The 71,267-nt window shown below is 35.5% G+C and overlaps 2 protein-coding genes across 2 annotated transcripts; one reads left to right on the top strand and one right to left on the bottom strand.

The window, feature by feature from the left end:
• The first annotated feature begins 970 nt into the window (after positions 1–970).
• On the top strand, positions 971–6,336 carry LOC122710528 (kinectin-like). Its single transcript, XM_043928435.1, has 10 exons — positions 971–1,076; positions 1,573–1,721; positions 1,970–2,131; positions 2,641–3,010; positions 3,652–4,211; positions 4,395–4,499; positions 4,611–4,876; positions 4,967–5,215; positions 5,691–5,907; positions 5,972–6,336. The coding sequence occupies exons 3-10, from the start codon at positions 1,970–1,972 to the stop codon at positions 6,188–6,190; spliced, it is 2,148 nt and encodes a 715-aa protein (XP_043784370.1). The 5' UTR covers positions 971–1,076; positions 1,573–1,721; the 3' UTR covers positions 6,191–6,336.
• Positions 6,337–10,668: 4,332 nt separating this feature from the next.
• LOC122710532 (putative uncharacterized protein DDB_G0282129) lies at positions 10,669–67,871 on the bottom strand. The gene is made up of 8 exons (XM_043928440.1): positions 67,779–67,871; positions 58,520–58,639; positions 50,061–50,196; positions 30,289–31,262; positions 27,958–29,545; positions 11,657–11,846; positions 11,208–11,327; positions 10,669–10,924 (listed from the first exon to the last, which is right to left on the bottom strand). The coding sequence occupies exons 1-8, from the start codon at positions 67,824–67,826 to the stop codon at positions 10,735–10,737; spliced, it is 3,366 nt and encodes a 1,121-aa protein (XP_043784375.1). The 5' UTR covers positions 67,827–67,871; the 3' UTR covers positions 10,669–10,734.
• Positions 67,872–71,267: the final 3,396 nt, after the last annotated feature.

Below are 71,267 nucleotides of genomic sequence, written 5' to 3'. Positions count from 1 at the left end.
AGGAGTTGGTAAGACTTAGAAATCATTATTAATTACTATTTTATGTTAATTCATTCATTCATTCAGTGATTAATTTTTAGACTTTTATATTTGGTGCATTTATAGAATTAAAAAAGAAAATTAAAGTATATATGTTGTACGTCTATGCTAATATAATTGCAGGAGTGTTTCGATTTTTCGCCGTAAGATGGCAATAAAGATCGGTCCCGTCATGTGGCGCCATCTCTGGATTCAATTCTTTCCGCTGTCTGTCCTTCTTTTGCTAATTTCCTTCTTTTTATACTTCTAGGTTAGTTTCTACGGTATTCTGGAGATGGCGCAGGATGTACGATTTTTATGCTATTTTGGTTCTTTTTTCATTATTTATTCTTCTTATCTATTTCTATGCGATTATACATAGGATATTTACAAGAAAATAAATGAAAATCGTCAATATCACAATGATATGTTTATGTGACATTAAAAAGATAGAATTAGAAGAAGGGTTACCGTAAAATTAAAAACACATCTTTATTATGTTTCTGTTTTATGAATATTTTGAAAAATTATTAGGGTGAAGAAAAATGACGGCGAATGATGTGGCCAGTCTACAAGTTTCTTTACCTCAAATGTTAGATTTAGCATTGGGGACTCCAGAAGTAAATAAAATTAATTTTTTTTCCTTTGTATACGTAAAATAATTATTCACGAAATGAGAGATAAGAAATACTTTAATGACAGGTACATCGTTTTACGTTCGCGTTTAGGTTGGAGCAGTAAATTTAAATATTCTTCATAACTTCCTTCATATTCTATTACATCACATAAATTTAAAATCGACTAAAGTCGAGTATCGTGGTGACGATGCTAAACGAATCAAGGTAAAATAATGCTCTTATTGATTCTATATTTAATTAAAAATTTATTTAAATGAGAATAAATATATTAAGAAATTTTGATTAATTCATAGACATTGGTAACTTCTCTAAAAGAGGGTCCTTCGCTTTATCTTCAAGAATATAGTATTATCGATGATAAAGATGTAGAGCAAAAACGAGTTCATCCTGATGTAGGTGTAAGAGTAGATGTGATTGAAGGTAAGAAAATATTTTGATAATCTTATCACATTAAAAGAAAAAAGAAAACAAAAGTATAATCAACACTTTATGATAATCATTTTAATTTTTGAAAAATCAAATAACAATCATATACATTTTGATGCTAAATTCTAAAATTTAGAATTTTTAGAAATTGAAAATAATTGATTTGTCTTTTGTTTGTTTAAAAATCATTATTCTTAAATATAATTAGAAAATTTCACAATTTAATACTATATTTTTAATAAAGATGTTAAATAATCAATTGCGTGAAATTTCTACCTAAAAAAAGATATTATTTTAAAAATAACATACAAAAAACCATAAATATATCATACTAATGAAATTTTAAAAAAATATATAATATAAAATTAGCAAATAAGAATTATTAAGTCATAAAATTCAATTTTGAAAGTTATTCAATTCTTAAAAATTATTTAAGATTAAAATTAAACAAATTTTTTTTTAATAAACTTTGTATATTCTAAATCTGAAGAGAAGGATGAAGATTTAAAGAAGACAGAGGGTATAAGACAAAAAATTGGTCCTGGAAAAGATGAAGAAGTGGAAACAATCATCTACATCGAACCGATCGTTGATGGTGCAATCCCTAGTGCTTTAGCTTTTAAACAGCTCGAACAAAATGTAAAAAATTTGATCTTTATATAAATTCAAATAATCCTTTCTTCATCATCTATCTTTTATTATATTATTCTTTCCTTTTCTTTTCTTTTCGAAATTCGAAAGTGCTAAATTGATAAAACGTATTGTCATTCCCCATTTCTTTCTTCATTGAAATAAATAGTAACGAAATAAATAGTAACACGCGAAAAAAATATTGGGCACAAAATTGTACGATTATTCGTTATTTCATTCAAAATATTTATATATAGATGAGCGATCTGCAACAACAGTTCCAAGCACTGGAAGAATTAGCGAAGACACCAGAACTTATCGAGCGTTTAAAAGGCAAAATCACGGATCCCTTGACCGATGTTTGGCAAATTATTAACATCACCAAAAGATTAGACGCTAGTGAACAAGGTATTGATAAGGTATAACTTGATTGCTTCAATCATTATTTAATAATTGTGAATAATTTATTCGATGCGTCTATTATTTTATTGCATATTTAAAAATTTTAGATTTGAATTAATCTTAAATAATTATTAGAAAATTTATATAATTCTCCATTATTTCATTACGTTTCAAATTCTAGAAAAAATTGAATTTCATTCATCAATTGAAATAAATAAAATAAATAAAATAATCTAGACTCTTCAAACTCTACATTAAAAAATTAAAATTAATTTCTGGAATTTAATTAAGTCAATATAATAATAATAATAATAATAATAATAATAATAATAATAATAGCATCATACAAATCGCAGAGAAGATAGAAACTATTTAATCTTACTGACATGCATAAACTAGATAAAATTTTATAAATCAAAATAAAATTTTCTATCCTTCTCAATTTTAAAATCGTTCTTTGAAATTTCTTCATTTTTCACAAAACTCAAAGAGAATGGAATTACACGTATATATATTCAATTTTTAGTTAACGAAAATGGTACAAGACGTAATGAAAGGTGACATAAGCCTAGCGACAACCGAGATATCGAAGTTGGAAGAAAAGATAACGCATTTGGAAAGCTCTTTAAACAATTTAGAAAATGTCGTTAAGAATTTGCAAGTGCTCGCAAGCGAATATGCTGCAGAGATGGAACAAGAAATCGAAAAAGAGATAATAGAAGGTGTACCCGAGGAGCCTCATCCACCGGCAGCTCAACGAATTTCGTTAAGCGAGCTCCTGGGTGGAATAGATATAAAAGAAATGCACAAAGACGTGGCTACGTTGCAGGAGGAAGTTAATCAAATAAAGAATGATTTGAAGAATTTAGAGAACGAGTTCGGCCAGACAAAAGATGGTAATGAATCATAGTTAAATAATATAGTGATACAAATGAATAATAATATAAATAAACATAGGTTTAATAAATATTTAACAGTTGACAGTTTTGGACAATTGATATATTTTAATTTTTAATTTTTATTGCATCAAGATTTGTAAACTATTAGATAGATTTGTGAATTTAAAGAAATATTAATCAAGGTATAGAACAAAATTTTTCAAGAATAAATTTTTATCTTATTTCTACTTATCTAAATTTTCATAATATTGAAATATTTATTTTGATTATTTTATTTTAATATTTTCGGCAAATAATTAATTTTAATTTTTAATCGTTGTAAATACATTTTTGATAATTTTAAAATTATTTTCCTTGACAGTTTTATGACTCTTTTCTTTTTTTTAACATATCAAAAATAATATCAAAAATATTAAAAAGTAATATCAAAAATATTTCAATCTTGCCCAATCTTATGAATCATCGAATTACAATTTTATTCAAAATATTTCTTGGCAACTAAATGAAGAAACATTTTTCTAAATAAAATTTAATAAATAACAAGGATAATCGATGACTATGAAATCGCTGTGATTATTTATATACATTCATGTTTACGATATTTCATAATTAATTTCCAAAAAAAAATATTTTTACAGAATTCGTCACTAAACTAGATAAAAAACAAAAAACTATACAAACACTGAAGGAGCAGCTCGAAGAAGTAGCGCAAGAAGCTAAGAAGAAAATAGAGATTGCAACTGAAATAAAAGCAATGGAAAAAGAGTCTAAAGGAGAAGAGTTTAAGGAAACAGTTAAGGAAACGCCTAAGGAAACACCTAAGGAAATACCTAAGGAAACACCTAAGGAAACACCTAAGGAAACACCTAAGGAAACACCTAAGGAAACGGCTAGGGAAACACCTAAGGAAACGCCTAGGGAAACACCTAAGGGAACCCCTACAAATTCCCCAAAACCAGTGAAAGAGGAAAAAGGGGTAAATTCGGAGGAACTGGAGGCTGTGAAAGTACGAATCTCAAAATTAGAAAAGGATGTCATGAATTTGCACGAGAAAGTAGAGAGTACACAAATAATCGAGGCTAGCAATCTGGAGAATTTGGCATCCAAGGTTCAGGAAATGCAAGCTGATGTGGAGAAATTGACCCAGACTACAGATAATCTGATGGATGAACGCGAAACTCGCGAGATGAATTTCAACGTTAGTATCTTTGATCATCTATTAATCATTTTAAAAAACTTTTTTTCTTTTATTTGTTGCGTTATTAATTTTCTATTGACGTTACGTATATTTGTAATATTTAAAGCATATTTAATGTGTGTATATATATATATTTTTAATTTTGATTCCACGATTTTTAAATAAATTTTGTGATATTACCAGGCGTTACTAGAGCAAGTAGAACTTTTGAAAACGATTAAAGCTGATAGAGAAGATCTGGAGGAGGCTCTTGCTGAGAAAGCTGATGCCCAGGCGATACACAGAAAGGTTTTTCTAAATTTTTATAATTAAAAATAATTGAACGAATTTAAAAGTATTCGAGCAAGCCAATAAGAAAAAATGATTCTTTTTTTTTTTTATTAAATTTATTCGTTATAGGTGTCTTACGACCAATTCGATGCGGCTTGCGATGATCTCGCTCACGGTCTCGAGGATGCGATCAATAAATTAGGGCAACAGGAAATGATATTGCAACAAGCTCTAGACGAAGTGCAAAAGGAGATCGAGGGTAAAGTAGACAAGATCGAGATATCTCCGTTGAAGGAGTTCGTGAACCAGCGACTAAAGGTGCTTCAAGATAAGCTGAAGAAGGTAGCGGAAGCGAGAGAGGAAATCGAAGCTGCTGGAACGAAAAAGTTGCTTAGGTAAGAAGAAAATTTCTAAATTGAAAAGTTTATTCATGTTTCCACTCATGATGACATATATTTCCAATTATTTTTTCCATCCGTTGCTAGGGATGTCCAATGCATATCCTGTGACAAGGATGTGGTCATGAGAATGGATGGCGTTCCCAGATTTAAAGTAGAAACATTACCATGCACCACAAGCATGAAGCCATATCTGACCTACGAGTTGGATCAAGTTAGAAAGCAGCACAGAAAATTGCCCCATAGCAGAAATATGATTCAATTCGAGGCAGCTATTCAAGAAGAGGCAAAGAAACAGAGGAGTGCAAGAGCAGAGGCTCTTGTAAAGACTCCTAGGTATGTATATATGATTTGGCTTGTTATAATCTCGAATATCTAATGTTTAAGATTCAATTTTCTTTTTTAAATTAATCTGTGTTAATCTCTATTGTTGATAGAAAAATGAATTCCTTTTGGATAAGGAAATTTTTGAATAATGGAACACAGACTTTTAAATCAATTATTCTATATTTTAAACAAATTTATTTAAAACAATATTCTCCCAATTTCTAGTTCCTTAAATATTTTCTTTTTCGTTTGTATCAATGTAAAGTCCAATTTCAAATTAAATTTCATTTCCACCATTGTACCACGAAAAGACATATTTTTACATACGTTTATATCGTTGTGAAAAATATATATAATGTACAGTTTTAATAACGATTCAGTTATTGGAGCATTGGAATTACAGAGATTCTACACTAAAAGAAAAATGAATTAAAAAAATAAGTGAAACTGAATTAATTTCATTGAAAACATTCTTAACTGTCAGAGATCATCTGTGCAATCGATACTGCGGCGGTAGTCACACGATTACGACTCCACAGCAGAGAGTAATGCGAGTGGGCCATTTCCTCACTCAGTGGGGACCGGAAATAATTCAGCTGACTGAAGGGATGATAAAGGGAACGGATGGTAGAATGTACAAAAGTCGGCGTATGCCAGAAAAAATCGACGTTTGTGGGCCTACATACTGCGACTTGCCATCGGTAATAGTTCATTGTCTATGCACTTTCCAGCTTCGAAAAATAATGGAAGATAATTGGATTTCAGGACAGACAGTCGGCAATTTCCGTGAACTCCTCTATACCACCGCATAAACTGCCTCCTGAGAAAATGATGTCTCCTACTACAAGTAGAACGAATAGACATTTTTATTTTGTTTTCTTTCAAAACAATTTTCTTATTACATCTATTATATGTGTCTATTATATTAAATCCACATGTGTCTATTATATTAAATACACATCCGTGTATTTAAATATAAAATAATTGGTTGCTTTATTTTTTTATTTTCTTATGTATATTTTAACAATGGAAAGGAGTAAAGAGGTTCATTCTAAATAAAGATGAAAACATTTTCGCGCGAAAAAAAATTCATCTTTTGAACAAATTATAATAACACTGATATAATTTCGAAAGGGGGAAAACGAAACGTGCCTATGAAGAGGAGACCTCGGGAAATGGCCAAAGAAGTGATAGAAGAGGTAAATAAATTGGAAAGTTTAAAAAAAAAATAGATTTTACAATAGAAACAAAGAAAAATAAGATAAATAGAATACTTTACATCATACGCTACATATTATTCTATGTCTTCTATTATGTAGTCTTGAACTTTTGACTATGAGAATATTTAGCATATTAATCCAATACAAAAAAGATATCTCGTTCACGGAATCAATACTTCAACGATTGTTGACAAAATATTTCGACGATTGTTTTTTTCATTTGTAGACATTATTTAAAAGAAACATTGATCCATCCATCCATTTCACTTTTTAATAAATGAAAATAATATTTAAATTGTTTCATTTATAGCTTGCAGAAACAACTGCAACGGAGGGAGACGATCAGGAGTCCATTGGTCCAATCGATGCATTGATGTCCGATCGTATTATTCGTTACACGGATGACGATGAGATTGGGGAGCAAGATCTTTAAATAGAAATCTGAGTAAACATCTAAATACATTTTCCATGAAATCATTGATTCAAAATTTTCTAATCATCTTATCCTAATCTGAAGCAAATTGATCATCTGAATAATATAAGGTATAGTATAATAAAAATGTAAAAAAATATAAAATATCGAAGAAACTACACACATATATCTAAATCTGTTTATTAATTTTTATAAGAAAAAAATTGAAAAAATTGAAAAAATTGAAATTATCGAAATCTAAGACATCTTCTCCTTTTCATTCACATATAATAAATTTATTAATAAATATCAACAAATAATCGATAGATTAGGAAAACAAAAAACTAGTGTTTTATTAAATGTTTTATTATTAAGAGGGAATTTCGGAGTACACAAGACTATCTAGTGAAGTCGATTTGGAACATCGGTGGTCTGCTAGAAATAAAAATACCACGCATCATAATGACCACACTAGATCGCTTTTCGTTTATTGCACATCACACACCGTTCGAAAACCGTTTACATAAAGGGTGTACACAGCGCTCGAATAGTCTCTTATAATAATATTGGACTCGTCTTCCATTTTCCATTCGATCATTTTCCATCTTGACGTTCGATCACACCTTCCTACAAACGACTATGCGCTAGTGTTTCTTGTAATAATAATACAATATTTATGTATACGTGTAATGATGTATACATTTGGGGCTAGATTCTACTTCATATAAATTTCAAGGTACAGGAAGTATCTACAAGTATCTACCACATAATTTACGACTGCCTTGTTCTTGTTTTTTTTTTCTTTTTTTTTTTTCTTTTTTTCCTCCCCTTTTATTCATTTTGGTGAACGGCGTTTTTTTTTTCTTTAATCTACGTCTGCTAAATATACCTAACAATAATAAGATTACCATAGATTACCTCACTATGATCTTAAAATCAACGGTATACACGGAATCATGACAGTAAGATCATTGGCTTATAACGACACAATGCAATAAATAGAATGCCAAATAAATATACGTACAGATAGATTATACTTATTTTTTTTTTCCCCCTCCTCGATAATAATCCATTAAAGGATTGGGAACAATATAATGTCTTAAATATTAACATGGATATGCATTATCGATTACAGTTAATAATACTGGCAGCTTAAAGTACAATGTGTATGTATTACACTCAACCTAATCGAAAAAAGGAATGGTAGAGAGTGCCAAATATACATACATTTGATAATTATTCGTTTGCAATTTTACTTAATGAAATAAATACACTGGTATCGCGTATTCCATCGAAATCAACAAATTGGAATGGAATATATCTAACGATAAGAAAATAATAATACCTAGGAGAAATCGTATCTAAGATTATTGCAGGCATCATGGCACTCGTCTACGTATGATGTGGTCTCTAGATTATGTCTAATCGATGACGAAGTACATAAAATATTTGGTTACGTGCCACCACAGACTCAATCGACCAACAAAAGAAGAAAACTCGTTCACAACCGTATGCGAATCGAATCCTAATTTCGAAATAATTATTGTAACACCACGGACGTCTCTCGTGTCGCGTTCGTTAGAAACACGTCGTTGCTGATTACCCAATTACAATATCGACTTAAAAATTATCGTTATCGTTAATTTTATTACGCTATCGTTATTATTAATTATTATTATTATTATTATTAAATTATTATTATTGTTATTATTAAATTATTATTATTGTTATTATTATTATTATTATTATTATTATTATTATTATTATTATTATTATCGTATTATCATAATCGTACGTACGAGAATATTGCACAGCGACCAACAGACAATGGATAAAGGGAACTAAGTAACAGATCACAGGTGAAACTAGGCTATCTCTGTAACAAATTCAATATCACATGAAAAAATATGTATCGGTTGCCACCTATCGCAAAAATCTCCCAAAAATAAGAGACTGTCGGACGGATGACTCGAGTGACGAGCCATCGATGGTTCGGATTGGCTGACCTCGATCATCTTTATTCACTTTTCTTCACCGGTCAGTCCGGACGAAAAAATATCATCATCATTATCATTATGCTCACGTCCATTCTTCCCTCGATTCTTCTCGATTAGAATATTACCAACGTAAAGCAATTGTCAGATCAATTTACCGGTCTGAGCCTAATCGCTTATCAATGGCGACGAATATAACTAAAAATCTCGATTAAATGATTAGACGATTAGCAGTAAACTTTGGCAAACTTTGAACCGCGGTTGTGGAACCACGTTACTTCGTCCATTCTTCCTTTTACTCCTTCCTCCCTGTCTTTCCTCGCACGAACGAAAACGCGACTTAACTCTTTTCTTTGGCTTCCAGCTCTTCGGCAGTGGCCACGTGGCACCGCCAATTACGTGTGTATCTAATTCTAAAGCACGTATTACCTTTTCCTAGATTATCGTAATACGACAACTCTGATCCCATTGATAAGTTTCTTACAAGAAACTCGTGGCTTCGCCACGAGCACAAGGAACAACCATTTTTTTTTTTTTTTTTTTGTAAAGCTCTTACGGTGCTTCCACGAACTCTTCTCTCTTTCCGTCGCATGATATATCATTCTATGTCATCGACACTCGTCTAACTCTCTTATATTTATACACATAAACGTTATATACCTTCTTTTAAAATCATTCTGGAAAAAACCAGACTTTCCTTTGTTACAATCTTCGTCTTTACGCGATCTTTAACTTCTATTAACTCCTATGCAAGCCATTTTAATCGAATGAAATTGTTGATCCATTTCGCGAAAATAAAGAGACATTTCTCTTTCACAGAGAAAGGTAGATTTGCGCGATGCTTTTTTTGGGGGGGAGGGGAAGACGATTCTGAATGAAACGATCATCGAATATCCGATCTTTGAACGCTCGTTTCGAATATAAAAATGTTCTCTTTCTTTTATAATAATCTTCGTTCGTTATGGAATAACGAAAGATCGAATATCGGAATAAAATATCGTCGAAGCGTCGCAATTTAATATTTCAGGACAACTAATCCATCTCGTGGCTAATAAAGCTATAGTGTGGAGTTATTTAAACGAAGACGATTAATTTCAAAGTCATCTGCTAAATCTACGAAAAATTTTTCGCTGATTACAAGTTTTGTACTGTGTTATTCCCGTGAATAGTTTCATCTTTCTCGATCGATTCGATCGTTGTCCTTTTCATTTTCCCTCTCGATCCATCTCGGAAGCTCGAAAAAATTAACAGCCTCGAATTGGAACGCGAGACTGGAATGGAAATTTTAATGGAAGTGCCAAATCGTCGTTCTAGTTTTTAATCGTTCTAATTCCGTTACTATATATGAAATGAAAATTAATCTTAATAAATCTACGAATAAGTAATCTGCATATAAATTATGAAATTATTAGAATTCTTCTTATACTATTGTAAAAAAAACAAAAACAATGATAATTTTAGAAAAAATATTTAAAAAATTTTTAAATTTCAGTATGTTTTTTTTTAATCCATTTCATTTTTTGAAAACACACACACGATTAATGAGATTATCAAAATAAATAGAATGAATATTTTATATATTTTAGATATTAAATTTTATATCGTTGATAAATCGGTATTACTTGTATCAATATGGACGTAAGGTTAATTGAATTCTCTTTTAAAAACAGAGCTAGAACACTATCAAAACCTAGAACGACAAAGTGTCTTATCTGTATTCTAGATTTCTTGTAGAATATCATTCTCCACGCGCAAGAAACATTTTCTTTTATATACCTACCATCTCTTTCCCTCTTATAAATAACTTTCGGAGTACTGTTCAGGTTTTTTTTTGAGTAATTTTCGTGGGTAAAAGGATATCAAAAAGTGGGAAGCGCCTTAAACAGCGCTACGATAGATGCGCTACAAAAGCTGAGCTATGACTGGATGTAGAAGACACATGTGTTCGGCGCCACGTATCGGAAGACGGTTCACGCTGAAGTGACGAACCATTTCCGGTATACTGTCGAACGGTTTGCTAAATTGACCCAGGATATACGCGTTTAACTCTTCATTTTTTTGGATACGCATGTGCATGAAACCGCGAGCACTCCTGAAAATGAAAACATTTGTTTAAATATTTATGCCAAATTTTTGTAATAATTTAAATTTTTCATCTATATTCAGTTTAGAGTTTGTCGGAGACTTTGTTAATAAAAAAAGAAAAGAATAGAATAGAACAATTTTTTCTTAATATAAATATGCAATTTGCATAATCTCGAATAATTTTTAAAATTCAAAGAATTTCTCAATTGTTTAATTTAATTTAGGTATCGCGTTAAAAAATAAATGAAATTACATAAAAAGAAAAATCATCAATTTAAATATTCACTTACTTTAACGATAAAGAATAATCTTGTTTGGTCGATTCGCTGTTCCTCACCAAATAACTTCCTTCTCTCAGAAGTCGTAGGACAGCTTCCGCCTCGATCCTTGTGATGGATCCGTGGTACCACCTGCGAGAAGAGACAGCAAACAAAAAAAAAAAAAAACATCCTTGATTATCCAATCAACCAACGATATTTCTCAAACGAAAAAAATCTCTTCATAAATTTTTCAACGCAAGATCCTGGATCCTCAAAAAAAGGCTTCACTAGAACTAACAATTACATCACTAAACGAGTAATAATTCTCCATACACAGAATTAAACGTATAATAAAAATTCTCAAAAAAGGAAAAAAAATCTCTTCCTAAAATTTTATTCGTGTTCAACAAAATCTTTCACCGGAAGGATTTGCGAAAAAAAGGCACAGTGCAAAAATTATACGGGAGACAAGGACGCACCCTTGTCTCTCCAGGGGAAGGCCCACGTCGACCAGATCAGCGGATCCGCGGGCGGTGTTAATCTCGAGTGGCAATCCAAGGCTGAGCCCCCCTGGTTTTTTAGGTGGAAGTTGACCGCTGTTTCCACAGTTCCCAGTCCCGTTCCCAGCGTCCAGATTCAGTGTCATCTTCGGACGCGCCAGTCCGCCGCCTGAAATGAGTCACGCGACAGTTAGACGCCGTGAAATTCCCCGGGGTAAACATCGATTATACGCGACGCGGTAGACGGAGGAAACCTCCCCTCCCCTCCTCTCACAGATTTTATGGCATCCCTCCGCGTAATTGGAACAAATCGAACCTCGGCTCTCGCGAAGATTCACGACGACAGGAAGTAAATTCCCCGGTCGATACGCTATAATGACTGCGCTTGTTGTTGTGTACAGTCGGTTGGAGTGTGGACTGATTATGAGAGAGTGAAATCGTTTCGAGGAAGATTTCGTGAAAGGTTTTTTTTTTTATTATTTGTGGCCATTGAGCGAGGAGATGGATAGCTTTATGATGATAGACGAGTGTATTCCGAGTTTTAGGATAGATAATTGATGGTGGAACTTTATTGTTTTATAAAATATAATTTACAAAATAAATAAAAAATTAATTCATTGAATATTAGGGAATATTAGAGAAATATAATATTTCCAAAATTATTTTTAAATTTGTGAAGAGATTATTTGTATGTATTATAATAATTTTATATTATTTTATAAAGTCCTACAATCTAATCGCAAAAATATAGTAAAAACACAAAATATAAGAATAATTTATCTATTCCTCTTTTAAAAGAAGAAATAAATTTAAAAAAAATGATCGAATTAATAATTTCCAAAAGGAACATTATTAATCAAGTTTTTATTTTTGAATGGACGCTGGAATAGATTCTATAGACAGGACGTAACCGTGTCATCAATAAACCGTGCCTCTCAAAGAGCGAAGACTCGATAATCCCCGGCAAGAAATACTTTCTTCGAAGTGGAACAATCGACCGTGACTTTGGATTCTGCATTGTCGAGGTATGATAATGGAACGTCTGTTCTACGGATAGATCGTGCGCTTTCACTTGGCGGAAACAATACAATCGAAATTCCTTTCTTGAATTTTTTTCCTCTTCCTCCTACGCCCATCTAAGCAAGATTTCCATCGATTGTCGGAAAGTTTTCACCCTGCCACCACTTAAGATTCACGCGCAAATTACGAGCATTGTCTCCTGGTAAACAATGTAGCTCGAGATACAAGAGACAAGATATCTCCACCTTCCTCCTCGTGAATGCCGGCTACTATTCGATTGAAGTCGTCAGGTATTACGCTTATTAAAGGTTCCACGAAATTAGACGAGGAGAAGAGAAATTGCGATTCCATTGAGGGGGAATGAGCGTGAGGATAAATAGACGTTTATGAAAATGAAATCAAGATATGATTCATTGTGTGTCAGCTTTGTCTTACTTTAATTATGTTACATTTAAATGAACGGGGAATGTATTAAGTACATTTAGAATATGGTCCTTTGATTAAATGTCATGTTGAAAATGTTTTAAAATTGTATCAACTGCGACAAATAAATTTTGATTAGTCTGTCTAAAATAATTATATTAGAAGATATATTAGGACAGAAATTATTTTTCAAGTTACATCCAACTCGTTGATAACAATTATTTGACCAAAGAAAATTCGTATTCTTACCAAAATGTAAAAGTAAAAAACTTCAAATTCGTCATTCTGTCAAAGAAATATAATAGCCATAATCACAAAAATATAATTACAATCTATAATTTTTTTCGTATTTTCTCCAAAAAGATTATCAAATCACTAACCACCCAATCAATCCAAATTCATCAGATATAAATTACATTTAATAGAAACATATCCTTCCCTTCCCCCAACGATATTGATCAACAACGACCAATCCTATCCTCCACAACGACGAAAAACATCCCTTCCCGCTTTATCAAGAATTTATAAATTTCGCTAAGTAAATTCTTCCGGGAGTTTCCCATCGGGGGTTAGCGTCAATGTTATTACAGTCTCTCTCGTGAAAGTTCGAGAGATGATAATCGAGAGAGGGTCCAAGGATCGTGGGCCAAGAAAGTGAGCGCGCTTGGTAATTTCATTTGTCGGGGTGGGCACAATCTCTTAGCGGTCAGACTTTTCCAAGGTTGGTTGCATGATCCAGGTACGATGGGATTGCTCTGACAGGTGTAACACCGTGTTAGCCACGATCGAAGCTAATGCATCACGACCGTTTCGAACGATCGCTCGGAAAGATATTCTCTATACATTATGGATGAGCTTGTACGGTCGGAGGTTTAGAACGTTAACAATATCGTTTGATGTTGCGCAATAAATCTTTCAAGTTGCTCGCATTTTCTTTTCCTCTTACGATTGATTTGTCGTGTGTTAATTAAGTAATTAAGTAATTGGTTTGTTGGTATAATGCTTATGTCCATTTTTTAAATTTTTAAATTTGGTGTGCAACAAATTCTTTAAGTACTTTTTTGCGAGGCATGAAAATTATATTTGTATCGTTATTTTTGTGAAATATGGTTTTGAAAGGATAAAATTATTCATTGAATTTATAAATTTATTTTTCTTAAAAATAATAGAAAGGATGTTGATGAAGATTGAAAAACAATTTTTAATAAGTATACTGTCAATAATTTTCTTCTTCTTTCTGTAAGAAATTATTTTCAAATTCTTACACGTGGGTTTGATTTTCTAATTCTAATTACGTGTTTAAAAATTTCTAAATATTAGAATTTACAAAGTTTCTTATATTTTATTTCACGAAATAATTGATTGAAGTAAAAAGTAAAAATTCTAGTTTTCAGAAGAGAATCTAAATATTAAATTGATTACCTGCAAATTTTAAAATTGATACGATTCATTATTCCAATAACGACTTGGATAATGGATAGACCTTTAAAGATAAAATTACAAAGAACATCTTACGAAAGAATGGGATGGAGGGAGAAAGAAGTATAATAGGATCATCATGACCTCATCTTATCGATTTAGAATCCATGACATAGAAATGTGTCTTAATTTTATCTAATCTCCAGAAATGTCAAAGAAGAAATTTATAAGTTGAATAACTGATTCATAAAATAAAAAAATTAAAAGATTAAATATTAATATTGATCCAATAATATTTCAACTCGAAGAACGAGATGTTCTTCTTCATGTTTTCATCGCCATTAGATTTCTCAGACAATTGGCAGATACAGAATTCGAGAGCAAGGGAGCTCGATTCGATTGAATTATTCACTCGACATAAATCGTTTTCGTACACGCAACAGCGAAAGAAACTTTCGAAAGGCCGCATCCACGCGGTCTTCCGGTTCATCTAACACGGCGTGCGTTTCAAGCATAGTTAAACATTAACGAAAAGAAGGCAGCTACCTACTACTCTCCGAGATTGGCCGTATCTCTATTATTAAATTTAATCCGGTTGTTCGGACAACTCGATTTATTTGTACGAATTTCTCTCTACCCTTTTCTGCTATCACATCGAATGGAATTTTGTGTTCCCCTGTATCCAACACTGTATCGTGAACTTTTATTTTCATATAAGTCCATCAGTTATCAATATAATAATTGTATTATATATATATATATTTATTAATACCTCATAATCCATATGGTTCATATTTATATTTTCAGAATTAAAATTGAGAATTAATAATATATTTCTGAACATCGATTGGAAAACTATAAAACGACGAAAGATTACTCTTTACAGTTAAAATAATGCAGACGAAGGAACTCTATAATTGCGGATGGCCCATTTCCAACAATCCAAGCGCAACCAAATTTATCCGCAGTTCGACTTCAACAATTCGGTCCAAACGACCGAGCACGACCAAAAGTCCATCTTAAACCACAAACACGCGTTCCCCAGAGATTAATCGTTATCCTTCTTACACCCACAATTTTTGCCCCTCCTCCTTCTTTTCAGGAAATTCTTCTCTTGACACCCGTACGCTTATTTTCTCGTTTCCTTCGCAGACTGTTTTAATATCCGTCTCAGACGGAGATACGTCTCAATCAATTTCTTCGCGGTGCTCCTCCATCCTCCAGGAGGCATTCCCTCGGGAAATGCGAGGAGAGCCGCGAGTGCGTGAGCTAAGAATACGCCCTCGGTATGCGAATAAGTGTCTTCGTTATTTGTACGCGGAGGACGTGTCGCGATATGGAACGAGAGACTTTTGGAAATTTGTTATATCAAGGCGAAAATTCTTGGATGAAACGAAGGAAATTGGAAAGTCTTTCCACGAACGTTTTGCTGGAATAATTTATCTAGATGTAGAGAAATATAAAGAAGTGATAGTATTTGACAATGGAGAATTGCTGAGAAGAATTGAATGAATAAGTGGAAAGGCGAGATGAATTTAATAAAAAGTTATAATTGAGTCATAATGATTCACGAAGATTAATTTTAAGAAAATTTTATGTGAGTATGTAGAGATTTTCATTCAAATCAGAATTTTCGGATTGGATAATTGTTATTACATTATTTCATTCGTGTAATATTTTTTTTTATCTTCTTATCTGCAGAAAAAAAATACAGAAATTTTTAATTACAATAATCTAGAGAAATATTCGTACATTAATAAAAAAAACCATATATAACTTTTATTCATAACATATAATTTTGCAATAAAATTTTATATCATTCTCTTCTAATGGGATAACAATATAAACACATTACAATACATTTACGAAATACAATACATTTTACGAAACATTCTCCGTTTTATGGAATAAAATAAAAGAATTTCTTTCTTCTAAAAGAAATTCAAAACAGAAAAAAAGAACTGTATACAAGTTCCTCGCTCAACCAATTCCACGAAACAAAACAAAATAACTCCAATCACGAAACCCTCGAAACTATGCTCATCAAATCTCGTTCCATGGAACGATCTATCCACAAAGTATCCACAATAAACAAACGAGAATATTCTCTCGCATCATTCTCACGAAACACGAGGAATATCATCTCGGGCGAGTGTGCGTTGAGAAAGGATGAGGCGATCCAATGGTTGAAAGTTAGGGAAAGCCAGTCGCTGAAGTCTCGAGGGAAATTCCTCGTCACAGAGAAGTCGCCGGAAATCTCTCCGTGTCCCCGGCCCGGTGTATATAGCCGGAGGCCGGAAACCGGGAGAAGTTTTAATTCCCCGTGAAAATCAGGATATACGCGTGGCGTGTCAGCTCGGAAAATCGAAACTTCTCGTGGACGAATCAAACATAGTCCACGATTTATTGCGGAAACGAGTGGTGCGGATTTACTGTGGCGAAGAATTTACTATGATGGAGAGGAGGAGGGAGGATGTGACGACGCGTGGAAGGATCGTCGACGATTGCATCGACTTTTTGTGCGCCATTTGTGTCTGAATGATTTGTAGATAAAATCGTGGCATGAAAAAAAGAAAAGAAGAAGAAGAGATGTTAATGGAAGAGAGAAATTGTTACAGTTTCATTAGCCATGATGAAAATAGTTTAAAGATGCTTTCTCTTTTGCATGTAAATGGGATTTTAGAATAGTTTGGAATTGATTGAAGAAGCTATTGGAAAATTCTTTGGTTCTCAGAATTATTTATATCATTTCTTTATTACGCATTAAAACGATCGTTAAATCGTTGGGACAAATTTAATTTTGGAATTTTCGAGAAATATTTCAGCGGATAATTTGATGACCAAAGATGAGCATGCTCGATTAAAGTGATATTTTTAACTTATATTTTAACTTGATATGGTATATATTTAAAAGAAAAACGTTCGTTTTTATCAAAAGAAAGTAAAGAGAGGAAAGTTTCGCGAAGTTGTGCTTCGTGAAAATATTTCATGAGTGAGTCGTGTAAAAGTCTCCCCCAATAGAAAAAAAATCGAAGATTCAAGCAGATGTCGGAGAGTTTCACGCAAGAGTTGTGATCGAAAATTGCGCTTCACGGTACGGTGAGAATGTTCACCCTAAAAGCAGAGACACAAGAAACTTGTTACACCGTTAAATGGAAGAAATTTGTTTCCCCGTTCTACCTTTGAAAAATCTTTTTAAATCTATCGTTTAAAGAGTAGAAAATTTTTATCAAATTAAATGTATATAGGATCTTTCAATCAATTTCAATCAATTCAATATTTTCTTATTGTGTCTTTCAAAATTATAGTATAGTATATTTTGACGTATATTTACTTGATAAAATATCGTTGATTTCAAAAAATAAAAAAAAAATTCCCTTTCCTTCGCCCACACTTTTCAATCTCATTCTCAAATCTCATCTTATTGCCACTCTAACCAACCTACGAATCCTTGAAAACGGATCTCGAGTCACGGTGAGATCGTAAGTTCGGCCGTTTTTCGCGCCTCTTTATGATTCGAAGAATCTTTTCAACGGCGCCTCGCTTTCACCCTCCTCCGAATGGAGGAAAGCTCGCGATGTGTCGAAACGCTCGAACAACAGATGCGGGATACCAATGCGGGGATAGACCTTAAGATCTTCGCCAACAGATGTTGCAGTTACACAACTCCTCTTACCAATCCCCAGCCGACCCCACCACCCCTTATCGACGGGGGTAACAAACACTTCGAACCTGCTTCGAATGCTTGATACAGCTCGATCCTCATGAAATATGAACTACCCTACGCACATACGATCTTCTCGTGGATGTATCGTGCAATTTGTTCGAGGATCACCAGTTCGTTCACACCATAACGTGTATCGATACCTAAGGTTTCAGACCAATTACACGGTAAATGACCCAAAGACTCATCTATTTCCTCTTATATTTATATAACAAAATGATACACACGTGTGAATATTATTTTAATGCTCCATATTGTGAAAATATCTTGTAACAAGTCATTAAAAAGCAATTTTGTGAAAAATTGAAATATCAACGATAATATAGAGGATAAAAAATATAATTGAGATACAATGAAAATTGAAAACAGAAATATCATTAAAACGGAAATGTTACTAGATCTAATGAAAAGGAAGCGTTAATAAAAGAGAAACTAGGTTACCATTGAACAAATTCACACGGAACTTGCATTAGGGTAGTCGAACCTAAGGATCCCGCGCCATTTAGGAATTTCGTCGAGCGTGACAATTAGTGAGCAGCGTTAAATCGTTAAAATCCGGTCGTCGACGAGCGAACAGCCCACGAATTTAGCTGTTCTTGATGGACGTTCCTGGTTGGCCTTCTACCAAACGTCTAACGATAGTCGAATGTACATACCAAACAAACGAAGGTACCAGCGTGCAATTGGCTTCGTGCGAGGTAAATCGTACGTGACTCGTTTCCACGACCAGACAGACGAAAATTGTATTTTTGCTGCCAGCGGGAACATGTCATCGGGAACAGAATCTAGTTAGATACGGCGAAATTTACTTCGTTGAATTTCATTCGACGGTGACTAGTCTGTAAACTCTTTCTCTCGCGTGGAAATATCGCAAATATCGCCGATTCGGCGGTTTTTGTTGTTTTCGTAGCGTTTAAACACCATTGTCACTCTGCCTGTTTGCGTATCACTTGGGAAAATATTCGCTGTATAAAATAACGTTACCGCGAATGGTGAGTGAAGTGTAACATGTTTGGAAACGGAATAAAATAACAAAAATTTGTGACGGGTATATGGTAGGGTAACTGTGATTTTCGGGGTTTGTAAACAATGGAATTTTAACGGGATTGGGTTAAAATTGATTATAAAGTTTGAAATTGTATATCGGATTGAGATTGTATTATAGAATTGAGATTAAATTAAAATTTTTAAAAACGTTAAAAATTGGTATAAAACATTCGAATCTTCATGAGTTTTGTCTTAATATTATTTGCTAGTCAAATCGTTAAAATCTTTTTCAAATTCTAATCAGAAAATGATATTTCGCGTATATTAAAATAAAAAATAAAAATTAATATTATTCCAAGATTAGTTAAAATATAAGTAAAACATATTATTTAAAATATGCTTTGCTTACACAAAAAATATTTTTATATAATGACAGTTCAATGTTCTGTGCAATCAAATGGTACACGTTTATAAAATTCTACGAGGCACTTTGGACAACTACCAAAATGTAACTGTCTGATAAGAGAATTGGCAGAAAACATCAGTAAAGTATGCGTATAGAGTTCGATTAGATATAAAATACATTTCTTCGATAACATCGTAAAATAGTAATAGATATCCAAGTACAATTGCTATTTTGAATTTTATTGGCTAGAAAACCATGTGTGCATTTGCATATAAAACAACATCTGAAATATCTCTGTTCGTATTCATTGCCAAATCTTGGTTATATAATGAAAAAAATTTGAAAATTCAATGAATAACTCAATAATAAAATATCCAAAAAAAAACAAATATCCATTTATTAATAAATATCGATATGGATGTTTATATTCTATCGAAATAAATTCCAAATACGAATATTTTTTTTTCTTTTTTATTTTAATTATTATCGAAAAATAAAGTTATTCAATAAGTGAGACAATCTATCAATCAAGACGAATATCAAATTCAATTCGATGAAATGAAGTGACAATGAGTATTTCGTTTTTGTAATACTGATAATAAAATGATTGTTTTTTATGTTGTATAAATGTAAAAAGAGGAGAACTGTAGAAAAAGTTGCGTTCAATTCTATTCTCCAAAGACTTGGAAGAGCTCGACCCCTTTGAAAATCTTTCAAATTAGATCTGTGTTTGTTTCCGAACTGGAACACGTGAAAATACATAGAACGTAAAAAATGGACTGCTTTTACGAGAAGATGTATTTGCTCCTATTAATGTGTTATATGAAATCATGAAATATTATACTTTCGAAAGTATAAATAAATTGAAATAAAGCAAACAGAAGAATTTTTCCAATAATAATAATTTTGAAATTGAAGATTTAACAACATTATTTTAATCAAAGCTTTGAAAAAATCAATATACAATAAGAATCAAAAAATCTAGTACAAAATACTAGACGTTCGAAATAGAGATTAAATAAAATTCTATAAATCACATCACTAACTATCTTTTTCCATTTAATTTCTCTCATCATGATATAATACTATATCAAATATATGTGATCACGTTTTAAAAGGTAGAATCAGCGAAAGATGTACCAGTATTATAGCCCTTCTGGAAATAGAAAAGAGATCGATAGCTCCCTTACCTAGCGATTCTCAGGGGGTAAATGTCACGCAGATACAAAAGAAACCGGGTGGGAAACGGGAGTAATTCAAATACGAGTAGCAAAAGTCTTCTCTTCCCCTTTACTTTACCAGCTGAATTTTTTCTCGTTGTACCTATCCAACCGAGAGAAGGGAGATACCGTGCTTTTTTCCTTTCATCCTCTCTATCTCTCTTTCTCTCTCTTTTCACCCTATTAACGATCAACGTAGCAGTAGCTGCCCGTTAAATGGTCCAGACGCGAGGATAGATCGACCTTCGCTGAGATTGCGAATATCAATTTTCTCGGCTTTTCGATGCTAAAAATCACGGATCACACTGTTCCTGCAAGAGATTTACAGTGTCGTAACTGTTATCTACGATCGTAATACGGGGAAAACTCGATACGATAATGCAGGTGTGCAACTTTTCGATACGATATTTATTGGTTCGATTAATGTTCCTTAGGATGAAAGAAGGATTTTATTACGATATCGAACTCACGTATTACGTTTAATTTAAAGAATAGAAATATTTAACGTTAACAAGGAAATTAAGATGAAAGATTAAATTATATATTGGAATATTAATGATAGAAATAATGAATAATAAATTTAGAGTATAAGTTACACTATTATATAATTTCAAAAAAACGATTTAATTTAATTTTATGACAATTCAATGATGTATTTTTTATATATTATATTTTATCAAGCTTATAAATGGGAAATTAATATTAATATGTTAAATTTAAGAGATATTTAATAATCTATAATGGATACGAATCACAAGAAGCAAGAAAACATCCCCTTCGACGGCCTGGCATCCTAATTATTTCGTCAGCTGCATAATTCGAATACTCCATCTATTCAGCTATGCGAAACGGTCGAATTCACAGGGCTGTAAGAGCCAGATTCCAGATACGGAAGCGGATATTAAGTTACGTAGACTACGAAGTTTTCCGTTTAATTCAGATCTCGTTTCAACGCTCAAGGATTGAACTTGACCTTCCACTTCTTCTGCGTAATGAGACACTGTATGCTAAATAAAGCATATACTAAGCTTCTCTACACTTCATTTTCATTAGAAGGATTTTTACATCGTTCAATAAATTTATATAATAGCTAATTTATTATTAGTTATTAATGAAACTTATAAGAATTTAAATTGTTTTTACGAATATAAATATATCGTATATAACTATTTTAACAACACTATAAAATTTTGCGAAGTTTTTTTTACAATTCATTGATAAATTTTAATATATTATGATTTTAATTAATTTTAATTAAAATAGAGTGATGAATCACTGTAAAATTTTGAAAAGTTTCCATTTAAAAGTTCTATATAATATATATATCGCATGATACTATTCAAAGGAACATTAGGTACGTTCACAATTTCAAACACTTTTGATCTGCTTTGTGAAATAGTACGCACTTTATATCAAAGAGACTACCTACAAGAATATGACGTCTGACGAGGTGTGGATATTAAAGTACAAACGGACTTGCCATGCAATTACGACGTTGTCATGCTGTAAACGTGACTGCATAAACGTTTATGCATGTAATACACGTAAATGTTAACCGTTGGTACCTGAATTAAACGTGTCATCAAAATTAACATAAAATTAATATCGAGTAGTTAAAATAAATAATTAAATAACGAGTTTCTTCTCGATTAAGTAATAAAAAACAAGTAATTAATCATTACTAATGATCGGATTACCAATTAATTATTGATTAACCACAAAATTTGAACTGACGTTAGAAACTATTATGAATTTCGTGATCCAGAACGAAAAAATGGCTATATTCGATGGAGGAATGTAACGAATATTCTACAAACTTCCTATCCACAGTGATATAACAATATCATAAGTCAGCCAATATCTAATTCAATTAATCTATTATAATTCAAACTTCGAATAATTAATGCCTACTTTAACTTTTTGCTTTGCAATTTAATTTTCCTCAAAACTCGATATACAAATCCAAGCCAAAAACAATATAAGCTCGAACATATATCCAGACATATACAAACTTTCTACCCAGCACGACCAGAGCATCAAATTAGCCAAATTTCGAAACGAAAGTTCCAAGGAAACGAGGATCGATCCAGGGCTATTTTTAGCCGTCCGCAAAAAAATGCATCTTTGACAGGAAGCTCAACGTAGGGGTCGCCATTGACGTTTAAAAGAGCGGTTTGCACGGAGAGTGGCAGCACGGTCGCGTCGCAAGTAGGGCGTAATATTTCCGATACTTCCAATACACGATTACCGATGACAGCGGCGGATCTCCAGCTGCTGAACCTGTTGTGCACGAAACACACGTGTCGCGCGCGTGCGCGCGTCCTCCACTTCCGCCCGTGCAAAGAATGCACACGCCACGAATACACACAGCACGTGCAGAGCACACGGGGACAAAGATATTGCGGATTTCGAGCCCCGTTCCATATTCGCGTCACTGGGCCCACGCGTATTGTGGACACGAACGAACTAACGGGTGCAACCTCGGACGTTTTGTTCGGAAGCACAATGCGGAACCGTGCTTCTTCCGGGTTAGTCGTCCGTCGGATGAAACGCTAAAAGGAGAAAGCGAAAGGGGGACAAAACGAGGGGCGAATCGAAAACCACCCTTTCGGAAAATACCCCGTTTAATTCTACGGGATAAACTCTTTCGAGGAGTTTAATAGATCGTGGAACGATTATACTTTTAATTTGAACAGGTTTCATCGAATGTTTCTCTCTCTCTCTCTCTCTCTCTCTCTCTCTCTCTCTCTCTCTCTCTCTCTCTCTGTTTTCAACATTTCAATTTAACTTGCTTATTTGCGGATTTTTACGTACGTTTCTGTCGAAATTATTATTATCTTGATTTTCATAGATGGATTATAATGAAACGTGTATCGAGTAGATGTATACTAAAATGTGAGAATTAAATTTTCATAGATGAAGAAAGCGATAATCGCTTTCAGACTTATTGAAATAATTATTTTGTTAAGAGAAGATAAATGTTAATTATCGTTTGGAATAATTTGAAAAGGAATAAAGGTATGATACTATCAATTTATCAATGAGACATTAGAAAAAAATGAAACGTAGTATTTCTTGTGAACATCGTTCCCTCTTTTTCATCGAAAATAAAAAATCATCTATGAGACCACCCATACGATTTCATCTACACAAAAACTGCCCACGCACAAGCTACTCATTATTATACAGCGTTTAACGTGTTACGCCTTGCTGCCTTCCAATTACCCCATTGAAATGATGTAATATTTTCACGAAGCTTATTGCTGCTGACAGAAAAGCGATGCCGTTGATCGAAGGCCAATTAAAGCTTGAATCTAATACATCAGCAACATTAAAAAAAAAAAAATAAATAAATAAATGAAAAATCTGTATCATCGATATTAATGTTTCTCTTGTTAAATTCGATGTGTATTTTGATAAAAGGTATTTCTTTCATGCATTTTTATTAAATTATTAATTTATTAAATTATACTTGGTAAAAAATTTTTGATCAAACGTGATAATAATGTGGAAAATAATTATAATTTTTTTAAATGTAAATCAATCCTTAATAAGAAATAAAAAAAAAGAAAAAAAAAAAAGAAAGAAAGAAAAATGTCTCTTTATTAAGGAGATACTTTCTTCTATTATTTTGTTTTTTCGTTTTATTTTTCTCTTCATTTTATTTAATGAATTTCGTATTACGTTTGACCAGAAGCTTTTTACCAGAGACTAATTGTTCCGAAAATTAATATTTTCTTGTGCTATCAACGATCCATCAATTCAATAAGAAAAGAGGAAAAGAATAGAAAAACTATCCATCGATATTAATCTTTTTCTCGTTAAATTTGTTATAGGCCATCTTATTAGTTTCTACGATTGCCAATTGTTTCGGAAATTAGTATTTTTTTGCACCATTGACGATCCATCAATGCGATTTCATAAAATCACCCGGGTTGAGAAACAAATACACCGATCCATCATTCGCGCTTAAGAGTTGCCATTCACTGTAATTGTCGACATTTTGGACGATGGAAAAAAGTACGAAGATTTTCGGGAATCTGTTCTCAATCGCGTGCGAAACATCCCCTTTCCCTCTTCAAAATGTGATTTAGCCTACTATCCGTGTCGACGATCCATATTTACGATCCCTCAGACTGGAGAAAAAAACGTCATTTAGATACGATCACAGCTGACTCGACTGATTACAAGAATCGAGAATTAGGCTGTGAATGGATGTACGAAAATGGAGGCACGAAGGAAATCAAATGTGGCAATACATAACAAGATGGAATAAATAAGAGAATTCGTTGAATTTTTTGGTAATATATGTAAGAGTTATTACTTTTTGTGATACTTTGTATAACTTTGATAAAAAAAATAATAGTTGAACTATCAATAATATTTCTATATCATTTATACGATCATTTTTAATTATAGAAATATTTTTGAAAAATTCTATATTTATCTTGTGAAAAGATTTTCGAAGAAAAATCAAATCCTATCAAAGTGTAAAAAATTCATTATCTTCGCGATTTTTCTCGTTTTGCTTCAACCATCGGTAACCATTAATTTTCCAATATCCAATGCTTTCGAAAGAATCGATTCGTTGGACGTTCGTCCATTTATTGACATTTGATCAATTAAAAATAACTCTTTCATTTTTATATTCTCCGTTAACCTATCTTCTCTACCAATATATGCATTCTCGTTCAAAAATATATGGATATTTCTCGCACGATACATATTATTATTGTAAAAATATTTGTTAATAGATTTTATTACGAAGATCTAATAACAATTAATGATATTAAATTACATAAGCGCACAAGAAAATATCTTAGAAAAGTTGTTCAAAATTTTATTTTTAATATTGTGTTTTGAACAATTACAAAATAATTCAAATAAAAATCTATTACAAACTGATCTTTCAAAAATCAATGAAATAATATTAGCTCCATTTTTCTTTTTAATTGCATAGAGACCAATCATTTATATATATTCGACAAATTTTTAAATAATATTTTGATGATACGAAATTCTTTTATGAAAATTCATTCAAGAATCGTTTGCATTAAGTACCAAAGAAAATACAAATAAAATTTAATGAAATTCATCGATGATACAACATTCTTTTAAACAAAAGAGTTTAACGAGATTAAAGAGATATCCATTTATACGAACGAGAGATAACTGCACACAAACGCATTGGCATCATTCTAATATGTACCATTATTTACCCTACACAGCGCTGATTTCGCCCGTAGGCAATGTCACTCCGAAGCTCACGCGTTAGAGCTTTCGCAATTTCGATGCTTGGAGGGAAGTTGCCAGCTCAAACTCCCATCAGGCGCACAACTTAGGGAAGCTCGTGAGCGCGACACTGGTTGCAGAACGAGGGACCAGAAGCTTAATCAGCCGATTAATTCCGAACGCCTGCTGATGCAGCCCGCAAATCGTGGCCAAATTCAAGTATTAAGGGCTATCGGTGATCGATGACGCATAAATCTACGAGGAAATCCCTACCTCTATCCATCTTTCTTCGATCGAAGGAGCATTAAAGTATTGAATCATCAGATCTTTGGATGACGTAAATTGCTATTTTGATTGATTAATCTTTTTTTCTTTTTTTAGTTAATTGTACAAGATTTGTATTTTAATTTCCTAAAGAATTACGATATATAAGAGTAAATGTTCTAATTTAAAAAGATAAAAGAAATCTTATCTTACATCTTAAAGAAAGTTTAAAACATATCTTATAGTAAGTACATTTAAAATCCTTTAAAAACTCTATATAACTTTTATCTTGATAAAATTTTAATCAACTTTATAATTCTTCCCCTTGAAAAAATCCTAAAAAATATCTCTCTCGTTTTTTTTTTCTCTTCGAGATACAATATTACAAAATTAATTAGAGAGATGCTTTTTTTTTAATTGTTATTTTAATTGTCTCTAAATTCTATGAAATATATATTCTTTTTCCAGATGCCCAAATTACTAATTCGTTTCTTCGTCCAATTTACCTTTCATCAAAGGTTCAAACCAACGAACGAGATTCAGAGGTGCAAATCACGATAATAGATTCACGTTCGTCGTGTTATGCGTCGCATTACTACTGGGAGTAATCTGTGTTTATACAGCGGCAAGCAGTGCATAACTGATTCGTCGTGACCGGACAAATCGAGTTAAGCCTCCCTGGATTCTCACTTCTCTAGTGACAAGTACTCTATTTCCACGCTTTTGAAAAGTTTTAGTTCACTTTGCTGAAGTACACTCGAAACATTTCACGACTTTCCAAACAATGGAAAGTTTCGAAGGGAAATACACACGAGGCGACGTTAATTAAAACTTTCGAACTTGCGTTAAAGGAACGTTCCTTAAAGAAACACCCTGATTGCAAGGATAAATTAACACGATGTAATTGAACGAGAGAGATCGAAGGATTTAAAAAGAAACGTTTCTCTCTCTGTTATTTTATACGAATGGCATTTCTGAATTTCATTCCAATTCGAGAGAACGACGATAGATAGGAAATTAAGTGTACGAAGTGTTATATCAAGGGATGTGTGTGTTGATAACGTTAAATATTTAGCCTCTGAGAGGGATGCAAGCGCTAAGTGAAGCTTAACGATATTAGCCGCTGTCTGGAAGGTTCATAACGATCAGCATCAAATTACGGTGTCCCCCTGCGTTGATAAGTATTTAGTTCATCTCGAGATGCCGAAAGTACGGTTTTTAATGGCTAGACACTCGATTAAAGAAGGGAGATACCATTTACTTCGTTGGACAAGGAATTTTTAGCGTGTCATTTTCCTCGAGACGAAAAAGATTGATAGAAATTATAATTTCCCTTATGAAAATTCTTACATGTCACTTTATCAATCAATTATATTAATGCAGCAGGATTCTATTGTAATTAATCCAACAGGAAAAACATAACAGAAGTCTCTTAGATATCTTTACTACTTTTTCATTTAAAAAAACTTGAGCTTCAAATAATTGGATCAAATGACATACCGAAAATTTCAATACACCAAACGCAACGTTATCAAACGATCGCCAAACCCTCTTCGAATAAAAATCATAGACTTGCGAGACTTACCGAACAACGCAGGCGGTTCGACGTCACGCACGGAAAGACTGGAGGATGCCTGGGATCCGCTGGATTCCGTGCTCTGCATGCATCTGAGCCTCCTTTTCAGTTTCGGCATATCGAACGGCAAGTCTCTCAAATCCACGCTCGTCGCGCTCCCAGACGTGGTTGCGTCCTGTTGCATAAGCAATCGCCTTCTACGCAGCTTCGGCATGTCGAAAGGAAGATCGGAGAGCTCGGGCTCGTTGTCCACCAGATTGATGTTGTCCAATTGCGGTTTCAACAAGTGGAAACCGAACGGTTTGCACTTGATCCCGGCCCGCGACTCGATCGAGATTCCGCTGTCCGATCCTTGGATCTCCGCATCGCCCGACGACGAGGATTGCAGGGCCAAATTGATCAGATTCTTGTTCTGTGGCGTCCGCCTCTTCTTGAACGACGTGTCCATCGGCGAGGTAACCGAATTCGTGTTGCCGGTGTTCGTGTTAGTGTTGTTCGTGGCGGTCACGTTGTTCTCGATGGTCACGTTCTCCTCGGGCGAGGCTTTCTGCGAGTTGTTGTTCCGATTGTTGTCCGAGGTCTCGGACGCGGGCTCTTGGGACGATTTGTCAGAGATGGGGGAGAGTATGTGCAACTTGTTCGCGTGGTGGGTCAAGAAACCGGTCATCGAGGGTTGCTGGTGGTGGTGGTAGCAATTCGTGCCGCCACTGTCCGAGCTGTGGGAGCTGAGGCTGGTGCTGTGACGGCTCTCCGAGCTGCTCGTCGATCTGTTCCCCTCGCTGGTGCTGCTTCGTAGCGACTCCATGCTGCCGCCGCTGCTACTCGTGGCCATGCTCTCGGTGCTCGAGTAGCCCGGTCTGCGTCTGCTGGTACGCAGTTTGAATTCCAACAGGCCGACGTCCCTTCGAGGCCGTAACAGATCGCTCTCGGCCTCGTGGGGCCTCCCCTTGAACTCCATGATGGGCTTGCTCTCGCGGATCAGGCTCCTCGGTCGTTGCCTGTCCTCCCTCGGCCTCCCTTTGAACTCTAGGATCAACTCCTTGTCGAAACGTCGCCCTTGCGACGACTCGACGGTTTCTTGAGCAAAACTCTTCGGTCTACTCTTGATCTCGAGGATACTGCCCTCGCTGCTCTGCGGCGAGTCCTTCGCCCTCAACGAGGACTTGACAGGCAATCTGAGATCTTTGAGACGCGGATGGTCCGGTTGAGAGGGTAGATTGGGCGTGCTTCGTATGTTCAACAACAAGTGGTCACGATTGCCGTGGAATTTGGCGGGCAATGGTGCCGTGGATGGCGGCGACGGTGTGTAACCGCGGGCCGGTAATCTCGGCGAACCGGTCTTCTCGTCGCTCGAATTGATCTGGAGGGATTCGATGTCCTGGGACAGAGTAGAAATATTGTCTGATTGCTGCTGTTGCTGCTGCTGCTGCTGCTGAAGACGGCTCGGAATAGGTTTTGGGCGGAGAAGTACGACTTTGCGTCGATCTTTGTTGCTGTGGGATTGGCCAGCGTACGGAGCTTGCTGCTGTTGCTGTTGCTTGGACGTGTCCGTCGATGAACTCGTTCTGCTCACTGGTATCGCGCTGCTGCTTCTTATCTAATTGTCGTCAAACGATACTTATTTGTTAGGTAAGTTCATAATCGATCGAAAGTAAGTTCATCGTCATCGCGAGGGTGGATTAGTCGAAGACTGATCCGGAGAATTAATTCTGTCTAGAACGTTTCGAGTGTATTAAAGATGAATTTATACAATACGAAGGTCTAATTACGTTCTGCGAGAGAAGTATACGGTTCGACCGCAATTAAAGTCCAATTTGCGCTTGATAGGGGGGAGATTCATAGTCCGTGTTCGGGAATCCTGTTACATTTTCAGCTATATTGGACTTTAATTGGTTTTCATTAAAGACTGCCGTGCTTACTTCCCTATAATACCGGAGAACGGGGCGGGTCTGGAAAATGAATTGCAAACACAGATGTTTACGTCAAAAATAATCCCCCACTTGTACTTTTCCTTTCACAAGCGAAACAAAAAATGATGTTCAAAATATTAAATTATCATTTTCCAGAAACAACATCTTGAATCACATCTCGTTTAACTCAACAATTCTAATCGTAAATATAATTCTGAGATATGATCTATTAGATGATGATCTATTAGATCATCGATAATTCTCAATGAAATTTTATGCAAAGCATGATATCACGCGTGGAGTATTCTTTTTCCACGGAATATCTCTTCGAAATCAATTTTCAAGGGTTTAAACAATAAAATCATTCATATCGAGAAACGTTTAATTTTCGAAACAAAGTTTCCTTTCCGTTCCAGATTTTTTGACGTACCTGGGAATGCAACACGGGATGATTGGTGACCCGATCGAGATCATCGAGGTCATCGTCGGAGCGATTGACCTTGCAGTCGAAGGCCGTCTCGTAGAGGTGACGTTGCCTAGCCATCTCTTCCTCGTCTTCCTCCACCTCCACGTCCTCCTCCTCCTCTTCCTCGCCCTCGTCCTCTCCCTCCACGTCGTCCTCGTCCTCGACGAGTATCGGCTGCGGGTCTATCCTCCGTGTACGGCGTAGCTTGCGCACTTGGTGCCGCGTTAACTGCGGCTGCCGTTGATCTAGCTCATCCTCCTCTTCCTCAGCCGATGCGACGCAGGTACAAACGGTGGTCGGTAGGTCATGGCTTAACAATCTATGAGGAGGCATGAGGGTGTGATCCCACTCGGTGATGATGCACGACGAGAGGATCTCGTTTCTGGCTGGGACAGCATGCTCGCTCCCCGATGTGGGGCTCACTAGATCCTGACTCTGATAATGTTGCTGTAATTGATGTTGCTGTAGCTGCTGCTGCTGCTGCTGCTGCTGATAATGTAACGGCTGCTGTGGTTGCTGTTGCTGCTGTTGCGGTTGCTGTTGCTGGGACGAATAGGAACCCCCATCACCCGCCACCGAGTTTCTCTTCGGTATACCGGGTGTTCGAGACCGTTCACCCGGTACGTCGAGGCTCACGCTCTTTCTGTATCTGTTCGGTTGTGATTTGCTTATTTGCTCCGGTACCTTGAACAAGTCGCCGTAGTAATAGGGCGATGGGTGACGGACCGGTTGATTGGACTCGGTTGGCGATTGATCGGTGAGATGAACCAGGGCCACGCAGTCGACCAACGCCCCCTCGGTGGAGCTCAACTCTTTCTCCCTGTCTATTGATGGAGCGCGCGTCGAGGTACACGCGTACAAACTGTTCTTGCGTTTTCTGATGTCCACACGCCGACCCTCCTCGTCATCCTCGCAGGAAGAACCGGAAGCGGATGGATCTGGAAGGAGAATTCATCTTGATGAGCATAATTTATAGATACAGGCAGAGGGAAGAGAAATATACGTTAAAATATAAGTATTTTTCAATATTTGTTATATTAAATATTCATTTCTGTATCAATATACTTGCAAGATTAAATGTTTCAGGGATCATTCGACTAGTAATTTTAAAATTTCCAAACGTTTGGAGATAGAAAGAGAATATCGAGTCTCTGTGACAACGATACAACAAGAGGAAATGTTTGAGAGGATTTTAAGAAAATGATTTTCCGAAACGGCGCGGAAATTTTCATAATCGTTCTTCTTATAAGAGCATCTAGGGTTGTTGAAGATAGAGATGCTTATGGGGGAGAAGAAATTGCCACGAAATGATGGGAGGCACTCCTTAAAAATCACTTCCTCGCCTAGCGAGATATTACCGTAATGGTTTTTGGCCGGCTGACACGGCCACCATTCTTCCCTCTATCCTTTTTTCCCCCATCGTGCGTTTTCACCTTCGTTTCACCGCCATCCTCTCGTTTCCTCGAGTTTACGAGGATCGTGTCACGAGGATCGTTGGGTAAACGGAAATCGGCTCGGTGGATTGGAGGAGGCGGGAAATTACGCGGACACCCGGTATATTAGGCAAGCAACGCGCGGTACAGAAAGGACTGGAGATAATGGAGGCATTATGCTCGGCCGGAGGAGGGCTCCACCGAAATCCTTCCTCCTTTGGGGTGGTAAGTGCAAGAGGCACACCATAAACCACGCCAGAAGCTGTTTCTGACAGGAAACCACCTTCATGGATCTAGCGAAAAACTTTTCGAACGGAAGCAAAAAATTATTATTGGGATCCCTGTCTGATCTCTTGGGAAAGATGTTTAATGGGGTGTCGATTCTTTTTCCGGATTAAAATCGGGGAATGTTCTCTTGTTTTTTGTTTTAATGAAATTAAATTAATTGAAATTATCGAACAAGTATAATAATTAACAATTAAATAGATTTTTTTTTATTTTCATAGTTGATGGAAAATGTTCAGATATTTTTTTGGTAAAATTGATAATGGTTTTTGTTTTATAATACAAATAACGTTTAATTGAAAGTAAAATGTATATAATTTTAATGTAAAGAAAAAATTTCAAGTGAAAAATGTTTGACGTTTGTGGAAATAGAAAACGTTAATATATAGATACGAGATTCTTTAAAACAAAAAACATTTATGAATTTATATTTAACACAATCATTACTTATTTCCAAGCAATTTCATTATCACGAGGTTCCTGAAATTTTGTCCACCCCATTCGAATATAAAAGACCGCGGCCAAACAATGAAACGCGAAATGAGAAATTAATTCCTGAACAATGAATCTCGGAAATTATAACACGTGCCATCTCTTTCACGAAATTGCACACGTACAGCCTCGTAAAATTTCCTTGTTCTCTTCGACTTCATAATTCGTTCTAACGCGGAACAATGGAACACAGAAAAATTTTACCACATACGATTCCTTTTTTTCCGAAAAATTAATGAATTAAAAATTAATTTTCATTTCTTCATTCTTATTATATCGCGTTTTCTAATTTGCGTGTCATTATTTCTAAGCTTTTAAAAAATTTGGGATGTTTATTGGGAAATTTTTGCTGGATTTTATGTTTCTTTAACAGAATTCTTTCGAAGAAATCGAGGGATAAATATTAGAATATAGATAGTTTCATGGAGGATTAATTATTTATGCAAAATTTAGTTTTGAATGCATCCTGGAAACGTACCAGGTGGCAACAAAGGGATCACTTTGCGACCATTCGACATGTATAGTGAATTGATGTATCGTTGAAATGGCTCACGCCCAAAACATCCATCATGTTTCCGTGTCAACGACGTTAACGTTCGCATTGCACGTTGCAGGAAAACTGCGATATCGTTCCGAGTTTTGCGCGATATTGTTGTGAGAGAGCGATGCTCGTGTGAATAGCTCTTGACATTTAGAAACTTATAAAAGAAAATGGCATGGGATAATCGGAACATTGACAAATTCTTCGTTACGTTTCTATATTTTTAGAATAAATTTTTATAAACTATTTGATTTTACATGTTTAAATTATATATAAAATTCATAAAGATTTTTATAAAAAAGTCAAATATAATGATAATTTTTTATTTTCCAATTAATAAAATTTAAATTTCAAAAATTAATATTTCTCAGTAATACTTTTTCTTTTACAGGAAAAAGAAAACTCTCTCAAAGAAATCTTCACGAGAAATAATTGAATAATTTTTAAAAGGAATCCATTGGAATTATTCAAATTAAACTATTCAAAATATCAAATGAACTTATACATATAATACTTTCCATATTTAATACATGACAAAAAATTTGTTTAAAAAAATATTATCATTAAAATAACACATGCCTGATAAATGTTATACTACTATATTACTTTTGAAGATTATTCATCAATCAAATAAATAATACAACGATCTTCCATTTAATATCTATCAACAACTGCAACAAAAAAAAATAACGAGAAAAGTGATAATAATTGTGATAAAAATTGAGAAAAAAACCAAAGAATTTTTATCAAACACGCCTTCCTTCTAAAAACTCCAAATTGCAAAGTATAATTCATGTTGAAAAACGAATTCATACTAATCATTCACGAGCCGAGCACCATCTCTGACGATGAAAAGATACGAAAAAAACGCAATATCGGGACAGGGTCCGCGGTTATGCCTGAAAAATTATATTAAAGTAATATAACAGCGCGAGAGGAGAAGGGTAAACGTAAAGCAAAAATGGAAGGTAGCATGAATATGCATCCACAGCTGGTTCGTTGTATAGCTGTTCTACAAGACACTGGATCAAATCTGAGAGAGAAATAAACGTATTAAGGAAACGGCCTGCCGCTTGATTGCTTTCTAAACGAGAAATCGATATCCGTAGGGATGTATCAAAATAGAAGAAGGAGATTAAACTTGAACCCACTATGTTTTTATTAAGAATCTTTTGCCAACGACTTAGATACAAATTAAAGTGTAATCGTTTGAGAAAATATTAGGATTTGACGAATGATTTGTTTGTTTAAGATATTTGCCTTGGATGGTATTTCGTTGGTTATATCATATCTATTATTATTATGGAATTAAAAATAACAATAAGATTAAATATGAAATTTACAATTATTATAATGGTAATAATAATTTAAGGTAAATTCTTGTTAATTTCGTTATTTTTTTTCATTGGTGTATCATTGACAAATGTTGAATTATGAATGATTTATACATTTATTGACATAAATTATTAATATCTACGATAGAATTATTGATCCAAACTACCATCATGAATATTCATTGATCTATTCATTCATCTGTAGACTATTTGAATATGTTTTAGTATACCTCTATAGCACGAATCATTGATACGAATTACTTAAAGATACGCACAATTGAATTATTGACCTATTTAAAATCGCATCTATTGAATTATCTGATTAAATATGCAGGGTGACCTAAAATCAACGTAATACGCTTTTTATAATTGACTTTCATACGAGGAATGAAAATCCTTAATAAAACAATTCTATTATTATTATAAAATTCACTTATTAAAAACTCAAATATCTCAAAAATTATTCAATTTAAATTCTCCAAATATTGATTATTTTATTCTCTATTATATATATTCCATTAATTTACAAAACGTTATTTCTACTAAAACATTTATAAAAAAAAAAAAAAAAGAAAATTAAATAAAGATAATATTTAATATACACAATATATAGAGTTCCTCGCAAATCAATACTCTTTTCTATCGAAATAAAAAATAAAAACTATCGAAATGAATCGAAATTCCACGAAAATTCTAATCCAAAACGATCGTCCATCGTCGAAAGTTCGTTTGAAGTCGTTCAAAGCGCGATTAGTTGGTGTCGCACGTGCACCATTTTCAATCATCCCCTATCGGGGATCAGCCGAAGGACGCACACGCGAGGGGGATGGATGTACGTACACACACGTTACCCTGGCGTAACGCCAAATTGCACCGATATTGATTACCGATCGATAATCAGATTTGCGAGTTATCCGCAGACTGCAGCAAGGGGCAGAGAAATAACGGGACGAGTCGTTGAATGACCGAATGAATTATGAAGTAAAGCGGCCATCGAGGACGTGCCACACGATTCGTATAATATATCGCGCGTATCTGTGGAAACGCAAGGACAGTCCCACGAAGAGGACCTGTGGATAACAGCGATACGTGAGAGGTCGCTTCACTGCTTAACGAGTGATGTATCGCTTGCGGGAAAACCGATGCGTAAATACGTGAGATGCCAAGGTGCATTATGAGATGAGTTATTGAATACACGAAGGGAAAATCGGCGAAGTCGGTGGATATTGTTGTATGCGGTTTTGGGATGTTTGATGATCTGAATTGAGAAGCTTTCTGGAAAAGCTTACTTTGAATCTGTCAGAGAACGGGTAATTTTAGATTCGTAAAGTTTCTTTTATTTCAACATGATTTTTCTCTCTTTTTCTCCTTTAATATTATTTTTTAATTTTCAGAAATGATGAGAATAGAGATTCGAAGTTAATAATACATTGGCAGATTAATGAACAATGGTGATTGATTATTAATCATTGATATATACCGAATTATGAATTATGAATTATTCGATTGAATATATTTTTGTATATCTCGTTGACACGAGCTACTTGATGATATCCACGATAGAATTATTGACTCAAACTACTTAAACTCACATCGATACAATTAAAAATTATTTTTTCCTGATCCAGAATCATCGTTTCCTCCATTCAAAAAACCTACAAACTTTATATTAAAATTAAACTTCGCCTATTATTTTCTTCCAATACTAATTTTCTTTTCCTTAATCATATACTACATTACAATTGCAATACAAATACAATACAAATATCACAACAATTCCTAAAAACATACATATTCTCACACATCTACCCCTCAAAAATGATTTGCACAGAGTACACGTGAGATACGTAATCGTAGAATACATGAGACAATATTATTCAAGCGGGATAAATCGATAATATCGTCGAGAAAGTGTTGGTGAATGAATCAACGCAACAGTGGCGCGTAGTAGAATGAACAGTATATATGAATATACGTTGCGATCGACAAGCAAGCCGGCCAAGGGGAGGCGCAGCGTAGAAATAGACTGCACGCACGTACATTTAGGGTTCACGATGCGCTCGAAGGGTGTACCGTCTACCCCTAATGAATCTATTAGTGACGGCGAGCGACGACCCCTACTGGCAATCGCCGCAGATAACGCGATGCGCTGTTTTGCGTCGCGTGCACACTCTGTTTACACGTACTGGGAGATAAGTCGACGAAATATTCGGCGGATTATTTCTGAAAAGCGATATTAATCCTTTTGGTAATATCGGATATTACGGCCATTCGTCACGAAGGGGATGATTATAGATTAAAAGTAAAAAACGAAAGAACTTGGCCTTCTGTCAATTAGAGCATAATATTTTTGATTATGATAGAGAGATGATGAAATAAGAAAATATAAGAGTTATAATTATGAATGTGATATAGTAAGGGTATTCCTATAGTGAGAAAAATAATATAATGTGGACATTTTTTTAAGAGTTATTTGAAAGAAAATGTATAAAATTACTTGATTTGGAAAAATTTCCATAATTAGCTTGAAACCTAACCTTTTAACTTACTGTTAATTAGAATAGAATTAATATTAATATTTGAAGATAATATTAATATTTATGTTATTTCTTCAATTCACAAACAAATTACCTATTGTTCAAATAAAATATATATTTTTGCCTTTGTATTTTGATAGAGTAGAAAAAGATACTAGAAATAGAGTATCTGATTTCGATAGAGGGGGATTTGCAATTAGAACGAATTAAATTCAATTAAATTCAAGGGATAACGACATTAAAGATCGCAATCTCTGACGATCTAGTGTCAAGGTCGTTGTTGTAGATTAATACCTTGTACCCAATAGCTTATCGGAATTCGTTTATAGAGATCGGTGCAATGTCGATTAAGCTGATTGCCCGTAGAGATTGTGCAACGTAGCTGATTGTTTTGTACAGCTTAACGAGGTTGTACTGACGAATGTTAATTGCTGAGATAATGAGTTGTTAGACCATAGTATGGTGTGACTAATATGGAACGAATCGTCCCCTATTTAACATGAAATGATTCCTCGCTGATTGTTCTACTGTAAGTAGAAAATTTTGTCATGATTTAATCTTGATATAATGATTTTTTATGATACTGTTATGACTTTTATAATTTTTTTTTAAATAATAATGATTCTGACTTGTGAAAATATTGTGAAAATATTTTTATTATTATATTAAAAAATAATTACAAATATATAAAAATTACATAATTTATTTGATTATTAAATTTTATGTAATTTTTAATATTCGTATATGAATATTTTCAAAATTTTTTTTCTTTAATTTAAGCCTACAAAAATTATAGAAAACTTAGCAAATTTTAATGTGTTATTAATCCAACGATTCAATAAATCAATTTACTTTTAAGCACAAATAAAGATTATAATCTACAATCAATTGGGATGCAATAAATTAATCCTACCATAATATTTGCTTTTTCAGAAACAAACAATTTCTTCCCTTCGTGTTCTCGTGTTACTGCAACCAGTGGAGATATTTGAACCTTTGTTTGTCGACTTATTCTGTTCAAACAATACAATATACGATTAAATGAAAACTAAATATTAAGGATCTGGATGAGTCAGAAAAAAATTTCAATTCAAAAATTTTTATATTTAAAGAGTTATAACCAACTATGTATGAAAAATATTTTTTTATGTAAACTTAAGTCAATTATTTGAGGATTGTAGATTTCACTATCATAAAAGGGGATCGTGATTCGAGAAATGTTGGGAAATATTGTTATTACACGTTTTAATATTTGGAAACGTATCTTCCAAACAATTTCTTCCATTTCAGAGTTCTTCATTGTTATAGATATGCTATCAAAAATTCCGTATAAAAATCAGAATAATCTCCCTTATCCAAAAAACGTCTCCTTATAATAAAAAATTTAAAAAATACTTTCAATATGATCAAAATTAAATAAGTCAAACATTTTATTCTCATCACTGTCATACTCTCCCTCCATCCAAATATTTAAACATTACACCTGACAATGAACAGTCGACGTCAACAAATGTTACGAAGCATTTTCCTTCGAAAATGAAAACGGCATACCGTGCAAAACGATAATCCCGGAATAAAATGTGCCGGATTTCATCAGCCCTATAAAAACCTCCAAACTGTCACTTATACAATCTTCCCTTTCTCCACCGCGATTCGTTCAATGGGGGAGGAAGGCAATGACGAGAGAAATTCCGGCGAAAGCTTTATAAAAGAGCAAGCCTCATCGCCCTTCGAGCCACTTCACTCTCCTTTTTATTAGATATTGTCCTCGTAACATAACCGGGGTGAGCTTGGTTTCCATGGAATATGTGGATCGTAGGATTGTATCGTTGTAAGAAAAAAAAAAGAAGAAGAAGACGAAGAAGAAGAAAGAAAAAATTGGAAGAAGGGTGGAGGGCCTTAAACGAAATCACGGAACCAGGCTTCGAAGGCTTGTGATCCTTAGGGCTTCTTAGGTGGCGGGTAAAGATTACTGGGATGGCAAACGAAAGCCAATCTCTGGTTATTGGTTCTGGTATAAGAAGAATTCATGGATACGAGCGTGGAATTGGACGAATCTCGCGGCTGAAATGTGTCAGCCGTGTCAAGGGTCATCGAACGATCGGGTTAACTTATCCGACCGGTCTAATAAGTCTGGATGAGGCTTCCTCGATACAACATTCTTGTGTTTCCATATATATATATATTGTCGTTCTATTTATTCATTTCTCTTTTTCTTGTGTTAGCAGATTATGGATGTTTATGCGAAATAAATTTTCTATGAGCTTGAATAAAAATTTTGAGTATTCGAATAAATAATTCGTGATTACAAGACTTTAATTATAAGACTAGATTCATAAATTATAATTCTTATGTAGATCTGAATTCATATACCTAAATAAAATTAAATAATAATTCGATTTACAATCAGAAGAGCAAAATACATTATTAAGTTTACCTCAAACTTAATTAAAAACTGCATTAAATTTTAAATGTAGGAAAGATACGAGGATAAGAATGAAAAGAAAAACTTGAAGGAGTAAATTCACGAAAGAAGAAATCTCGTTACAATATCTTATAAAAGAAACTCGCCTTCCCCAAAATGTAACAATATTAATAAGCATCTACATAGGAAACGCGATTAAAACTTTCTTTCGATATCGAGTGATCCTAATCAAAATTTTTCTTTTGAACATCCGATTCGTGGCTTTCTTTAATACACGTTCCCTTAAAGCGTAAAGTGGCAGCTACTAACGAGTCAAGGTTACGAGGGAAAGAAATTGCGCAAGGAAAGAATGAATTAAGCTACGAGGCAAGAGATTTTTTACTTTGAAAGCGATTCGTTCCCCCGTATGGCGTATACAAAGAGCACAAACACAAGTTGGTTGACGAGTATCGCATTACAGGATGATTGAAACATCCCTTGATTACAGAGATGATCTCTTTGACCGTGACACACCAACATCACGATCTTATTCATCCCCATCTCGATCTGATATCGAAGAGCGAACGACGAATTTTATATTGCAACGAATTCAACAACAAATTGTAAATTATTATAAAGCAAGTAAAAGATACATTGATAGCTCACAAAAGTTCTGGAGAGAGAGTATAATAAATTTCGTCGAGAATAAATATCGAAACGTACTTATTTCTCCCCATTTCGTCGTCGTTTTTCTCGAAATGGTGCCCCTCCCCCCATCAAGATCCAAGGGGCGCGGAAAAGACGGATTCCAGACGGTGGCAGCCGGTAAATTTAAAAAAGACGCAAGAAAAGAGCAACGCCTTTGAGCGTTTTGAGTGGCAATTACACGGTCTGTCCTCAAATTACTTACTCCAGTAATTTTATTCTGTACCTCGCCCCCTCTTCCAGACTCGCGTCTTTCCTTTCGTCTATCACCCCCTCTTCCGGCTTATCCTTCAGAGAATCACGCGGCCGGAAATTATCTTAAAATGCCATCCCGTCGCTCTCCTCAAAAGAGGAACATCTTACGCAGTTTTCAGTCGAGAACACGTCAATACGGGGAGAGAGGGGGAGAGGAGGAGAGGAAGGGTACGATGCCGAAAAGTTGGCGCGGAAGAAAGGGATTTCCTCTTTTTTTTTTTTTTTTTTTTTTTTTTTTGAAGAAAAGAACGGACCAACTTCTGCCCTTTGTACTCGTCCCCAACCTTGAAAGATTCCAAGAAGGAAACAGGTACACCTTGACGGAGAATGCGTTTGAAAGGGACGTATTTCTCGTATTCTCGAGTCGAGAGACGCATCTTATGGGGATAAGTATAAACAGCGCGTGTTCGGTTGTTTTTACCATGAGACGTTAGGAAAATTGTTTCATCGTGTTACGTGCTGCACCGTGAATTTCTTGAGGAGTTAATTCTAAAAGGGTGGAGTGAGAGCATCGTTTAAGATAAGCAGACAAATATTGTGAAATTTTTAAGTACACGAAAAATGAACGACGAAGAACAATATTCTTTATAATTCATCGATGAAAGTAATTCATTATATTCCATGAATAACACATAAAAATTGTGTAAAATATATCTTGCTGATCAATGAAATTGATATACAATACAATTGCTCCTTAAATCTCTAAGCTCTATCGACAAGCAATCCTGATATCCTCGAAATGATCTGTACAACGAAACTCTGGAACAAATAATAACGTCTTCGTCTCTAGAACGACTTTGCGAACAAGCTTCTGAGAGTCGGATCTCTATTCATAGTATGCACGAGTGAACCGTGTGCCACGTTTAGCCAAGTTTAATCCACGAATTTCCACCCGTCCTAACTCGAGGGAAAACGCATCGAGGATCGAATTCGCGGAAAACTTTCCCCCAAATGTCCAAATCCAATAGTCGTGGCTATACGCCGCGGCTAAATTGAACGCTCGATCTAATTTAACTCGATCCAAACAACCCTATCGAATGCCCACGTTTCCCTGCCTCGACACCTGAGGATTCCCTGAAAAAAAAGGAATAAAAGGAATAAAAAAGAAAAAAAGAAAAAAAGGAATAAAATGGTCGCCCTAAACTCGATTACATACCTCGTTCCGAAAAATCATTTTACATCCTCCTCGTGACGAATATCTAACCGAGAGAGAGAGAGAGAGAGAAAGGAAGAGAAGAAAGAGGAGCAAAAGGAAATGGGAAAAGAATGACGTGGAAAACGTAGGAAAAAGCGAATAGGTAAATAAGATGAAAAGAAAAGAAGAGATGTAAAGAGAGAAAAAGATAGAAAAAAAGGGGGATGGAATGAAGGAATGAGGAGGAAAAAGAGATAGCCCCCGTTTAGTTCGATCGATTTTAGCAGGAATAAAATCAATGTTTGGCCGGTTGCAAAAGGGTTTCGCGACAGGCGTGCGGGGGAGGTGTCCGGCGGAGGGCGTCGAAGCTGTCGGTCGCAGTGATAGCGTGGCGCGCACGGATTATCCGCTTCCCTGTCGGTAGACATTGCTCGATTGAAATCTACATCGGTGGTCACACATGGCCACGAACGTTTTGCGGCCGAAGGGGGGCAGGTTGCTCGTTAAGGGCGCGGTCTCTGACGAGTTGGGCCACAGGTCAGATTGCCCACACCGATCCCACAAGCAACTCTGTCTCTCATTTTCTTCGATTCCACCCCCTCGCAAATTGTTCCGAATACGGTTTACTTTCGTTTTGCGATTTAATCTTGTACAGGTGCACGAGGCGTTTGTTGATTCAACGTGAACGAGACGAAAGTTGTTTTAGATGTACGGCACGTGGTTTATATGGTCGATATTGATATAGTGGATAGACGGAATGGATAGCGATTATAAGGGTGAAATTTTGTTGCCAGCAAAATATCCCTAAAACGAGTGGAATTGATTATATAAGATGATATCATAATCATTTCAAATGATTTGTAAATTATTTGTATGGAAATGGATGATAATGAATGCATAAAAAAATACTTTCTTAACTTCTTTGATACTTTTGTTTCAAATTTTACAAAATTGTTTAAAATTTTGAATCGTTAAAAAAAACATTAAACAAATACTTTCATACTACAAATACTACTCTCTCTCTCTCCCTCTCTCTCTCAGATAATTCTCTCAAGTCATAGCCACTGATTTCCGAGATCACTTTCACCGAGAAGTTTGGCACCAGCAAGTATTTCTTGTCGGCCTGCTGAAACATCTGACACGAAGATTAGGCTAAGCGTTCGCGAAATTATCTTGGAACGATATGCAAATCGCGGCATAAATGCTAATTGTAATTGGCCATGAAATGAATTCAGGGATCCTTCGTGTAGGGGCGCGACGTCCTTACTGCCAACCTTTGGCTCGATGCCTCCTCGTTTATGGCGGAGGAGGAGGGGAGTTTGTTTGAAAATTTCCTTTCCCACCTCGTTCCCCGATGTCCCTAACCCAAGAGGAGACGTCGTTCCGCCGCGCGATAAAACGGGGACAAAGCTTTGCTCGCGATTAACAAAAGCGAGCAGGCCGACAAAGAATCTCGTGTACACGTACTGTGTACGTAGCTGCGACGAAGAAAATTTAACGCGAGACGTACGTGAGACGAATGAAAAGAAGATCTCTCTATCAAAAGATCTCTAGCTCTCATTTTGAGAAGGGAATACGAGCGAGGGAATGAATTTCATCTTGCCATTTTTAACAACTCTTCTAATAAAAATTGTTCAAATTAATTGAACAATCTCTGTCTTCCCCCAACAAAGAAAATCCGATCTTCTCTAACTTCCAACTGTCACTCGAAGAAGAAGACACGCGAAATTGTCCATGGATTAAGATCTCTCCTCCACCATTCGTCCAGCGACGGAGACATGCCGTTGACAGTTTGTAAATGATCCGCGCGAGGGAGAGGGAATGGAGGAGCTCGAATGTGGAGCAGAGAGGAAAAGCGGCGAGGCGGGGGAAACGGAAATTCAGAGTACGAAGAAGAGGGAAAACGGGGTAAAGGGTGGGAGGGTTTCTCCCGTTAACTATTCATCTTCGCGGCAATCCAACAAACTTTCCACCCTTCCGCCACCCTTCCCCCTTTTCCAACTTCGAATGCTAAAACTGTCGCACCAACCATGGTGTCGTAAACATAACTCGCGATCTCTACCTCTTGATGCCTCTCGCCGAGACGCCATGATTCCATCGAGCTTGATCTTCGACTGGAATTCAGTCGAGGTTGAGGGATGATAACCAAGGATGGGATAACGAAGAGACGAAATTGATTCGCGCACGAACTATGGAAAATTTTATTTCCGACTCAAAAAACTCATCCAGAATTGATTTCAAATTTTCCACGGAAAGAACAAAAAGAAATATCTCAACAAAATTGTTATTTCAATTCGAACGTAAAACGTTCATCGTTTTTCACGATGGAAACGGAATTTTCGCTACAATCAAAATTCTACCCCTCGGTATAATAATTACTCTCAGTTCGATTATTTAATATGCGAGCGTAGTATGGACAGCTGAGACAATAGACAGCGTTTAGCTAGCGTTTGATGTGAATCAAGCAACCCCTCCCTGTCGCACTAGGAACGGATGAACGGACAAACGGATGGACGGACCGACGGACGGCTTGTCATTTGCATACGATGAACCCGTAGCAGCGTTAACTGCTCGGGGACGCGGAACGAGCTACAAGTCACCTGGTACCGGTAATTGAAACGAGGGTAGCTCCGACCGAGGGTCGATCCAAGAGACAATCAGTACAGGAGAAAGTTCTTTCATCGGCCGAGCAATGACGAGGCCGGTACCTTCATCCGGGAAGGGAACGAAAGCGCTGATTAACGCGGCTACAATTTCCAGTTGCCCCCTTTACACGATTAGTTGTGCGGTTTTGCTTCATTTCTTGAAGAAATGTAAAAAAAAAAAAAAAAAAAATAAGTAAGGAGTATGCAGAAGGATACTTTGTAGAAATTGAAGCATAATCGGTAATAGTAGCAAGTTTTTACGTAATTGAAATATATTCCAACATTTGATATATAAAATTGTGTAAGAATTATATAGATGCTGAATTATATAAGATGTTTACACATAAATAATCTTTGTATAAGAATTAGTAAAGTAATGATTATAAATTTTAAATTATAAATTTTCATATACTTCAACAATAGATCATTATAATCGCGTAAATTCACGGATAAAACTTAGAATTTCACGTGAAAAATTTTTTTCATAAAAAGAACTTCAAAATTTCATCACCAAAATTCATTCAAGAGATAGAAGAAACAATTGAAGTCTCTTTTTGTTTTATCCCGATATCTCAATCCATTGTCGAGATATAAAGACTCAAAGTATCCATAGCGCTTAAGAGAGATTATGAATGGGCCCAGTGACCTACATTTTTTCCTGGAAGTGCGTACTACTTCCAGGAATCGCGTCTGTTGCTTGTCTGGACTTTGGAATAGGTCAGTGAGACGAGGCGCGAGCGAGAGGTCCGAGTAAGCGACAAGGATGGGAATAGTAAACGATCAAAAATTACCCTTTTCTTTATACGATGATATCTCGGCAACCGGAAGTCGTATCGAAATAAATGAAAAAACATTTTAAAGGGCAAGGTTCCACGGTCTTTTATTTGTTGACCGGAAGTCATTATTTTCGGAGTTATAGCGGTTTAAAGTTTTTCTAATTTTAATACGATTTAATCAAGTTTTAGAATAAAATACGCGATAGATATATTTATTTCTGGAAAGATTCTGCTTGTAACGATATTATTAATGATACAAGAAAGATTTGCTCGAAAATGATTACTGTGATTTGCAAGTGTAAATGTTATTATTTTTGATTTTGAATAATTCAATTTATTCAACGACGAATCATTATTATAAGAATACATTTATATAATTTATTCTTTTTAATACTGCATGATTTCATGACAAATGTAAAAGTGAGAAAATTCTGAAGAATGACATTTTAAATTTAACTTCAGTTCGTTTCATAGTGTCGAGGATTTTTGACAGAATATCTTGAAAATTCGCTTAAACTTTGTTGTCGGGAATCAGTTCCTTAATACCTATTAGACAAATACTTCACACTCATATAAGTTTTCTACTATTAGAAAATTATACGGCATCTTTTCTTTCAATTTAGAAGAACTTTATGGATATACATTTATAACCAAATACACATTATACACGGCAATATTTTTCCTTTCTCGAATTCGCAATCCCTTTTTCAATATTCAAATAATTCAATTCTTAATTACCAACGAAGAATCGAAATACCTTTTATCACAGTACAATGGCTGAAACCGAACCTTCCATCAAACTTTGATGGAAAAGAAAATCAAAAAGTTTGAAACCAAACCCAGCCCATATCCTGTTAGCCATAATTCCACTCCCAAGAAGAACGAAGGGAAACAAGAGTACAATGCTGGCGATCGTCCCAAGAAATCTCCACGATCCTCCCTTCCATCCATCCTCCAATGTTCCTTTCCACTTCATTAGGTTTTAATCGGCTGATTTTTAATTACTTCGGACGCCCAGGGTCCAGCAGGAGAAAGAACGCAAGAAAAATCTCTCGTGTCAAGGGGCCTTGTCGAAACGGTTAATAAGTCCGTGAAAAGGGTGGAAGGACAGTGGGAAGGGGGAGAGGGCCAGCTCGCGCCCTTGAAACTTTATAGACACTGGTAGCAATGGAACGAGGGCAGACCGGATGGGCAAGGGGAAGTTTAATTAAATATCACACGACACATCATGGGACGAGGTCGGTGTCGTTGGCAAGTAACGTCACCCGCACACCTGAAACTCTGAAAAGTTCGAACGAAATGGACTTGGACTTGGATCCGCCGGAAATGGGAGGGGAAACCAGCGGAAACAGACGTTAATCAGATATCCCTTTTTTTCCATAAATCCAATCCGACTCTGGAATTTTTATTCGGATACACCTAACCCTTGTTCTCTCGTCTCAACGGCCGATCCAATTCGCGGAGGATATTTTGGCCGATGGTACGGATATCGATGGAAATCCTAATTTCCCAATAATTCTGTCGAATGGCCGATTATAAACGTGATCCCGCGTCTGAATTCCACTCGTGGAAGAGGGAGGATTCTGTGAATTGTGCTTTCGACAGGGTAGATTTTTCTTGTTAAATGAGAAATCGTATATCTTATTATTCCCTCCCTTTTTTTGGTTACTTCTTTCTTTTAGTTTGTGGATATAAAAATTCTCTCTTCCCTTCTTCTGTCTATTGATGATGATTCTAATAATATCACTGAACTGTGTTAACTTCTCAATTAATTTTTAACAATTATCTCTTTTTATTTAATTTAATTATAATTTCTACAGTTCATAAAAATAATATATATCTCAAATATTTTCTATTAAATCTTATAACCCATTCCATATCTCATCATACAATTCTAATTTCTAAATCATAATAATTCTACATTTTCCATTCCAATATATTTCAATATACGAATTCTATCCTCGAGCTGACTTATCCAAAAATCGACTGTAACTACGTTTTATACAAATAAATCCATCCGGTTAGTTTTCACTACGATCATCCATTATGTATAGCACCGCAAATACGGATACGACTCTAACCTCGAGCAAACATCGTCCTCGACGATTAGAATGGCCTTCGTATCAGGGTAAGAAGTCCTTATCAAAGACCTTCGTATACGTTGCCTTCTGGCCAACATGCTCCTGTCATGACGATAAACATTTGCCCCGGCGTGTTTACTCAGGTCTCTCTCTTCCTCTCTTTCTCTCTCTCTCTCTCTCTCTCTCTCTCTCTCTCTCTCTCTCTCTCTCTCTTTCTCTCATCAAACTCGATCTCTGCCACGTTCGCGCGAATTAAAAGCCCATGAATATGATAAGAATGTAAATTTCACCGATGTGTTTGTCCAAGGTTCGTAGAAGCGATCTGCATAGGCGAGCGTTAAAATAGGACGTAGAAAATCCATTATACGTTTAGTTATGTCCTTCTATGGGTATAACTATAGGGGGTTAATTACGAACCGGAACTCTCGACATTCCAGAATGACGAAGCTTCGACCCTTGTTGAACGCTGAAACGGGTTTAACGAGTGGTTGAAGTTTATCAATGCCGTCCTCAGTTAATTTCGAATCAAGGAATTTGGAAAATTGATGATGGTGGAACAAATAGTGGACAGACGAAAGATCTCCTTCCTTTTTATAGGCTGTAAATTGTATTTGAGTGTTTAAATTGTTATTGATTATTATTAATGTTATTCTTCTCTTCGTTCATCTTATATGAACTTATTAAATTTTATTACCTTGAGTTTTTTTTATTATATAAAAGGAACCTACTTTCAACAACAAATCACATGAAAAATTGCATATTAATTCTATTTAATTCTTCATTGCAAATTATATATATTCCTAACAATTTCTTATGATACGATTTCATTTATATACGAATCATAACGTGATTAATGGTTTTTGAAAGAAAGATCTTTTTTTTTTTCTTATCAAGTGACCAATACGAGTTCCACGTGCAAATTTTTTTTTAATAGCAATGCGTTCCAGGAGAAAGAAAACGACCCTTCCGTTTCGAAAACGTTCGATTAATCCACGGGATTTGCTGGCCAACCTGTGTGCACCGTTCAATTATCGAGGGGCTCTTCCGCCTCTCTTACTCCGCGTTAACTGAGTTGTTGCCTCGATAATTCGTACATCGGAGTATCGGCCGTATCGCTGGGGGTTCACCGCATTAATTTGCGGCTCGGCGCGGGAATTTCTGTTAACTCTATAATCCGAAACTTACAGCCTCTTCATCGAATGCTTGGGCGACAGCTCAATTTCACAACCTCGTGAAATCGAGATTGAAAAAAGCGTGGGTTCACGCTACCATTTAAATGCCCCCAGGGGAGTATTCGGTTATTATGCCATTTATTTCGTGCGTGTAGTTCAATATTTTCATCTAATATCTTTGTTCGTGAGATTTTTCAATTTTTTTCTTTTTTTTTTTTTTTNTTCAGATATATATATTGGTTGTCGAAATATGCTTGTCAAAGAGGATATATTAATAATAATATGTATCGAATTCAAATCTGCTGGAAGAAAAATTTTATTGAATTTTAATTGTAAATATATTAACATGAATTGAAACAGAAAATTGTTGTTATATTATTAAAAGAAATATTTTCTGTTACAAATGATTTGCTTTTATATTTAAACAATTTTCTGTTAAATATTTTAAATTCCAAATTTTTTAAAAATTTTCTTTATAAGATAATGTTATAAAAATGGTAAGTTATAATAATAATAAAGAATGAAAAACACAATTATCTTTGATATTCTACTTATATCAAAATCCGAGTATAAATAATAAATAATATTCGCCTATGATTTAAATTATTAAATATTAAATTATTAAATAATAATTTTCAAATAATACCTTCTTATAGAACTACATATTTCAATTTTCTATGTATTTCTTCTTGAATTTTTCCCAGCCCCAAGCATAACATATATTATCACCGTGACAGCAAGAGAATATTTCACTTTAAATCGCCATTTTCATGAAATCTTTTGGCTCCAACTTTCATCGTGTAATCACGTACGTCATCATGGCATTCACGTTAGGATCCAGTATTACTACACGAACAAGAGTTTGGCGAGAAAGAATTTCGCACAATAAAGAGAAAAAGGTTGACAAGAAGAGGTTGGCAGAAAATTGGCCAGATTTTGTGCAAAAGCCAACCGATAAGCGGAAATCCGGAAACGTTGACTGTTATCATCCAGGCACAGGATAAATCTTTGATTTACAATCGTTTAAAGTTTATTTATTTTAACGTTGCCTCGCGAAACGATCGACTCATTACACGTTATCAAAAATTTATCGTTGCTCTTCTTCGTATTTTAGGATTTGTATTTACGTTCATCGAGGTTTATTATCGGTTGGCCTACGTGAGCCGTACCTCTCTGGACTGAATCTGTTAATATCGAGGCAAATATTGATTTGCAAATATGGGAAGTTGGATAAGTATTTAAACACAGGGTTTGGTGCTTTTTTCGAGAGTGTATAATCTCGAGAGAGAAAAAGAGAGAGAGAGAAAGTGATTGAAAATCTGAATAGCTTCGTTTCGAAATATTGTTCTTAATTTACCGTGTGATGTATCTCTGAGTGAGATTAAAAGGCAAATATTTAGAATCTCTGTCTGTATATTGTGAAAGTTTGAAATATGAAAATGTTGGGTAAATTTGTATTTCGAAATTGAAACGAGACAATTTATTTTGGATTGTTATTTAAAATTATTAAGTATTTTGTAAGTATTAATTTGAAAATTATTTCACTATTCTCGAAAATTTATTATATTTTTATACACGCATTCTTTATTCGTAATTTTAATTATTAAAATTCGTTAAAATTTTTGCAATTATTATATTACGTTAATTTTTTTTAAGATTTGATCAATTATTCAATATTAAATTTTACTCTAACGTTTATTGTTGTAAAGAAAATCTAAGAAAATCTAGATCAGATATTTCTTATCATTTCTTGCATAATCATTTATATAGTACATTTAAATACACGTTATAGGTCGCTAGACGAGACAAGCAGTAAAGAAGGCTTGTAAGCTTGTAAGCTTCTTTTAGTAGGCTTTTGCGGCGAGATACGCGCTAGCAAAGCAGTAAACTTCCATCAGGTCACAAGCACAGTTACAAATACGAAAGTTATGCACCACTTACCCGTGTAAGGTCGGCAATAGTTGCGATTTACTTTGCTGTAGATCGTCGGCAGGGATGTCTCAGCTCCTGGCTCGACGTACGCCTTGTTCTTACTATCCTTCGGGTCGCTGTATTGTTCCACAACCTCGACTTCCGCCTGAAAATAGAGCAGAAGATCGTTCCCTTCCGTTACAATTCCTCAAGCATCCCACAATGTCGACTGCTATACACTTTCCCAGATATTTATAAAAATAGTTTCTTTCTCTAATTCTATCTATAATTTTTTAGCATCTTTCAGAATCTTCGAATTCTAACGATGAAGAAGAGTAAAAATCTTCGTAAAATATTTGGAATCCTTTAGAATCTATTGAATTCTAAAAGGAAAAATTTTTCAAATTTTTTAAATTTCCAGAATTCGATAGAAATCATTCTAATCTTAACAAGATATTTTGTATCTATGAATAGTTACATTATAAATGTATGTTATAACATGTAGAGACGACAGTCTTTCGAAAGTAATTCGTCACAAGCAATTAACTAATTTGAGAAATATCAAGATATATCAGTGACATAAATATCAGTCACAAAGTTTCCATGATAAATTTAACATGTACTCATAAATCATTGAATAAAAAATAATACAATTCTTCATTAAGTTCCACCATCTAGGATACTGCATCGAGACTACCATATTCTTCTTCTCACTTTGAAATAACGAGAAATAACTTCATCAAAACTACATGATTTTGCGTAATTTCGTAAGATTATTTAAACAGTGCAAATACAACGGAACTCCTCTTTATGGAACGAATTCTATGCCTATTTCCTCACGACGTTTTCTATTCCAGCAACGTTCAAGACGTTCTATTAATTCACCAGAATGTTAAGTACCTTTTATTAAGCGCGGAGATTAGATATCCTCGGAGGAAAACAGGAAACGAAACGGGGTACACGGTTGTTCCGTTTAAGAGGAGGAGAAAGTTAAAAATGTTTATTCTACGACTCGGTCGGCCAACGCATTACCGCAATTGGCCGTGCTCAGGGCATGGAATTGCGTTGGACTAACGTGTCGCGTGCTTAGTCGAAGAAACTCGTGCAATAACCCCCGTTGATGGTATCCCCAAAGGGTCGAAGCTGGACGTTGTTAGCCAGCCAAGCTTTGGCTAGCTCGATGCCAAATTGTTACCGACCAAATAATTTGTGCCGCCTAATTTGATGTTGTTTTCCACTGGTATGTAAGAATCTCATTTCTTGAACGAGTTCTCCTCCCTTCTGATTATAGCTTCTTATTTATTTCTTCCATGGTTGTTTGTGAAAATATAAGTTTAATTTTTCGTTTGTTAATTTATTTTTTAAGTATTAATTATTTTTGCTTTTGTGTTATATTTGGAGGAAAGAATATTTTAATAAAAATATTATAGACATTATTATACAAATGTCTATTTATTATATTTGTAATAATATAAATGAGATGGTAGGTGAATAAATTCAAATCAGATGAAAGTTATTTAGAAAAAGATTTCTAAAAAAATAAATGGAACATATATTAATAAATATTATAATATTATATTTATATAATATAATATTTCATCACCAAACAAGTCAATGTACACCCAATTATCAACATACACAAAGGTAAACAATCTCATTCTACTACGTCAAATCCATTCGTTCCTCGTTCCTCGAATCTTAAAAACAAAAAAATCCCATCCATCCACAAATCCAGTCTCCATTCATCTTGACCCTATCACTCTTATTTCCTCGATCTCGAGCAACGTCCACGTTATTAAACAGGTGCGTGCACAATGGGGCGTGTTTCGATCGATCCTCCACCATCCAAAAGAAAACCTTCAACAATTCATGGAGGAGAGCTCGCCAACTTTCGATTTTAATGATAATAACGATAATAGAAGCAATAACGATGGCCTCTGGCTTCCCTTCCCTCCCTCCACGCGACAGAGAAGGAGAAGAAAAAGAAGGAGAAGAAGAAGAAGAAGAAGAAAAAGAAAGAAAGAAATACTCGTCGAAAGGAAGGCATCTGATCAATGGCGGCGGAAACTTCTCCTCCTCGCACTTCCGCCACAAGCTTGTATCACGGTTCTCTGCTCGAAGAGAGGAAGACAGACGAATTGAAATGACGGAGGCTGTTGCAAGGCGTGCGAGAAGAGGACAGGCAAGACAAGTAGCCTTAAATTGAAAGAGGCCAAAATTGGAATTCTCCTGCCAAAGTTGAGCGTCGTGGCCCCCGGGGGTTGTTTCGAAACCGATTGCCTTCTGGCTCTATCTCTCCTGCTCTCTCTCCCTCCCCTCTCCTCCTCCTTTCTTTGTTGGTGCGTTGGTTTCGTCGTTGGAACAGATAAATTCGTGGATGTTTATACGGAAATTACGAGGGTAACTTCCGCAGGCGAAAGAAGTTGGGAATTTGTCGGCGTGGCAAGCGAACCGATCGACTGTTGAAAATTCGATCATCTTGCCGATTGATTCTTAAGCCGGAATATGAGACGCGTCTTGGAGATGACTATGTTGAGTTTGTTGAAGAAATCGTGGAAGGGTGGATTGGAACAGGTAAGTTTGTTTTTAAAGATTTTATGATGTAATATATCTTTTAATATCCTAAGTGTATTTCTTTCTTTTATATAATTATATACTTATGAATACGTTTGCATTTATATACCAATTTAATTACATAATCTTAGTAATTTATACAATTATTTGTAGAATCATAGTTATTTGATTAATTTAATTCTCTATTTTTAAAATAGAGGAGAATATATGGTAGTGAATGATTGATAAGCTGCAATATCCTATTTGAAAGAATGTTCAGAAATTGTGAATTGGAATAATTAAGAGAATCAAAGATAATACAACACGATTTTTACGGTTCATATATCTTCTTGATGAAATTGAAAAATTTAAATATTATATTATTGTATTATTGTATATTATTATATTATTATAAATTCATTTTAATAGAGATGATGGTGCATTACCGTGGACGATACCGTTCATATATTATCTATACTACTCGTGTTCCTGATGCAAGGATCGATTTTGTTAGCTGATATGTCAGCGTGTAAGTGGAAAAAGACAGATTGAGGAGAACGATATGGAACAGTTTGAAATGTGTTTGAGCAGTGTATGATCGATGAACCAAATCTGGTTGCAAGACTTGACGTATCTAGGTATGTATGATATTTCGTGGTTGAATGAGAATTAAAATACATTCCATAAAATTTAGAGTGCATTTAAGTGATGAAATGATGGAGAAAGAAATTCTAAAGGAAAAATTTTCCTTAAAATATCTTTTTTAAAGTTTTCAAACTTAGATCTTTGATTTAAAATTAATGCAAAGTATGTCGTAACTTTTTAAATTAAGTTTTCATACTTGTTCATAGAAGAGATCATTGATAGAATTTCCTACACAAGTAATTACACAAAGAAACTATTTAAATGTATTTCCTATTGTCCATAGTTTAAATTCACTCCTTAAATCGCATCTAAATTCGAACGAATTTTGTATAGAATTTTCATTCTATTATCTGAAAATGAATAAGAGTAGGAATTTCAGAGAAATAACGAAGTTTCCTTTTTTTTTCTTCTTTTGCAATTTTGTATTTAACTCGAGAATACTTGAGCAACGATGAAATAAAGGGAGCATTATAAAAATCGTTTTAATTTTGTATTACTACGTAATTAGCACAATTTCCCAGAAGATAGAGAGGATAAGATGCTCGATTATCGGGCTTGTGATGAATATCGAAATTTACAGATTATGAAGCAAACGATTATGCGAATCAAGATTGATGAGCGAACTTTAATCAACGTATTATTACAGTGGAAACTTGCAGAGTTTAATAACACAATAAAGCGAATGAATGATATAAAGGGAAACAAATTTATTTTATTTGCAGGGAATAAAAAATTTCAAAGAAAGTAAATATACATTATTTAAAATATGCAAGTAATTTGAATAAATTAATATGACGTAATAAAATGAAAATAAATTTGAAGCAACGTAAATATCTTTATTATTCTTAATTATTAATGTTATTAAAAATAAAGATAACAAATAATATGAACAGATATATTTACTCGAAGATAAAAATGTTTGCAAAGAAATTACAAACTGTTTGAAAAATAAATTGATTTGTTGTATTAAATAATTTATTCCAAATTGGAATATAAAAATACAAAATAATAGAAACAACAAAAACAAATTTTTCACGTGAGAACATTAATAATTAAGAATTGTGAAATTCAAAATCAATGAAACATTTTCAGAAATAACACAACAGATAAATTACGTTGACTAATTGAACGATCATTGAACATCAAAAATAAAATCAAATTAAAAGAAAAAATATTAAAATGATACATCTTTAAAATACATTACTGAATTAACAATATTACCTATGATAATATTACAGATTAAATAAAATAGAAATTTGCAAAATTTGTTAAGTTAAATAGGCCCAATTTTGTTATGACGTGTAACACGTTAAATCCCTTCGAATTTTAAACATCATTATCTCGGACAGCATTAGACCACAGTTAGCACGAATAACTACGTTAACAGTCCGCCAATAATCCCATCGGTTTATCGGACTTTAATCCGATTATACGACCGTCGTATTATAATTGACCGCGATTATTATCCAGCCCATAATCTCGCTTTCGCGCGCGTGATTCTCGACATGTAGGTATCATTTTGCTATTACTATATATGCACGAAATAAACGAAATCTGATCAATGAATCTTTGAACCATTGATAATTAAATTCATAAAGAATTAAAGTTTGAGTGATACGTGATACAAAAGTTAGAAACAATAAATGGTCTTTTCTAGAAAAAAATTCGATTTCATTCGAGCTGAATAAAAATCGAGGGGTACACAACCTTGAAAAGTTCCGTGATCTCGCATAATGTCGCGTGAATTTCGCTGTCGAAGGAGCTTAGCCTGCAAAGTTTAACGCTTTGGAAACATATCCGATAGTCTCTTCTAAAATCTATCGAGGTATCCAGTAATAGAGAATCTATCTTATCTAGTAAAAACGAAATGAGAAAGATATTTGAAATTCGAGAAAAGAATTATTCTAAATCGATGTGTTAATTGATTTAGTTTTGATTAATAGTTGAGAATAATAAAAATTATTGTAGAGAAATATTACGTGTAATAATTAAATATGTTTAAATTAAAATAATGTTTAAATTAAATGTGCAAAGAATGTGAATTTAATTTACTTTCTTAATAAACTCTATTAATAATAAAATTTAGCATTATATATCTCGTTTCTACGTATATATTTAAAAAATATTTCAACAAATAATATATATGTCAATTAAAGCAGTCTGAAGATCCAATCTACGAGGGTAGTCAGACTGCCATAAATAACAGTACCAATAACGAGAGGTGAGGGCAACGTTGGCGACAGTGTTTATTACCTTGGGAAAGAATCTATGGTGTGATAGATCTTTCCTATAACGTTTAATAGTATTTCATACGAGATATTGTTAAATTCTCAAAAAATTAAAAATAATTCTCTTAGATTTGAACGGTGATTCATTAGATTTATATAAAAACGAAACAAGAATTTAATCATATTAGGGAAAAAAAAAGAATGACCATCAAATGGAATAAAAAACTTCTTCTCTTTCAATTTCAATAAATATAAAAAATCATACAAGATTTTCTCCTCTCAGAAACACCAACTTCTCGATCGACTTACCAAAACTACCCTTCATCCACCGGTTAAACATCCTCTGAAACTAAAGTACTTAGGAAACCATAAATCCCCTTTTCACTTTCACGATAAATAAACATTGCTTTAGCATAGAAATAAAACAATAATTACATTCTTAAAAAGAAAAAGAATAATCACCAAATAAAAATTCTCTTACACATCTTACAATCGATCGTTACATCATCAAACAACTACCCTTCATCAAATTCATCAAATTGCATATAAATAAATGTTAATATAAAAATAAAGTAAGAATTATTTAAAAAAAAAAAATAATCAAAAAAAAAATTCTCTCTCTCTCTCTCTCTCTCTCTCTTTCTCTCTCTCTCTCTTTCTCTCTCAAGCAATAGATATTAAAAGAATCACGTAAAATTTCTTTTTTCTCAAATCCAAAGCATCGATCGTGGCAAGATCACTCTTCATCCACCGGTTAAACATCCTCTGAAACCTCTGAAAGATAGAGTGTTTAGGAAACCATAAATCCCCGTTTCACTTTCGCCACCACGCGACCGCGAAATTTCCATCGCTAGGAAACAAGGAGGCGTCGGCTCGAACTTTCCTCGCGCGGCAGGGCTCTTTGTTAAAGTGATAAATGCGACCTACAGCCCGACCTCACGCATAAAATAAAGCGCTAAAGTATTAAGTAGGGCTTACGAGAGGAGCGGGAGAGTCGTAACGATTCACCCTCTTGAATCAAGTGGCACCCGGTTTCCTCTCTTTGTCGCCCTCCACCTCCACCCTCCACGAACCACCCCCTCCCCCCTTTGACACCACAGTTGCGACGAGCACTTTCGTTTTCGAGGGACGTGGCGACACAACGAAGGAAAACTTTTCTTCTTCTCGTCGCGAGCAGGTGTCCCCACCTCTTTGTCTCCTCTCCGTTTTCGATCTCCCTCTTCTTTACGACTCTTCTTCCTTACTCGTGACAATAACTTTTTGTCGCCTAGCGAATGATGCTTGCAATTTGTTGATGACTGCAGGGTGCAGATGAATTGTGAACATTGGTTTGGTTCGAATTCTAATTCTTGATTTTTATTCCATTTTATATTTTTATATCACGTTATTATTATATCATGTGGTTTTGTGTATTACACAATGAGTAGATAGTAAAAATTATATGATAATTTTTTTGGAATATTGTTCGAGAAAGAGCATAATTTAATTTGTTAAGGATTTTTATCGCGCTTTTTTGGGACGACAGTTCTGTCAATTCTCATTAATTCGTAAAACAAAAATTCATTTCGAATTCATTGTTAATTACAAATAACCTCCAATAACCAAATAATATTAAACACACTCTTAAATTCCACGTAATCAAAAAAAGAAAAAATAAGTACTCATTAAAATTAATCGTAAAACTGTTTCCCCAGATACTCAAATTCCATTTAATCGGAAAATATTCCAAGGATCTCCGCATCAACAATTTTACTCGCATCCAATATTCAACGTGGGAACCTGGTTTCCGCGACAAAGCGAGCCGAGATTCCGTGTCACGTGCAGGATGGCGTCGGTAAACGCGGTAAACGCGACGTCCTTTCGAGGACACCGGGGAGCACAGTCAAGGTAAGCGGTATTTCGACTGCAGAGAAACATTTAGGCGCTCCGCTCCGGGCAATCCTGAGCACCAGAAGCTGAGTGGTGGAACAATTATAAGCACCGCCGGAAGTCACCTCCATCTCTCTTTTCACCCTGCTCGCACGATTCCCTTCGTCCTTCCGTTCGTTCGTTCGTTCGTTCGTTCGACCTTCTTCCACCCCTTTTGCACGCTGCCAGTCCACCCTCCATCGTGCCCAGCGGGTATTTTGTCACCATCGTAATTATATTTCTCCCTTCAACCGATTCTTCGACCGCCGGCGACGAGAAAATATCAATACTGTTGGTTATTCGTAGAGCGTTATCCTACGAGTGGATCGATGCTGAAGACGACGCTTCGAATCGATGATGAAGTGGATTTTCATTGAGAGTTGAATTAATTTAAATACTCGATTATTGAAAAATTTCAGATTCTTTTTTTTTATTATTAAAATTGACGAATGTATATTAACGAGATTTGGAGAATCAGAGTTTTTTTAAAGATTCTTCTTGCAGCTTATCTTTGATAAGATAAGATTCTCGTTTGTTGATTATAACTATATATTCGTATCAATTCTGTGCTCAAAGGGAGGAAGCCGTGGTTGAGTGATAAGATCGATTTGATCGAAATTTTAAACAATTGATTTTGTTATTTTGTTTAGAAAGATATTTATAAATCATGATCAAAGCCATTATTGAATATTATTGATAAAAAAAGAAAGAAGCGAAGATATAAAATTAATGGTATACGAGACGGTAAATAATATTTCGTTGCTCAAAATCCTTGTGTATATTTTTTCATTTGATAGAAATACCTCGTATCTTTCCGATTTGGAACGAGCGTACAAATATTGATATCCTTTATCGATGAAAAACAAGCGACGATAAACGAAATATGATACGGGTGATACGATTAACGAACAATGCACGTTTATTGAATCGAGAGAATCCGAATAAAATCTGATTGAATACCAATACATGGTTGTAAACGGTACGTACGTAGCAAGTGGTAAAATTTCCATTTTATAATTATATTTTAATTGTACCATATTCGCATTATGTTTGGAAAACGAAATTCGTTCCTCGCGATCGCGAAATTCTCACGAAAAATATTGATAAGGTGATTTTAATCTCAAATATTTATTTTGAAATTTAATTAATACTCACGTTCTCTACGGTAGGACTTGGAAGCGCCCACTGGACCGTAGAAGTTGCAGCCGCAGCACTTGCAGGACGTCTTTTATTAACAAAATCGACCGGTAGACTGTAGTCGTCGCACAGGGACACCTGAAAATTATGAATTTCGTCAATACATTTGATAATAATTTAAAATAGAAGATGAAACAAATCTCTTTTATAAATGAATAATGGGAAAAAATAATAACCCCATTTGGAATATTTTCACGCTCACATTACTTAAAAGAACACATTCAACGAAATATACAATAGATAATTTACTTCGTTATAATAATCTGACGAATTATTATCCTATATTTTACAAAAATGCAAGGACAATTTCATAATTCCAAAAAACATTTACAGTTCCCATGAACGGCCGCGAGCAAAGAGTTATTCCCCTTAAAATCAATTAGCCAAGCCATCATACTTAATACACGGCACGCAGTCACCGGTGAACTCCGCCCGGGAATAAAAATATTGCCGGGTCGGTCATTAAGGGGACATTTCCGAATTAATTCGGATAATCGTCGGGACGGGCTTCGCTATGCACGCAGGAAGCCCCTCGTTCGCAACAATTTCCCTCGCTCGCTTCGAAAGAAAGGGGAAAGGGTAAAAAAAAAAAAAAAAAAAAAAAACGAAAAAGAAAAAAATTACCGGAGCAGCACGTTGTTAATCCCCTCACAACGTCCAGAGCTACGCGACTCCCTCCCAAGGTATACCACCTTCTCGCCATACCTCGGTAAAAATCTCGAATGGAAGGGGTGTAAAAAATATCAAGAAAAGAAAAAAAATCGCAAGAATAAAGAATCGGGATAAATAACTATATATATATATATATATATAGTTATATATATATACACGCTGTAGGGGGTGGAGGGTCAATGGCGTGGCGAGAGTGGCGCGAGAATTTCTGCCACTCGACAAATCGTGCGGGATAAGCGCATCCCTCCCTCCCTCCCTCCCTAACCCGGCCCTAAGTCCCAATCGTCGAGGACCGGGCCGGCTCATCAACGATATTTACTGTCTGCCACGAGGATCGATCTATCGATGGGTCGCAACTGCCGCTGCACACGGTGCCACCCTCGCCTCCTCCTCCGCTCTCCTCTTCGAAACGAAAGCCGTGGTGGCCAACGGACCACCGCCTACGTCTGTGCATGCATATAAATCGAGACAATCGCGGATCCCCGGGGGCGGCTTATCGCGCTGGAGTTGAGCCGCGGAGGGGTGGACGAAGCGAGCGCCCCCGGGGAGACCGGGCCACCCAACGTGTCGAGGGTTGGAAGGAGACGGGGAGTGACACGGAGGATAGGGACCCCGGAGGGTTGGAGCGTGTATGGAAGGGGGGGGGGGTGTTCCAGAGCGGAGACCCTACATGCAAATGGTGCGCATTTATCGTGAGCAAAGAGCGGCGTATGAATATGTGAAGTGGGAAATGAAACAAAACGAGAGAAAGAGAAAGAGAGAGAAATATTGGGGGTGGAGTAAGATCGGGTGCTGGGTTGAACGAAAACGGAAATGGACGGGACAGAGGGTGGTATCTGGCGTCGTTTCGGGGGAAGTATGATCGGAAGGGTGAAGAAGACACGAACGGAAAAGTCGAGAGGCGTTTAATGATCGACGATCGTCGATTGCTTCGCGAGCAAGTTGGGTAAGGGATTTATTTTCGAGTGTTTTTCTTTTTTTTTTTTTGTTCCGCCTCTCTCTCGCAGATTTTTGCAGATATGTTTTCGAGGGAGAATCGAATGCTGGGATAGAGATTTTTCGTAGAGACGTTTTGTGAGTTATTATTAGAGCGATTTGAAAATGATAAAGATATTTGAAACGGATGAATTAAAATATATATCTTTATTTGAAATAATATTTTTAATGTGCACTGTTGTGAAACAAGTATTTATATGAAAAAAAAAGGTAATATTATTTGATCATTTGAAATCTCATAGAAATATTTTCCTTATTAGATAAATTGATAAAATTTTGATACAAATTAAATATTTTCTCTTATTCTAATTTATTAATTCTAATCTTTTTTTTTTTAACTAAAAATTAAATTCTTTTCTAAAGAATTATACAATCGTATTAATTTTCCCCTAGAATTATGCATCCCCACAATATGCATCCTTTTTAAATCTCAAAATTGATGGTAAATGGTGTATATACTGTTTTAAACTTGGCCGGCTTCGGAGTTAAGTATCAACCTCCCTATACGGAACAGAAACACTTCCCTTTCTACAGAGGAAGCCAAATAGACGAACTAGGCCGACTGACCATCATGGTATCATGGTATGGGGATTGGAATCTGGAGAAAACCGCCAAATAGCCTGCAGTCAAAGGGTACCGTTTCAAATTATCGCTGTTTGGGAAGACGGTGGCGTGGCAAGATACATCGCGCCATCTCTCCTTGCAATATTCACCAGGGAGAAGTTTACTCTCTCTCCAACGTTTCCGGATTCCATTTTCATATTTTACTTTCCCCCTTACCGTTTATCCGAGATACGAATTTATCTTCTTCCATCTCGATTTCTCGTGTTTTCTTAACTTGATAAACATTTAACTTTTATCAATAGATCACGAAATTACATCATCACTGACATTTAGAAGCATTTAATACGACATCTCTCGAAAAAGAATAACCTTTGCGTATCGTTATCGTTGAATCAAAGAAAATTACCTCGATCATCAAAGTAAAAAGAAAAAAATAAAAATAAAAATAAACAAATTACTCGACAACCTACCACGTTTTATGATCCATTCAAAGCCCAACAAAGAAGCAAAAAAGGAGAAAAGGTAAAATCGGCTCCCTCTTCAAAGTTCTGCTCCCTTTACTGTACGAGCCAATATACGAGTGTTAATTCCGTTCATCGAGAGAAAAAAAAGAAAGAGAAAGAGAGAGAGAGAGAGAGAAGACGCGCGTGCGAGGGTAAAATCGCGATCCCCCTCGAGGGCCTTTTTCGTACGGATCCCTCGCTCAGATTTTCGTCGAAGGAAATACCGTGGTGCTGACTTGTTCGACGTCGCATTCCGCCTAGCCGAGATTAAGCGGGAATATTTAGCAAATGTTTCGTATAAATCAAAGCGGCGCAATATGTTTCGAGTTCGGAGCGAGGCTATGTAAATTCATGGTAATATCGGCTGGCCACCCCGCGGAGAGCGAAGAGTTTCGATTCGGGGAAGGGGAGCGAGGGTGGACTGAGAGTTAAACGAACCGGGAACCGAGGAGGATTCGATAAAGATGTAAGTATAGGATATTTATTTTCAATGTTATGAAACGAAAAAAATGTTATGATTCGAAAATGAGGAGATTTTGAATTCGTGAAACGTTCTTTGAATTTATAAGATTATTACAAGATGTGGAAATTATTGTAGATAGATTGTTTTTTGGAGAAAACTTTCTTATGAAATTATTATCTCCTGTTACATTGGAAGATGACTTCTCTTATGATTTAACAATTAATAATATTAGTGGCTCGAAATGTGTTAGAAATTGATTAGAAAATCGACAAGTTGCTATGAATAAGAAAAGTGATCTGTTTAACAAAATTAATTTAAAATCTATTCTACTTTAATTGAATCGAGAACCAAAGAAACTAATATGCTCCTAATAAATAGTTATATCTTTATATTATTACAAATAAAGAAAGTTTAAAATAATTTGACCAATAATAATATAATACACATAATAATTTTTATAAGATTATTTTAAAAAAAATTTACCATTCATATCTCATTTCAGTGAATTAATAAGAAGCAATATAGAATAGAAGCAAAATATTACATTACAATGATACATACAATTGTAATAACACAGAAGAAGAGATGATAAAATGGATTGATGGAATAGTTTTTAGAAAGTTTTGGTTAGAAAGAGAGGGACAAAGGTGAAAGGAGACCGAGAGAAAGAGCACAGCCTAAAGAGGGTAGCAAGCGCGTATTTCATGAACCCCTAAAGCAGCCCTAAGCATTGCTGCAACCGCCACAATCCCATTCATTCTCTTTATGGGCTCCCAAGTATTCGGGAGCGGGCTTGAATAAATCGGAAATTTGCCCCCGGGAAACGGGCCACCCCCGCACCATTTGCCTACGACTTTCGAACTGGTCACTCGCGTTTACCCCGCCCCTGCTACACACGAATCGTCGAACGATATGACTTATCGTTGTGCACGTTGTGTATGAGCGGTAATTTTCGTTCGAATTGGTGATAGTAGATTAGCTGGAACAACTATTTTCGCTTCTCTACGATCGATGCGAGATTATCGCTCTTTGTGCATCATTATTGCTCCGAAATTTTATTCAAATACTACAATATATCTTTTCATTGAATATTATGAACGAATTTAAATAAAAATACAAATGATTATATATAATACAAATAATTGAGAAGTTGCAGTTCGAAGTAAAGCACACTCATAAAAGAATCAGAAGATAAGATATCAAAATCTATTATAAAATAATCTGAATGGATTACAAGTTAATTTTTTTGCATAAAACGCGCGATAGAAAATATTGAACAAATTATAATAAATAAATGATTTATTATACATTATGAATTTTAAATAATATTGTAAACGAATAAATTTTAAATTTTACAATATACAATTATATATATTAAATATTTTAAATCGATGCAGTTTAAAAAATGTATATTCTAATACGTAATAACATCTAAGATAGAAAAATGTATGAACATCGAACATAGTCAAACTGTGGGGATTGTGGAGCGTAATTAATATTTCAAACATAAATCACGCGAAATAATCCAAGAGTTCGAAACTATGATAAAGCGAGGGAAGGGATGATTCCATTCCTCTATCTAACTATGCGGAGAACGTGTTCCATGAGACGGTGAAATGCTCTAAGCTATTTACCGGGCTAAATGTCGCTAGACAGAAGCTATAAAACATTCTGCTAAACCTGCAACCATAATTCTTCAGCGTCAGACTGTTTTTCCATTTTGTTTTTTTTTTTTTTTTTTTTTTTACATATTGCAATTTATGATGTTTTTAATTCATTCGAGATGAAAGAATTTTCTTTTTACAATAGAGATGTAAGAATACGATTAACGACAAGAAAATTTGGAAATTAAAAAAGGGTGAGTGTAATTTTTGAATATTTAATTATTACAGACTGTGATTAACAGATATGAGTGATGCTTTTGTCAAGAGATTTTTATGACATACTATGCAACAATTTCCTAACAATTCTAATTATTAAGGATATTAATTTTTCAGTTTTTAATTACGATAAAACGTGTGTGAAAAGATTATAATAGATAACGTGTCAATATGTTTAATCGGAGACTTTAGAAACAGACGAATTACGCAAACAGATCGATCGCGATGACACAATTAACCCCTAACTTGGAAGGGTTGAAACTTGAATAGCTAAGGGTCTTGATGGTGAAACCTGCACAGAATCCCTAAATGCTCGTTAGTAAACTGTAAATTTAGCAGCTCATGGGCTAATTTGCATTTGAATCGAGGTACGTAAACCGTGCGGTGGAAAAGTATTCGTTATGTGACCGTAATGTTAAGTTCTTTTCCCATGGATATATTGATTTCTGCATTCTCTGGTAACTCATTTAATCATCACACCTTGAAATAACGATATGAATATTCATTACTTATCATCATATTCATCAACATTATTCATCTCTCTCATTTTCCTTCGATAATTAACATCCAAACTCAGGATAATCAATCATAACTCATACAAATATCTCCACTTATTTTCCAACACAAATTCATTATGAAATTTACGTATGCAAGAAACCTTTATCAAAGAAACTCTTCCAACTACTCTTACCACCAATTACTACCACCAAAAAAGACCAAAGAAACGATTCTTACCCTTTTTCCACGCGCAACGTTCCCTAACGAATCCTGTCGCGAGCGAAACGAGAAATAAGGAGCTAGGAGAACGAAGCTAATAGTGATCGATGACGAGTGAAAGGTCCCAAATTCGAAATCTCTCTCTCGGAAGATGTTCATCTCGCGAGCGTGGATATATCGCCCTCGAGACGGTACAAGGTAAACGCGTTAAAGTTTCACGAGATGAAGGGCCAGTTGCCAGACAGCCGAGGCCGAACTTACCCTACCAGCTATTCAACATCGTTTTAGCAGAACCACGTGACCACCCTTCAATTCGATTCGCTGAATCGAGAGTCGCCTTCGACTCGTTTTTCTTCGTTCGTTCTGCGTTATATTAGTTGGCCCCGTGGGTAACGTTTCACCGAGACCAGAAGAGTTGAAAAATTATCCCCGATCGCTTTTAACCCCTGTGACAGAGATGGAGTTATAATAGCCTCGAAACCGTGGCGCGTAAAGTGTGGGTGATAATGTATGGGGGAAGAAGAAGGATGACTATATATGAATTTAAGTTTATCTTCTTTCCTTCCCGGAGTTACGCGTTTCATCGAGTTACGTGAAATAATGTTCTTCAAAATTGAGATGACTGTACGAGTTTGGGGTTTATGAGTTTCAATTGAGTTTTATGAGTTTATGAGTTTCAATTGAGTTTTTTTTTTTTTCCTTGACAGGTTTATCGAGCGAGGAGGATGTAATATTCTTTAAAATTGAAATAATGTCAAATTTTCACAAGTTTGTTGAAAGTAATAGTTTGTAAGATTTATTTCGTTTATCTTAAACTTTTTTTTAGTGGTTTAAGGTTTCGAAACTTCTTTGAAAACTTCTTTTATATCCTTCCAAAACATTTTGCTTTTTTTTTATTTATATTTTAGTACTCTAGCTTAAATTCGCTCTATCACCTGAAACTTTCAACGTTTTCGCGTTAATGGATTTAAGAACTTGTTCAAAATGAATTAACAATTACGAATTTGTTTCTAATCGAATCTGTGTCATCATAGTAACTATTTTCTCTATTCCTAAATATAACTAAAGATCCCTAAATTGATATATACGTACCAAAAATCATCCTCCAGCATTTCTTCCACCAATAATCAAGGAAACACTTCAAAAAAAAACAAACACGAGTTAATCGAAACGGAACTAAAGTCAATCCAAGATGGAATCGAAATACCATCGAACACAGATAGAAGGGGAAAGAAGAAGTAAAAGAAATAGCAGAAGAAGCTAAGAAATTCCATGATTTCACGAAAGCGCGGCCCCTTCGTCTTCATTTAAACGGATTCGCGTGTCCCTCGGTCCTTTTGGTCCTTCCAATCGGACAGAAATGTGCCACCGAAGGACCACCACAGACCTTTTTGTCGCGTCTCGAACCAGGGGTCACCGAGGGGTCTCTTCAAAGAGAGAAACTCGCCTCTCAAAGTCTCTACGGGAAGAGAGACTCCAGCAGCCTCCTGTAGAACGAGTGGAAACGGGTCTATGCAATAAGAAGCTGGACTAGGGGTTGTCGGAACGGCCTCTAATCGGCCGCTATCTTTAGATCCAACCGTCTTTCTTGCGATGGTCTCCTTCTCTTCTCTTCGCCGGCGTCTCAGACCCCTCCCCGACAAAGGTTCTTTAACGAGTCCCTCCATCCTCGAGGAGATGAAAGAACGCTCGTGAATATTGCGCCTCTATTTAATCACCAGCAATTTCGCCCATTGTACTATGGCAAATAGGTTTTCGGATGATGTATAACCGTGCTCTTTGCTCTTCTTGTTTTGGAGTTTGATTGTAAATGAATGTTTTGCGTGATTTGTTTTGGTGAAAGCATAATGTTAATTATAATATGTTATAAGATGAACAAGACGTTGGAGCAACATGGTGATCTTGAATAATATAGATGTACATTTATTGCAATTGATTTTTATATAGTTTATTATCTTTCTATTGTTTGATGTAAGATACATACATTCGATGAAGTTTAACTTTATTGGTTATTCGTTCTTTTCTCGAGTAATAATATATACATTCCTTTGTCTAATTTATTTACAATGTACTTCCATTTGTAAATCGTTCCATCGTCCCTTGATAATTTTATAATTTTGAAAGTTTGTCGATCAATAATAACTATTAAACATTAAATTCTCTCTCATCGTCTTTTCCGCTCCAAAAGTCTTCGAAACTTTCGAAACAAAGTCAGCCAAGAATAGCCAAGCACTCTTCAACCACCACATTTCCAAAGGGATGAAGAACCATCGAAAGGACACGACGCTCAATTATACGAATGTTAGGACCTAACCTCTAGGCCCCTAAGATCTTGAGAAACTTGGGCAGAATGATCCCCGAGCATTGCGTGTCGTCCGTTGAAGTGTGTCTCCATCCATCGGGTTGGACTTCCAACTCCAGGTGGACGAATTACAGGGGGATCGTTAAAGTTGGCGAGGCTTAAGCTTCCCCCCACCCCTTCGAAACGTCCCTACCAGGTAAAAGTTTAAACGCTCCTCCAAATGGAATACACGAATTCCCAACGATGAATACGTGGGATGGAGTGTGGAGATTGCTCTCGACGCCTGGCTGGGGGAAATAATTAACTTTTTCCAACCGGGAAGAACCGCGTTGTACGAATATGAATTTTTTGGCCAAACTTCCGTTTGCTTTTTGGTCGAGGGGAACGAGCAATGTAACCATCCGTTGTATTGGTAAGCATTGCAATTCGAGACTGGGTTAAAGATCTTGTGGATGAATTTAATTTTGCGTACTTTCATTGGAATTAATTTAAAAAGATAAGATGGAAGATTTGCGAGAATATTAAAAAAAGTATCATCCACGTATTTTAATTTTCTTAGATTTATAAAATTAATAATAATTTATTATTATGGATAAAAATTCATCAAACTCAAACACTTCCAAACTCCTTCATATTTATATAATTTATTTAAATTAATTTCCACACTCTCCAATTGATATATTTCTAAAATTCTAAATTTTATTCTAAATTTCTTATAATAATTATCTTCAACTTTCATGATTAAGTCTCTAATTCGATTAATTCGCTTTGCATCCGATTTTTACACGAGCGTTCCCCTTTATACAATATCATCCAAGATGGAATAACGCTGATGTTAAAAAATCCCCTTCAGGACGAGACATTTCACACTTAGATGTTTAACCAACGAGAGCGTCTATTACCTTCGATGGTTTCTCGCTATAATCTGAGCAGCGAGGAGCGAGGAACGTTGCTGTCCGCGAGGAAGGGTTGAACCGTGGCGTTGCAACCCCTGCAGCTCCCACCCACACGACGACTCGCATCCATCCCGTGAGCGTGTAGATACTCATAGAAACGGGCGTGATTGTTCCACCGGTTTCTCTATTGGGATAAACGTCGACCCCTCCTTATCACCCCTTACCCTATGATGGAAAGGGTCCTTCCACAGTCGCTGGAACGGAACCCCCATCGCCTAAGGGGCTGCTAATTGATTTTAGAAGTTCCTCCTTCGGGCCGCCCTACCCTCCCTCCGCTTCCCTCTTGTATACCGAAGGCTGAATTTTCGAAGGAAGACATCCACGCTTCCTATCGTGGCCACCGTCTAAGAGTCTTGCCTCCTAAGTCGTCTTAGAGCGGCAGTATTTCTCAACTCGTGAGTCATCACACTTTTTAACAATTTGTTTGATTATTTGCGCAATAAGCGTTGAACGTTTGTATTGAAAACGTTGGAGGAAGGATGAAGTGAATAGGAAAGTTTTTTAAACTGTAATATTTATATTGTATACCAATTTTTGTGATTTCGTGGGATGTATCGATGCATTGAGAATTTTTGTAAGATGGAGAATGGAAATGCTTTCGATATACTTATATGGGAATAAAGAATGCACAAAAATTATTGAAATTATATACTTTTTTATGTATAATTGTGAGAGGATTATTTCAAAAAATATTGGGAGACACTGTCTTAAAGATCTCTGGCCGTACAACGTTCACCCTTGTTTCTCGTTAAACGGAGCTCGATGGGAGCTTTCCCTTCATCCACGAAAATCGAAGATCGTGATAATAACGAGACGTAGATCTAAGAGAAATCAATTTTGTTTCTGTTTGATGTTTGCGTTCCATATTAAACCACAATTAATTGTAAATAGGAATGATAAAAATTTTCGATTTATATGAATATGAATTTTGTAAGATTGAATTTTTAATATGATCACGTGAATTATTATCGAAATAGAGGCACGTAACTCGAAAACATAAACACCAATCTAAAAAAAGGAAGAAATAAATAAATCTTCGAACAAAAATCCAAATGAATCCTCACTCTTTCGAAAAATCCAAAAAAAAGAATACCACCAATCTGCCAACAAATCTTAAAAAAGATACGAAACGACCTCGAGCAATCTCCTAAGAAGCTCCTCCGCGAAAGCATCAAATATCTCTCGTTTGGACGTGGAGCTTTTGAGACAGCGAGAAATCGCGCGTCAAGGGGGGCAAAACATCCCCCCTAAAAAAAAGGAGAGAGAGGAAGTGGCGAGCAATGGCCACTACGACCTCGGCTTTAACGACGCAATCAACTAGATCGTAGGAAAAGGCACGATACTTAAAGAGGAGACGCGAGGCCAGAGTGATAACAAGACGCGGGACCTTGAGGGCATCTCGACCAGGGCGGAACCACTCGGTGAACTTGGTACAAAAAAAAAAGGAGGGGGGAAGAAAAGAAAGAAAAAGAGTGGAAGGAGTTCGCTTGCCAGTCGTAATCACCGCCACTGCAACAATGCAACCCCCAGGGTTTGAGCTCTTTCCGCCCATGTTCTCCATCCATCCACCCACCACCCTAACTCGACATGGCTGCTGTCGCTTCGCTGTCCTCTTCGGTGTCGCGGTCGAGCAGAGAGGACCAGCAGCACTCATCCCCCTTCCTCTCGCTGATGGAAGCCTCTCTGTAGATAGAGACAGCCGAACCTTGGACACAATAAGCTTCCGGTTTATTAAAATCCATCCCCCTCCAGATATTTGCTCGTCACGATCAGCTGTGAACCGTTTGGGTATATCCGCGTGATCGAACGAAAGCAGGAGATCAATGGACCGACACAACACACGGGACCAAGCGTGAAATCGTGGGGAAAGTTTGGACAGGTTTCTTTTCTAAATGAAAGAGATAGAGAATTAAATGTATTTTTCTTTTTTTTTTTTGACGATTCTTTTGTGTATTCAATGATTCAATGCCGTTGTTTGTTTCTATAAATGGTACAATTGCTTTGAAGCGTTTGTGATGATGAAATTTTCAGTAAACTCGATGAAAATTGGATTGAAGAAGAATGAAAGGAAATGGTAAAACCAATTTTGAAGGAAATTATTGTAATAGGGAGGAGAATAATTATTACTGATTTTCAAATTCAATTACATCTAACAATTTTTGATTTTCATGCTAACATACAAAGAATAGATAGAAAATTCTATATACATATTCACATTTAATTTATTCGCACAGAATACCCTTATTTATACCCTTATTTCAAATACACCTACATTTTCGAGTAATTCGCCTAATGAATCCATTAAAGGGTCTAAGCGTAATCACCCCACTCGTTTCCCTTTTTATCCAACAATCTCCCCCTCCCCTCCCTCCTCACACACCCTTTCATACACCTTTCACGCAAACTCGTTCACCTCGGCCATCACCCATCCCCTAACCTTCCAAGGTATTAACGATAACCCTATTCTCTCTCTCTCTCTCTCTCGCACGAACGAATACAGCAAAAATCCGCGAAAAAGGACAAGTATCCCCTACCTCCTCCTTACCCCTCTCTCTCTCACCTCCCTCCTCGGTCAGGCTCGCTAAATCGTCCATTAACGCGCACTGAACCCTTGAAAATATCCTTCGGCGAAGAAACAAAAAGCCTACGGGGGCCAAAGAGACAGAGCGCGAGAAAGGAACAAAAGAGAGAGAGAGAAAGAGAGAAAGAAGAAGAGAGACGTGGAACAGAGACGAGCGACAGAGAGAGAGGAGGGATTGGCAAGGAGGGGGGAAAAAAGGCAGTGGGTGATCCGACTAGCGGCAAGATATTACGTAAGGGTGGCGGAACGCCCGGTACCTTTGTCGCCACTTAAAAGGGTCGTCCCCTCCTCTTCCTCAAACCCAAACGTCGTCGCCGACTTCTGCGAAGTCGTGCGAGACGCAGGTGGCCCGCTCGCGTTATCGTTGCTTCGCAGTTCGTCGAACACGAACGCCAACCCCTTCGCTTCCTCCGGGGAGGAATCCGCTCCGGGCGGGATCGTTTGGATCCCGAGGAAGCCAAACGTCGTTAATAACTCGCGGTACGTTTAATGCAGCGATATGCAGTGACGTCGCGCACGGGGATGATGGAGAAGGGAGGGGAGAGATTGCTAATTATCGCTCGCCAACCCCTTTTAAAATTGTGCTTACGGACTGGATGGAAAGCGGATTGAAGAAACGGTCGGACGAATGCTTGCCCGTTGATCTTGGGACGATTGTGAATGGATGGATGGATGGATGGATGGATGAATGGGGGGAGGGGGTGAAATGTGGCTGGAATTTGAATCGGCACGGTGTTTAATAGAGGGTTTGGGGCTATGAGGAAATGGATGAGTAACGAGATTAGATCGATGGGTTAGATTTACGGATGTGAGAGAGTAATTTATGAAAATGATGTTTTTCTAGTATTCCATACGGCGAAGTATTTAAAAATTATATTAATTTTGCAAATTGATTAGTGATTTGTAGCGATTTAATTTTTTTTTTTTTTGATTATTCGCATCAAATGATGATTTCATCACTTTATAAAACTTTTCTTTTATCTCGTTTATCGTTTTATTCTGTAATCTTAATTGTTTGAAAAATAAAATAAAGTAATACGTAAATTAGGGATGAATAAATATAAAATTTCAA

The sequence above is a fragment of the Apis laboriosa genome, unplaced genomic scaffold (genome assembly GCF_014066325.1).
Source record: "Apis laboriosa isolate Shangri-la unplaced genomic scaffold, ASM1406632v1 scaffold149_cov153, whole genome shotgun sequence".
Lineage (NCBI taxonomy): Eukaryota > Metazoa > Arthropoda > Insecta > Hymenoptera > Apidae > Apis > Apis laboriosa.
The sequence above is the reverse complement of the archived record's forward strand: the minus strand, read 5'-3'. Positions and strand labels throughout refer to the sequence as shown.

Coding starts and splice junctions, on each gene's coding strand:
- LOC122710528 (XM_043928435.1), top strand. CDS start 1,970: ATGAGCGATCTGCAACAACAGTTCCAAGCACTGGAAGAATTAGCGAAG. Junction 4,500..4,610: donor CCCAGGCGATACACAGAAAG/GTTTTTCTAAAT, acceptor TATTCGTTATAG/GTGTCTTACGACCAATTCGA. Junction 5,216..5,690: donor GCTCTTGTAAAGACTCCTAG/GTATGTATATAT, acceptor CTTAACTGTCAG/AGATCATCTGTGCAATCGAT.
- LOC122710532 (XM_043928440.1), bottom strand. CDS start 67,826: ATGGGGGTTCCGTTCCAGCGACTGTGGAAGGACCCTTTCCATCATAGG. Junction 50,197..58,519: donor CAAGTCCTACCGTAGAGAAC/GTGAGTATTAAT, acceptor CTCTATTTTCAG/GCGGAAGTCGAGGTTGTGGA. Junction 11,328..11,656: donor CTTCCCCTGGAGAGACAAGG/GTGCGTCCTTGT, acceptor CTCTTCTCGCAG/GTGGTACCACGGATCCATCA.